At 44.9% G+C, this 72089-nt stretch overlaps 1 long non-coding RNA gene and 1 pseudogene across 4 annotated transcripts; both read right to left on the reverse strand.

Moving 5' to 3' along the window:
• Positions 1 to 1089: 1089 nt before the first annotated feature.
• LOC149119363 (telomerase reverse transcriptase-like) lies at positions 1090 to 6621 on the reverse strand (annotated as a pseudogene).
• A 4968-nt stretch (positions 6622 to 11589) lies between these two features.
• On the reverse strand, positions 11590 to 31152 carry LOC149119364 (uncharacterized). Of its 4 annotated transcripts, none has more exons than XR_016228755.1 (3): positions 30790 to 31152; positions 28571 to 28657; positions 11590 to 11639 (listed from the first exon to the last, which is right to left on the reverse strand). It is a non-coding gene; the product is annotated as an uncharacterized LOC149119364 (long non-coding RNA). The 4 variants fall into 4 exon arrangements; XR_016228756.1 differs by lacking the exon at positions 11590 to 11639 and adding an exon at positions 19172 to 19268; XR_016228757.1 differs by lacking the exon at positions 11590 to 11639 and adding an exon at positions 23461 to 23726.
• Positions 31153 to 72089: the final 40937 nt, after the last annotated feature.

Below are 72089 nucleotides of genomic sequence, written 5' to 3' on the forward strand. Positions count from 1 at the left end.
TAGTCACCAGGACAGTCTGGGGTCCCCTGGGCACATTGGCTTAGTCACCAGGAAGGTCTGGGGTCCCTGTGGGCACATCGGTTTAGTCACCAGGATGGTCTGGGGTCCCCTGGGCTTGTCGGCTTAGTCACCAGGTCACCAGGACATCTTTTGAATGCAGCAGCAAAGGGGCACATCCTGTGCCATAAAACTCAGCACGAGGTGCCAGGAGCCCTGTCCAAGGTCCATGTCCATGACCCCATCTGTGACATCCCATTAGGTTCTGGAATTACTCACAGCAGCTGAAATGTCACACAGGTGCCTGCTCTGCCAGGCTTCAGGCTGCCCAAGCCACCCCTGTGGCTGAGGCCACTCCTTCACCAAATCCCCCCCAGCACTGCCCTTCCTGCTCTCAGTAGGGTCCTCAGGTCACATTAGGCCCCCTGTACGCTGGGGCCTGCCGGGGGAAGGGGGCTCCCTACTCATCCTCATCAGGCACTAGGCAGCGCCATGCTGCCTGACAGATATGTGGCTCTAGCACGTGAACAACACTCCTTCACAGCAGCCACATGTCCTCCTGCCCTGGCATCTGAGGACAGGAGGGGAGTCCACACACACTGCACCAGACACTGGCTCCAGAGGACCACTGCAGGGACAGAGGCAGGGACGGGGCAAGGGGAGGCCTGGGCGGGGCTGCACATTGGACACCTTGGGTCAGGGATGCTCAGCCTGGACTTTGGATGAGGGGGTGGGTAGCTTGCTGCTCCCAGGTACATGTGGGTCAGCGCCCTGGGGCCTCCCCTCACTCAAGCTGGGCAGCTTAACCAAGCACACAGCACAGGGCTTCCCTTGGCAGCCCTGGATCACTCGGGGGTGATGAGCAGGCCCGGGGCAGGGCACATGCTCACAGGCCCACGGCCCATGGCCAGGTCTTCCATGAGCTTCCTCCTGGCTGTTCATGATGGGGTCTTGAGAGGACTCAGTGGTGGGCTCTGCTCCCCTGACAGTAGGGAGGGGACTGACCTGAAGGAAGAAGGCCCCAAGGACAGGCCCTGCCCTGTGTCTCAGATGACCCCTCCCCCAACAGCGATGTGCCCGGCTCCTCTAGCCTCAGTCTAGGATGGTCTTGAAGACTGCGGTCAGGGCCGGGTCAGCTGCAGCCTCCAGGGCCTCCCAGTGGACGTCGCCCAGGCCCAGCACAGAGGCACCCAGCAGGCTGGGCCGCTGCGCCCGCTCGTAATTGAGCATGCTGAACAGAGTCCTGATGTGCGAGGTCCAGGACCGGGCCTGGGGCACACAGGATGCAGCTTCAGGGGGGCTGTAAAGGGTGGGCAGCCACAAGCCCACCCAGCTTCCCAGGGTCCTGGGAGAGCCCAATGCAGAGCCAGCCTTCAGCCCACTGGCCGGGCTCCTCAGGGTTCCTGTCACTGCACCTCAGGAACCCTCACCCAGCAACACATGTGACCCTCAGGGATGCTAGCCATCCATCCAGCTCCAGCTGAGCAGCTGCCTGGGGCTGGGGTCCGCAGCACCCCCCCCCCCACAGAGGCCAGGTCCTTGGAGTGACTGCAGCAACGTTAACTGATGACAAAATCACCCCACCGTGGCAGAGGCACCAGCAGCCATGGGGGCAAAGCCACAAAAAGAGCCACAGGGGGTGGGGGAGCCACGGGACGAGTCCTGCGGTCCTCAGGGGGCAGCGACAGCTGTTCTTCCCTCCCCTCCATGCGGCGCCATGGCAGGATTCTGAGGGCCCTGGCCAGTGCCCCCTGTGGGCTCCCAGACCCAGCTGGGTACCTCCCCCAGCTCCTCATCCACTCACAGCAGGACCCATCTTTGAGCACACAGGCACAAGCCTGTGAGCTTTTGTGTGGGGCAAGATGGAGGCCAGGTCACCTTCTCCCTGCGGAATGTTCTGGCTCCCACCACAGAGTCCGGGTTCACAATGGGCCGCAGCCCACTGGACTTGGGGATGAAGCATAGTCTGGCCATGGGCAGGGCCAACCTGGCCTGCTGCTAGACCTCTGCATCCGACAGCTCCCGCAGCTGTACCTGCTCCAGGTGCTGCCTTCAACACACCTGGGGCTGGGGTCAGGGCCGGGGTCAGAGGGGGTCAGGGCCATGGGCAGGGCCGACCTGGCTGCTGCTGGACCTCTGCATCTGACAGCTCCTGCAGCTGCACCCACTCCAGGTGCTGCCTGCAACATGCCCAGGGCTGGGGTCAGGGCTGGGGTCAGGGACAGGGTCAGGGCTGGCCTGGCCTGCTGCTGGACCTCCGCGTCTGACAGCTCCCACAGCTGCACCCACTCCAGGTGCTGCCTGCAACACGCCCCGGGGCTGGGGTCAGGGAACCTTGGTCCCTGTGGACACAGCACACTCTGTGGGGCGGGGCGAGGGCTACAGATGCCCTCACCCACCACAGACACCTCCCAGGAACCCCCACATGGGGGCCTGAGGCTCCCATCCCACACCTGGCATGACTCGGCGTAATCAGTCCTGATCCCTCAGTCTGACTCAGCAGAACCAGGAGCCAGCATCTCCACCATTCAGGCCCCATCCCCTGATGCCACCCCCACCAAGGTCATCCAGAGGGGATGCCTGTACCCCCAGGTGTCCCTGCAGGAGGGGTCTCTGCGACTCACGACCCAAGTCCCTCAGAAGCGCCCTGAGGGGACTGAGCCCAAGCATGAGCATATAGGGTGTGGGCCAGCACAGGGTCTCTGCAGGCCAGCACAGGGCTACCATGGGCCAGCACAGGGCCTCCCCTCCACGGGCCAGCACAGGGCCTCGCAGCCTGTGGGGAGCCGGGACATGGATGCCACACGCGGTACCTGATGCCTACGCTTTGCAGCCTGCTCCAGACGCTCCTGTGGTAGAAGAGGAACTGGTTCTTCTGGAACGTGGTCTCCATGACGTAGAAGAAGGACCTGAGCAGCCCCACCACATAGATGTCCAGCAGCCAGAACAGGAACCTAGCCAGGATCCCCTCCCTCAGTCTGTGCTCCATGGCCGGGACGTGGCCATGCCCTGGAACGAGGCAGACCCCGAACGTGCACCCTCACGAGGCAGCCACGGTGGGAGTGCAGGGCATGAGGGACCCTGCAGTCCTGAACTGGCTGCCCTGGCTTTGGTGAACATGTCGCTGCACGTGTACTGGCCCCTGGCATCCCATTGCACATGCGGCTCACAGGCAACGCTCGGGTTGGCACGCAGAGCAGACAACATGGAAAGGGCTCCCAGGTGTGACGTCAAACTCACAGCCTCCAGGTGGAAGAACAGGGGCTGGCGGGACACACAGCATGGTTACACGGCTGGACCCCTGTGGACCCTGGCATCAGACCTCGCAAGCAACTCAGGGCCCACCAATAACTGGTTCAAGAGAAACTGGGGAGGGGCTGGGGCAGGGCAGACCCTGACCATAGGGACGGCCGCTAGGCGAGCAGGGACAGTGGCCAGAGTCCAGGTCCCTGCTCAGGACAGCCAACGGCACTGGGCCGGGTTTAATGCCCTCAGCCACCCACAGGTGGCTTACAAGGACCCAAAGGCAGAAGACGGCAAAGCCCGAGGAACGGGGACACCAGGGAGGCAGCGGCGATGGTGCCGGGGACCTGGAGGCTACTCCTGGCTCCTGGCTTTGGGGACTGCTGCAGGCATTTCAGTGGTGAGCCAGAGGATGGGTGCTGTCTCACCATCTCTCTCTGCCTCTCAAAGAAATGATGAGCAGCACACTCTGGCCAGCCTCTCCCTAAATGCCGTCCAGTGGGCTGGAAGTAATGGAAATCTCACCCGTGTGTGTGGCTGAGCTACAGCTAAGCCAAGGAACCCAGCAGAGTAAAAACCCAGGAGCAAATGGCACCGCGGTTTCACACCCAGCCGAGGATGGCGCTGTGGAGCGGTCAGCTGAGCCAGGGGGTGGCAGAGCGCAGGAGATGGCCCCTGGGGCCAAGGCTCGTGTAGCAGCCAAGGGTCCCACCATGTGCCTGCGTGGAGACTGAGAACTCACCACCCCACGTCACCCCTGCAGTCGACCATGCTGAGCGGGTAGAGCTGACCCTCGGGAGCCTGGCACAGGAGCCGTAGGATACCACCCAGGCCTCATGGTTCAACTGTCCCCCTGTGCAGGCTCCGCCACCTCAGAAGTCACCACAGAGGGACCGGTGCTGTGGAGTTGCAGGTTAAGGACCGCATGCAACGCCGGCATTCATGGGAGAGCCGAGCGCCAGTCCTGGCTGCTCCACCTCCCTGCTAATGTTCCTGGAAAAGCAGTGGAAGATGGCCCCAGTGCTTGGGTCCCTGCACTCAGGTGGGAGGCCTGGAGGAAGCTCCTGGCTTCAGCCTGGCCCAGCCCGGGCAGTTGCAGCCATCTGGGGAATGAACCAGCAAATGAAAGCTCTCTCTCTTTTCTTCTCTTTCAAAATAAATCAAATCTTTTAAAAAGTAACTGATATCAAAATAACTGCATATTACTACATAAGGTGCAGCAAAAGCAGTACTTAGAGGCTAATGCATAGCCACACATCCACCATCAGAAATTTATAGAATGACAGGAAAGCCTGAAAAAGGCATTAGGAAGAAGATAAACAGAAATCACTGAAATTCAAAACAAAGGCTTGAGAGAGGACCCCATGGGACAACAGAACTCAGTCACTCTGAAGGTCAAAGGGCAATGGGGGAGGGGTGACAGGAGGCTGAGCCAGACACAGAGCCACACACAAGAACACAGGGTCAGCCCTCAGGGAGGGGAGGACTCAGCAGGCAGCACACAGTGGCCTGGGTGAGGCCATCCGGCCGACGCCGAGGGCACAGCGAGGGAGACAGGGTCCCCGCAGCTGCAGCAAGAGGGACCAGAAACAGCCCAGCACCAGCAGCACCACCTCTCCCGTGCACAGCCCACACTGGGAAAGCTGACTCATCCTGCCCCATGCAGCAGGCGGCCAGCTGGCCTGGCAGGAGGCAGATCCCCAACCCCAGCATCTCTGCTCCCTCCGCGAAGGCAGTAGAGTGGCCACTGCCTGAGCACACAATGTCTGGGTGGGTGCACAGAGCAGTGCTGGGGGTGCCCGGGGCCGATGTCACACCTCCCGCTGTGGGGGCATTTCCACGACACAAGGACAGAGCGGTCACTGCATATCTCCATCACTGGCCAGGTTTCTTGGGGAGCCTGACAGGGCATCCACCCCTACAAGCCCTCCCCGTCGGGCCTTAGGGAGGCAGCCATCTGACTCAAGCCCCACCTATCCAGGAGCAGCCCGGGAGGTGGGGGGCCTGAGCTGGCAGACACTGCCACAGTCCCCTGGAGCTCAAATGGGAAACATCATGGGGGCGCTGGCTCAGCCACACAGGGAGCCAGGGCAGGAGCCCCATTCCCTCCTCCTGGGCAGCACTCACAGGAAGTCTAATCTTGCTCCTCTCCCCTGCCCAGCACATGACCCGACATCCCCCACCCCACCCCATCAGCAGGGGACCGTCCAGTCCAGGGGGCGCGGGGCAGCCTTACCCACCACCCCCTCAGCTCCCGGCTTGGCGCTGGCCGACGCCAGCTCACCTGGGCTCTCGCACAGCCAGGTGCAGTCCTGCACCCTCACCTACCAGATCAGCTCCCGAGATGAACTTCTTTGTATTCCTCGGGAGGGAAGCTTGTGCCTGGAGCCCCAGAGGCGCGCGGGGGGGGGGGGGGAGGGGAGGGGGGACGGGCGGCACTGACAGGCCAGCAGGAACTCATGCACCTGCCACGGGCTGCTGTGCTGCTGCAGGAGCCTCACCAGGCGCCAGGCGCCAGGAGCCCGTATCCTCCTGGGGGTCAGCGGCCGGCCTTGAGGACTGCACCTGCGTGGCCGGCCCCCGCAGCGGGCAGTGGGTCCGGAGGAGCGAGCCATAGGGGCACCGCGTGTGGTTCGCAAGCAGCTTCCGGAACCGGGGCCGCGGCCTGCGGCTACCCCTGGACCTCGGCATCCAGCCCAGGAAGATGGCCTCCAGCAGCCTCCGGGCGCCCGCCAGGCTGGGCCGCAGGGAGCTCAGTGGGAAAGATGCGCGCAGCCGCTCGCCATCGCCCAGTAGTAGAGGAAGCGCTTGGTCTCCGCAAACACTTGAGCCTTCGGACGTGGTGACCACCGGGCAGCGGAGTGACCGGGCTCCCGCTTAGTCCACTCCCGTGGAAGCCCTGGAGCGTGTTGTCTCCGAACACTCCGCAGGCGTCATCCCGCAGGCCCGGGACACGCCCACGCCCCGAACTGCAGGCTGGCGAGCCCAGGGGCGCCCAGGCCTCGCCACCGCTGCTGTTCCGAACTCATTGCGTGGCCACGGGGCCCACCTGGGTCCCACAAGCGCATGGTGCAGGAGGGCCGGGCCTGGGCGACGGGCGCAGAGCTCCTACAGAGGCGGCCCACACACCTGGTAGGCGCAGCTCAGGGACAGCAGCAGGTAGAGCGCGCAGCGCGCCAGCAGGTGCATGAGCATGTTGCCCACGTGGCGCAGCAGCAGCCCCCACGCGCCGCTGTCGCGCAGCGTCTCAGTCACCGTGTTGGGCAGGTTGCTGCTCCTGCAGGTGGTGAAGGCCCAGGGCAGGCCTCCGCGGGCGCCGTCCAGCAGCACGAAGCTGAAGGCTAAGTCTCGGCCTGCAGCGCCAGAATTCCATATAGGCATTAGTTCATGTACCAGCTGCTCCACTTCAGATCCAGCCCCCTGTTAATGGCCTGGGAATACAGTGGAGGATGGCCAAATACTTGGGCCCCTGCACCTGCGTGGGAGGTCTGGAAAAAGTTCCTGACTCCTGGTTTTGGATTGGCCCAGTTCTGGCCATTGTGGCCAACTGGAGAGTGAGCCAGCAAATGGAAGACCTAGTCTCAATAATTCTCAAATAAATAAGTAAATCTTAAAAAAAAATTAAAAACGGAGCAGAGATGGCCACAACAGAATGTTCTAGGCTAGGCCAAAGCCAGGCACTCCATTCAGGTCTCCCACATGTGTGGCATAGGTCCAACACTTTGGCCATTTTCCAAACTAGGACCAGAATTATAGAGGGGACATAAATCAGCACTCCAATATGGGATGTCGGCACTGCAAGTAGTAGCTTAACCACTGTGCCTCAAAGCCAGCCCCAAAACGATTCCATTTGAAGTCAAATGTACATCATCATACAGATCTAGTTGAAATTTAGACAATTCTTGTTCAAAATAACTACCCTGGACTTAACACAAATTTATCAGCCTGGAAGTAATGAGGAACAGTTGCCTCAGATTTTGCCCCCTCACCTTTCTGTGCATTTATCTAGGCCATCCTGTAACAGCCCTCCTCCCAAAGATGTCCTTATCTCCTGAACCTGTGAATGTGTTAGCTTACGTGGCAAAACAGACTGCAAGTGTGATTGTGTCTAAGTTCTCAGGGTAAGAAAATTAACCCAGATAAAGTAGGTGAGACCATTCTCAGTACACGAAGTCTTTACAAGTGAAGAAGCTTTGCTAGCTGTGGTCAGAGGAACAGTGGACTGCAGAAGGACAATGAGATGGTGGAAAAAGCCTCCAGTCAAGGAATGCAGGCATCTTCCAGCAACTCCCAAAAGCAAGCAGATTCTCCCATGGAATCTGTGAAGAACTGTGGCCAGCAAAAGGAAACTCAGGCAGCGAGGACTGCCTTGAGCACTAATAATGAGCATTTGGTGCCAGGAGTGCTCCCCAGACACTACCATAACTGAAAAGGCCCTCCCAGACTTTCAATGTCCCTGAGGTAGTGCAACCCCGTCCTAGCTGAGAATCACTGCATTCATGAAGAGCGACTTGTCAGAAACATTGAGAATGAATAATCAGATTCTAAGACTGAAGTTCAAATATTCTGATTGATGTTAATAATTACTTTTAATGTACTCATAGGCCTTATTTTCTATTATAAATAAAATATTCAAAATTAACACACATCATATTATTTATGTACTTCAATGAAATACATGTGGCAAGCAATTTTATTCCTAACTTTCTGATCAATTTCCTTACCAGGTCAGCCATTCATAACCCATCACTAGAATGGAATCTACACTTATCTTAGCCAAAAGCCTGAGAAGCAATTAGAATGGAATCTAATGGAAGCCAAAGGGAGATATATTTTTTGACTCTAAAAGAATATATGGTGGGAAATGTGGCACCGCAGATAAAGCTACCATTTGGGACACCTGGTCTGTCATATATATTCTTTCTATACCTAATGTGGGGAGGGTTTTTATAATTAAGAGGTTTTAAAATTTTTAAGGTTTATTTTTTATTTATTTGAAAGTCAGAGTTAGAGAGAGAGAGGGAGAGACAGAGAGAGACAGAGGGGGGTCCTCCATCTGCTGGTTCACTCCCCAAATGGCTGCAACACCTGGTGCTAGGCCAGGCTAAAGCCAGGAGCCAGGAGTTTCATCCAGGTCTCCCAGGTCAGTGCAGAGGTCCGAGCAAAACTAGGCCATTTTGGAATGCTGACTCAAAGTTCTAGCTGCTCTGCTTCTGATATAGGTTTGTGCTGATGCACCTTTAGAGGCAGCAGATGTTGCCTCAAATGTCTGTGACCTGACCCTGACACCCACTGCCAAAACCCAGATGGAATTCCAGGCTTCTATCTCTGGCCTGGCCCAGCAGAAGCAGTTACAGTCATTCGTGGACTGAAGAAGAAGTTGGAAAATCTGTCATTCTGCCTTTCAATTATATTAAAATAAACATTTTTTTAAAAGAAACACACTCATTTAAAACCATTTAAAAATAAATTCAGTATGATGAACTTCACTCTCAACAGTATGATTTTGGTATTGTGCTAAATTATAATTTCATATATGAAATACGAACCGGAAGATTTTACTGTAGGGGCTGGCACTGTAGTGTGGTGGGTTAAACTGCCACCTGAGAAACCAGCATCCTATATGGGCACCAGTTCAATTCCAGGCTGCTCTGCTTCTGATCCAGCTTCCTGATAATTCACCTGGGAAGGATGAGGAAGATGAATTTGGTCTGGCCCAACTCCTGCTATTGCGGCCATTTGGGGAGTGAACCAGTTGATGGAAGATCTCTCTCTCTCCTTCTCCTTCTGTAATTCTGCCTTTCAAATAAAATAAATAAATCTTTTAAAAAATAGATTTTGTTGTACTCACCTAAGGAGTTAAGAAGGAATAATACTTTGATATTTCAAAGATGAATATTTTTTTAAATAATAAGTGACATAATATATGTGAGGGCTTCAAAAATTTCTTCAAAAAATGCAAATTGAAAAGGAGGGTAGAGGAGGAAAGTGTCACTATGTCCTTAAATCTGTATATATGAAATATATGAAATTTGTATAACTTAAATAAAATTTTTTAAAAAATGCATATTTTCCACAAATTTATTGATGGAAATTTAACTTCTGTTAATGTATTTGTATCATCCTATTTTTATGGTCTTGCAAATAATGAGACTTTAGGGAACTTTAAAGAGCTTAGAGGGAAAAGGAGAGTTAGTATCAGCACTTCAAAACTCTGCCAAAGAAGGATTCCATGAACAAACAATAATTTGGGGCTTGGTTGTCACTTTTGCTTGGTCATTCTGGTTATCTGAAGGCTTTATTTCATTATTTGCATTTGTGACTCTAATACTATACCAATGAAAGTACAGGAACAAAACTGCATGAGACAGGATCAGGGCATCAGGTTGAGGCAAGAGACAGCTGCAGCTTAATTAGAGAAGCAAAGAAAGAGAAGAAAATTCTGAGAGCTTCAAAAGGTAAAAAACTTGTTTTTCTACTTGCTTCACATAGGATAAGTTACTCAAAGTTACCTACGTAGGGTTAATTTTGGGAAACACCTGTACAGTGACATTTCCCAAGGATCAACAAATGTCACAAAACTGCTAATTAAGTTAAATCCTGAGGAACATCTCTTCAGACAAAAAAAGGTTATACAAAGATCCATATGTAAAAAAAAAAAGAAAGAAAAAAAAAAAAGAAAGAGGCCGGTGCTGTGGCTCAATAGGATAATCCTCTGCCTTGTGGCACCAGCACACTGGGTTCTAGTCCCGGTTGCTCCTCTTCCAGGCCAGCTCTCTGCTGTGGCCCGGGAGTGCAGTGGAGGATGGCCCAAGTGCTTGGGCCCTGCACCCCATGGGAGACCAGGATAAGCACCTGGCTCTTAGCTTCAGATCAGCACGGTGCGCTGGCTGCAACACGCCAGCCGCAGTGGCCATTGGAGGGTGAACCAATGGCAAAGGAAGACCTTTCTCTCTGTCTCTCTCTCTCACTGTCCACTCTGCCTGTCAAAAAAAAAAAAAAAAAAGATCCATATGTATCACAAAGATCAAAACAGAAAAGCCCATCAACTGAAACAAACAAAAATAGATGACTGAGATCCACCTTGGTACTATAAAGAGAAAAAGCTATGGCCACAATCTTCCATGAGAACTTCTAGAAAAGAGAAATCAGCTCCATGACAGCATCAGCCCACCTTCAAGACTCCTTACCTAACAATCAGCCTTTTAGAAACCTCTGCCCCAACACCCTCTAGGATCCTTAAATTCTTTCAAAATAAATCTAAAAAAAAAAAAAAAAAGTTCTCCCTGGCTTACTCTTCTCCCAATCTACATAAATGGCAACATGCCAGTTAAATTTGCAGAAGTGGCTGCTTAAAGGCATGTCTTTAGCCAGTGCTACTTGTCCCTTTACCCTTATTCAAGAACCCACAGTGCTTATTGCCAGGAACATTTTTCTCTTTATTTACCTGTTTATATAAAGGCCTCTCACAGGTTGGAGAGAGAATGTCTCTCTCTGTTTCAGTTGGACAAGCCTCAAAAGATTCTGGCACAAGGAAAACACTAAAAAGATTCATAAAAATCAATAAATTAAAAAATAATTAATAAACTAATATTGTAAGAGGCTCATCCAAAATACGAAAGGTGAGGCCAGCATTGTGGCATAGTGGGTAAAGCTGCCAACTGCAGCACTGGCATCCCATATGGGTGCCAGTTCAAATCCTGGCTGCTCTACATCTGATCAAGCTCCCTGCATAATGCCCCAAATACTTGGGCCCCTGCACCCACATGGGAGATGTGGAAGAAGCTCCTGGCTCCTGGCTTTGGACTGACCCAGCCCAACCACTGTGGCCATTTGGGAAGTGAGCCAGCCAAAGAAATATCTCTGTCTCCCACCCCACCAACTATACCCCATAACTTCACCTTTCAAATAAATAAAATCTTTAAAAGGAAAAAAAAATGGTTTCCTCATAAGGGTTCCTTCCCTTGCCCTGCCAGCAAAAAGAAACCAATTTCTTCAACTTTTGTTATATATCACCAACCACATGCAAATTGTTTTTTGAGAGGACAATTGCTGCTTCTTTCAAAAATATCTCCTAGGACAGATGTGTCCAAGTGTAACAATGCAAAGATACACTATCACTGATCACAAGACCAGATCACCTGAGAATCTTCCAGTGCACAGAAGAAACATACAAGACCATTCCTGAAACCCAAGACTCCTCCTGAATTTCCCCCAGCTGCTGTTTTGTGCCTATGGCAAAGCCCTCCCTGAGCAACAAGGAAATAGGTGGTTTGGAGCAAGAGCCCTTACCTCCTATGTTGGCCACCCAAGTGAACTCCTCTTTGTAAAAACTGGTGTTTTGGCCTTGCCCTCTCATTTCAGTGGTAGAGTCTGAAGAAGACACACAGAAGTAACACCTCACAAAGAGAAGGAAAAGAACAGGTCATTAGCCTGGATACCAGGTTTCTGAGAGAGTATCTTTGGTATCTGTCACTTCTTCACCTCCTTCAATGACACCTTTGTCTATGTCACTGTTTGTCAAGGAAACCATCTGCCCAGTGACAGGTGGGACAAAGGTGAAGGCTGACCTAGACAAATCCTCACCATATACTTCCATGTTGGCTGGCCAGACGTGGCCCAGAGGTGCAACCAGCCAGGCATCACTGCCCTACATATCAAACTCTGGGCCACAGATGAACAGAACTAAGACCCCTGGACCTAGGGCCCAGTCAGCCCACTTGGGTATGATTGAGGACGTCACCCAGATGCTCACACAGCACCCACAGGAAAGGTGACAGTTGTGGTTGCTGACTCACCAGATGGCTTTCTGTTAATAAACTGCCATGATGGAAGCTAAAAACAAATTGGTTTTGGTGTAGCCAACTATGCCTTATAAAGAGCACCAGTGAGAGATGCCCTTCATTCAGTTCAACATGGACTCTGACATTGACAGCTTTAAGACCAGTGACTTTTTTTTTTTTTTTGACAGGCAGAGTGGACAGTGAGAGAGAGAAACAGAGAGAAAGGTCTTCCTTTGCCATTGGTTCACCCTTTAATGGCCACCACGGCCGGCGCGCTGCAGCCGGCGCACTGCGCTGATCCAAAGGCAGGAGCCAGGTGCTTATCCTGGTCTCTCATGGGGTGCAGGGCCCAAGGACTTGGGTCATCCTCCACCGCACTCCCGGGCCACAGCAGAGAGCTGGCCTGGAAGAGGGACAACCGGGACAGAATCTGGCACCCTGACTGGGACTAGAACCCAGTGTGCTGGTGCCACAAGGCGGAGGATTAGCCTATTCAGCCACGGTGCCAGCCAAGACCAGTGACCTTTAAAAATCATTTTCTCCTAAATAATGTAAGTTATGATTCAGTTTAAGAGTTTTAGACTTTTAGACTACCTAGCCAAGGAACATCTTTAGAAGAGTTTTCCTGATGCTAATTTCTAACTTACTGAGATATTATGTGAGGATATTTACAGGTAACCTCTATTGATCTGAATTGCTGATTTTCACTTTTCAGATCCTAGGCCTTCTAAGATTCTTTTTTCTTTTTTTTTTTCTTTTTTTTTATCTTTTATTTAATGAATATAAATTTCCAAACGACTCATGTGTTACAATGGCTTCCCCCCCATACCGTCCCTCCCACCCACAACCCTCCCCTTTCCCACTCCCTCTCCCCTTCCATTCACATCAAGATTCATTTTCGATTATCTTAATATACAGAAGATCAGCTTAGTATACCTTAAGTAAGTATTTCAACAGTTTGCTCCCACACAGAAACATAAAGTGAAAAATAATAGATGATTTTTTTTAAATGATGATGAAATCAGATCTGACCTATTGTCATGTTTAATCCCAGTGAGAGTCAAGTTGGGAATTGATAATTTCTTTCTTTCTTTCTTTTTTTTTTTTTTTTACAGAAGATCAGTTTAGTGTACATTAAGTAAAGATTTCAGTCGTTTGTACCCCCATAGAAACACAAAGTGAAATATATTGTTTGAGTACTCGTTATAGCATTAAATCTCAATGCACAGCACGTTAAGGACAGAGATCCTACATGAGGAGTGAGTGCACAGTGACTCCTGTTGTTGACTTTACCAATTGACACTCCTGTCTATGGCATCAGTAATCTCCCTATGCACCAGTTATGAGTTTCCAAGGCTATGGAAGCCCCTTGAGTTCTCCGACTCTTATCTTGTTTAGACACGGTCATAGTCAAAGTGGAGGTTCTCTCCTCCCTTCAGAGAAAGGCACCTCCCTCTTTGAAGACCTAAGATTCTTTTTTCTCAAAATGCCTAAATCTGATCAACTTAACCAAAAAGTTTTATAAAAGAGAGAACTAATGCTGTAAAAAGATTATACCAAAAATGTTGCTTTTGCATCTGGAAATACGAATAAAATGTAATAAGACAGAATAATGACACTGGAAAAAAATCTGAAATTTATATCTAACTTTACTACCATCAATGTTCAGTAATTATATCAATCACACATTATTAAACATTATTCTTTCTAAATCCTTGAAGTCTTTTTAACTTATCAAGAATTATAAACCACATACAAATATTTATGTAATAAGGACACAAATTTATTATACTATGACTTTGATTTAAAATAGTCCCTTTCCAAATGTTTTATTTTTAATATATAATCCATTTTGGTATACATTTATATGTATATATAAATATATTAAATGAATATATAAAATATATATGTATATATACATATACACACACAAATGCCTGTGAACAGAACTTTTTTTTAAAGATTTATTTTACTTGAAAGTCAGAGTTACACAGAGAGAAGGACAGGCAGAGAGAGAGAGAGAGAGGTCCTCCACCCACTGGTTTACTCCCCAATTGGCCACAACAGCTGGAGCTGAGCCGATCCGAAGCCAGGAGCCAGGAGTTTCCTCTGGGTCTCCCATGTGGGTGCAAGGGCCCAAGAATTTGGGCCACCTTCTACCACTTTCTCAGGCCATAGCTGGATCAGAAGTGGAGTAGCCAGGTCTTGAACCAGTGCCCATATGAGATGCCGGCACCACAGGCGGTGGCCCCACCTGTTAAGCCATAGTGCCTATACTAATGTAGAACAACCATGAGTGACTCATTTCAAGACTTTACTTTTAGGCTGGCACTGTGGTACAGCAGGTTATGTTAGAGTTGAAAAAGCGTCCACCACCCCAAGAACGACTCCAAGAGGCTTTCTCTCATGCAATTAGCAAAGGGTAAGGTTTATTGATGATCCAACATGTTGGGGCCCCTGAGCATAAGAGAACAGGCAGCCCCAAGAAGTAGAGAGTTGGGGTTTTTATACACATTTAAACAAAGAAAATCAATCATTGCATAGATCAAACAGTCGGTGCAGAGTAAACAACTGATACAAGTTAAGTGATTTTACAATCAGTTGATTTATGAATACAGGGAGTACAGGATATCGAGTAAGGGCTTGATTAGACATCAGAGAACCATATGGCCTATACAGGGAGGATCAAAAAGCCTCCTATTACCAAAAGGGAGGGCCACACAACAAGGTTACAAGAACTGCCTCGATGGTACCTAGGAATGCAGCCGAATGGCGATAAGGGACATATGGTGGGGTCAGAGTTCCAGGAGCAAATAGATTTCTTAGTGAAGGTTTGTTAATTTCTAAACAGTGACTCCTTCTATCTTACTTAGGTGAAACTAAGGTTATGTCTACATTGGGGTAATTCACTGACTAACTAACTTTAAAGAGAATGGCTATACAGAGCAAGTCTAACAAGGTCAGGAAGTTCACCAGAGAAGGGCAGGGGGAGCGGGAGTGGCTTTTAACTTTTTAACCCTTCAGTTACATATCTGGCTGCCAGTTTAAGTCCTGATTAGTTTTTTTTTTTAATATTTATTTATTTACTTGAGAGGCGGGGACACAGGTAGAGGCAGAGAGAGAGAGGTCTTCCATCCACTGGTTCACTCCCCAAATGGCCGCAACGGCTGGAGCTGTGCTGATCTGAAGCCGGGAGCAAGGAGTCTCCTCCAGGTCTCCCACACAGGCACAGGGGCCCAAGGACTTGGGCCATCCTCTATTGCCTTCTTAGGCCATAGCAGAAAGCTGGATTGGAAGGAGCAGCTAGGATTTGAACCAGTTCCCATACAGGATGGCGGCACCGCAATCAGCAGCTTCATCCACTATGCCACAGCACTATTCCCTGCTTTGCTTCTGATCCAGCTTTCTGCTCACTCACCTGGGTGAGCATCAGTTGATGCCCCAGGTGTTTGGGACCTGCTACCCACATGGGAGACCCAGATGAACTTCTACTTTGTCCAGTCCTGGGTATTGCGGTCATTTGAGGAGTGAACAAGTGATGAAAGATCATTCTGTTTCTGTCCCTCTGCCTCTCAAATAAAATAAGCAATTCTAAGAAAAATGTCCCTTTTCTGTACTTTAGTTGGAAATGCTACTTTTAAGAGAAATGAGGTGAAGACTGGGATTCATTTGAAAAGAGGTGAATGGAAACCTAAGGAATAGTTTGGGAATACTTTTCTTCACACTGAAAAAAAATCACTATGCTAAAAAGATTTTGAATGATGTAAAACTACAGCGATAATACAGGGGAAATTTTAAATATGATCATTTATATAAGTAGTTATACATTTTTAAATCAATATGTAAGCATCTCTTCAGGAGAATTTCTATCAATCCAAGGACTGATTACACCATGAATTTCTACAGGCATGTTTGACAGGCAAAGGGATGGGGGTGGGAAGAATGAAAGAAAAAGAAAGAGCCTGCATCTCTTGATTCACTTACTAAATGCTGGAACAGTCAGGGCTGTATTTGGCCAGAGCTCTGTGCTGGGAACTCATTCCAGATCTCGCACATGGACAGCAAGGACCTAAATTCTTGAGCTGCCTTTCAAGGCCCATACTGGCTGTAAACTGGAATCAGGAATCAGAGTCTGAATCTGAACTCAGACCCTCCAATGTGGAAAGCAGATATCGTAAATGGCATCTTAACTGCTATTCCAAATGCCGGTCCTCTACATGCATTTTTAGGTTTACCCAGACTTTTATTATCTTTGCTGGATTCTTAATTTCATCATTGCATGTTAGGTTACTTTATTAATTCTTAGCACATGCCAAGTGTTTAACATAGTACCCAATTCTTTATAACATGGTCTTTCAGTTGCATGTAATCCAAAGTTCTTAAAACCATTAACATTTATTAATCTTGATAAACAATCCTTACTAGAAATAAATTATAGTAGGATTATCTTCTAAACATAATCTACCTGGAACATATGTGTAAGAGAATAAAGGGTGGGGCAGACAGGGAATAAAATGCCCAGAAGAATCTCCATCCAAAAGCAGTATCTTTGGGTCTGGTGGTGTGGGGTAGCAGATAGCACTGCTGCCTGCTATGCTGACATCACTTATGGGTGCCATTTCGTGTCCCAGCTGCTCTGCTTCTGATCCAGCTCTCTACTAATGGCCTAGGAAAAGCAGCAGAAGATGCCCAGGTGCTTGAGCCCCTGCCACCCACGTGGAAGACCCAATAGAAGACCCAATAGAATTGCTCCTGACTTCAGCCTGACTCACCACTGGCCATTGCACCCATCTGGGGAGTCAACCAGTGTATAGATCTCTCTGTCTCTCTCTCTCTCTGTAAATGACATTCAAATAAATTTTCTTTTTTTTTTAAATCCAATAGACCTCAATATTTACATCGATCCCTAATTTGTAAATGAGCCTTTCTGACTGCCTGATATCAAGGTCCCCTGCCTTATACACCTCAGGTCTCTTTGTAAAGGAGTAATACATAAGGCGTCCATTGCCTTGTCATTTTTTAATTCAGAGAGGGAAGTATCAAAGAGAATGTCCCACAACAAAGCACTTTAGCAGGATCACTGAGCTGTTGGATAATATGGGCAAGAGCAAACCTGACTAGAAGCTCCCATTGGGAGAAACTGACTTTGACTAAGAGGCCTCCAGAGTTACAGAGGGAGGAGTGATTTGGTTCTCTCTGGTACAGGATTTACAATATGACTCTGACATCTCACTACAGAGATCATCCTTGTTATTTTTGGATTTTACAGTTCCCTGCATCCTGATTCTCTTCACTGTCATAAGAATATAAACCATAAATGATACTTCTGGCCTCCTGAGATTGTGGATCTAGTTTGAGCATTTGATCTAGTGATTGCTCTAGTGATTAAGATATAGGTTTAAGATGCCCTTGTCCCATATTAGCTACCTAGGTTCAAATCCTGGCTTGGCTCCCACCTCCAGCTTCCTGCTACTGTGCATCCCAGGAGACACCAAGTTAGGACTCATTTAATTCTGTCTCTGCCACTTACATGGAAGAGAAGAACTGTGTTTCCTGTCCTTGGCCTGTGCACTGCAGAAATTTATATGTAAGTTGGGCTGGAAGGTGGGAGACTTCTCTGTTTCTGTTTCTCTTATCTCCCTGTCTCAAATTTAAAAAAAGGTGTCAATTGTCTTTCCAGCTAAATTTTTTTTAAGATTTATTTATTTGCAAGTCAGAGTTACACAGAAGAGGCAGAGAGAAAGGCAGAGAGAGAGAGAGAGAGAGAGAGAGAGATCTTCCATCTGATGGTTCATTCCCCCAGTTGGCCACAATGACCAGAGCTGTGCCAATCCCAAGCCAGGAGATAGGAGCTTCTTCCAGGTCTCCTACACAGGTGCAGGGGCCCAAAGACTTGGGCCATCTTCTACTGCTTTCCCAGGCCATAGCAGAGAGCTGGATTGGAGGTGGAACAGCCGGGTCTCAAACCAGCACCCATATGGGATGCTGGCACTTCAGGCCAGGGCATTAACCCACTGTGCCACAGCACAGACCCCTCCAGCTAAAAATTTTAACAAGAGTCAAGAGAAGTTGATGGTTCATTCAGCCTATCATCCTTTGCAGCTGCTGATCTTATATAGATCAATGTGCTTAGTCTTCTAATTTCCAGCTTTTCAACTACATCCACAGCTTTTTAAAATTAACACTTTGGGTACTTTTAAGACTTACCTATGGTCCCCAAACAACTCAAGTTTAAAAATTAAACAGATGGCATTGTGGCATAGCAGGTTAAGCTGCCACCTGCCCCACTTCTGATCCAGCTCCCTGCTAACGTACCTCAGAGTGCAGTAGAGGGCAGCCCAAGCACCCACATGGGAAACTTGTAAGAAGCTCCTGGCTCCATGCTTTGGACTGGCCCAGCTCTAGCCATTGTGACTATGTGGTGAATGAACCAGTGGATATAAGATCTCTGTGTCTCACTCTCTCTGTGTAACTGACTTAAAAATAAATAAATACATATTTTTAGAAAGCTAAACAGACCTTAATTTTTGTATTTTTAAAATTATATTAATCCACTTGAGGGACAGAGAGCTTCAGATAGAGCAAGGGAGGGAATCCCATTGGGTGGTTCACTCTTCAAATGACTATAATGGCCAGGGATGGACCAGGCTGTATCTCAGAGCCATGAACTCAATTCAGGTCTCCAAATGGGGTGGTGAGAAATCAATGACAGCTGTGCATCAGCAGAAAGCTGGAATTTGGAGTGAAGTAAGATGCAAACTTAGACACTCTAGCATGGGATTTAGGTGTCCCAGGTACCATCTTAACCACCAGGCCAAACACCTGCCCCAGATCTTAGTTTAAATCATATTTGGCTGCTTAGTAACAATGATCATTGATAATAATCTATACTCTCTTTATCTAGTTTTCACTATCTGAAATGAGATAATAGAGGTATAATTAAGCTCAAAATATGCACATGGAAGTCCAGTCAATAGGTAGTAGGGATGCAAAATCAAGGTTTTGGCTGAATGAGTTCCAGTTGATTACAGAGTACTTCCCTTTCAGCAGAGCTCACACATGAGTGGATCTAAAGTAGCAGACACTGACATACATACAAGGAGCTCACCACAGGGTGCCTCCACATCTTTGTCATCATGCACTGCTCACAGGCTACATGTAGCTGCCTCACAATCCGAGATGATCACAGTGCTGTCCTGGTCGAGTCTCCAAATCCAGTATATCCTTTCAGTCATTAGGCTTATTCTTGATCAAACAGAAAAGTACAGTAGAATGGGAAAATTAAAAATAATAGAAAATCATGGCTATGACATCAAAACAGCATCCAGTAAAAATGAGTTACATTTATTGACTGAGTCCATAATCAGATCATTTAACTGTAGTAGTCTTGAGTCATGAGAAAAAGAGCTGAAGGAATGTTCTGAATGTGTGTATGTGTACATATAAAACTACACAACTCATTCCCTATAAACACTCATAGAACTTTCTGCAGAATCACTCCATAAATCACCACGAACATTAATAGGGTAAGACAAAACTTTGCAAGCAGTAAAGTCTTGATATTTACCTTCCTTCTAAAGGAAACACAATGAGTGTGTCCATGGCTAAAGTGAAGTGCTAGAGGCTAATTCAAAGCATAGCCATTGAATTCTGCATGATATACTTTGACTTTTGAAACACAGGCCCATAGTAGACCTCCTCCAAGAAGTTAAGCACAAAATCTTTTTTTTGGGGGGGAGGGGACAGGCAGAGTTAGACAGTGAGAGAGAGAGAGAGAGAGAGAGAAAGGTCTTCCTTCCATTGGTTCACCCCCCAAATGCCGCTATGGCTGGCGCACTGCGCTGATCCAAAGCCAGGAACCAGGTGCTTCCTCCTGGTCTCCCATGCAGGCGCAGGGCCCAAGCACTTGGGCCATCCTTCACTGCCTTCCCAGGCCACAGCAGAGAGCTGGACTGGAAGAGGAGCAACTGGGACAAAACTGCACACCAACCAGGACTAGAACCCAGAGTGCCGGCACCTCAGGTGGAGGACTGGCCTAGTGAGCCACAGTGCCGGCCTAGAATTTGAGTCTTATACTATACCTCCCAAGCTAAAGTCTTTGCCATACAGGAGCCCCTGAGAATTCTACATTACAAAGCTGCAGACTATAAGAGCCACATTTTGTGGGTAACATTTCCATATGTTTAGTCCACATATACAAGTATAGCCTGCCTTTGTTTTTATAACATATATTATAAAAAAGAATGTAGCATCTGTGAGCAATATATAAAAGGAATCTCTTACTGCACTAAAGTATGTAATTCTAATGAAATCTGATTGGAAAGGACACAGAACTGACTCACAATCTAATGTGTCAGCAGCTAAAAGCTCAAAATGGATAAAAACCCTCTTTGGTAGTAATGCTTGTCCAGAGCCCCCTTCTTCCTGAAATGTTTGTTAGAATACTACTAGTCTACTATTAGAATAACAGGATAATAATTCTTTTTTTTTTTTAATTTTTATTTAATGGATATACGTTTCCAAAGTACGAATAATGGATTACTATGGCTTCCCCCCCATACCGTCCCTCCCACCCACAACCCTCCCCTTTCCCACTCCCTCTCCCCTTCCATTCACATCAAGATTCATTTTTGATTATCTTAATATACAGAAGATCAGCTTAGTATACATTAAGTAAGGATTTCAACAGTTTGCTCCCACACAGAAACATAAAGTGAAAAATAATAGATGATTTTTTTTTTAATGATGATGAAATCAGATCAGACCTATTGTCATGTTTAATCCCAGTGAGAGTCAAGTTGGGAGTTGATAGTTTCTTTTCTTTTCTTTTCTTTTTTTTTTTTTTTTTTTTTTTTTTTTACAGAGGATCAGTTTAGTATGCATTAAGTAAAGATTTCAACAGTTTGCACCCCCATAGAAACACAAAGTGAAATATATTATTTGAGTACTCGTTATAGCATTAAATCTCAATGCACAGCACGTTAAGGACAGAGATCCTACATGAGGAGTGAGTGCACAGTGACTCCTGTTGTTGACTTTACCAATTGACACTCCTGTCTATGGCATCAGTAATCTCCCTATGCTCCAGTCATGAGTTTCCAAGGCTATGGAAGCCCTCTGAGTTCTCCGACTCTTATCTTGTTTAGACAAGGTCATAGTCAAAGTGGAGGTTCTCTCCTCCCTTCAGAGAAAGGTACCTCCTTCTTTGAAGACCTGTTCTTTCCACTGGGATCTCACTCACAGAGATCTTTTGCCAGAGTGTCTTGGCTTTCCATGCCTGAAATACTCTCATGGGCTTTTCAGCCAGATCGGAATGCCTTTAGGGCTGATTCTGAGGCCAGAGTGCTATTTAGGACATCTGCCATTCTATGAGTCTGCTGAGTATCTCACTTCCCATGTTGGATCACTCTCCCCTTTATTTATTCTATCGGTTAGTGTTAGCAGGTACTAGACTTGCTTATGTGCTCCCTTTGACTCTTAGTCCTTTCATTATGATCAATTGTGAACTGAAATTGATCACTTGGACTAGTGAGATGGCATTGGTACATGCCACCTTGATGGGATTAAATTGGAGTCCCCTGGTATGTTTCTAACTCTACCATTTGGGGCAAGTCAGCTTGAGCATGTCCCAAATTATATATCTCTTCCCTCTCTTATTCCTACTCATGTTTAACAGGGATCACATTTCAGTTAAATTTCAACACTTAAGTAATTCTAATATTTTTATAGATGGAAACTTCTATTAACAAAGCACACTTCACAGTTCCTTGGTGCTTGCAGTTTCCCAGAATAACCAGCACATAATAGCGAAGAGCAGTGAATGTTGGGGCAGTGTATTCTGGTTTTCTACTGTCACTTTAGGGGTGCTGTGTCTCAAGCCCTAGCAACAACAGAAAACCTGAAGAATACATCTCTTGATTCTGAGACCTCAAAAGTATCTGGAGATAAGTGGTAAGAGATAAGTGGCGTCACCTCAAAAAGACCCACATAAGGGCAGGTAAAGCAGGATGGACCACTAAGTATGACTTCAAGTGACTTTAAATTGCTGTTTCCAGTGCTGTTACTTGATGTCTGAGGATGTCTACTCTTTGTCACATTCTAGCAAGAACATGTGCATTCTCACCAATAAGGTGGTAATATGCCTACAGTGAGGACATTCTGGCCAGGGGCATTCCTGTGCTACAGACTGTGCTATAGACAAGGGGACATTTACTCTAACACATCATGCACCATAATGAAGTTGCCATAGGTTTTGAGGACAGATTAAGAAGGAAAAGACATGTAAGGGAAAGAGATGACAAAGTGCATGCCTAGTACAAGGCCAGATGAGAAAGTACTCCTAGGAGTCTATGTCCCAAATGACTTCTCCATTGCACCTGAAAGTATAGGAGAAACTGAGCTAAATTGTTATGTGATACTTGTGTTCTCAGCCTTCTCAACAAACTCATTTCCCTTTCAAAATGAAAGCAAAAGTTCTAGGTTCTGATGGAAATGTAAAAACACAAAATGGTGACAATGGTGTAAGGGCTGGGAACAGGGGATGCAAGCTGGAGGGTTCTATTTAACACATACCAACACTGTCACAGCAGCCTTGGCATGTGGAGGTGAGCTCTATTCATTAAGAAAGGGGCAGGTGCCATTCACATGTCTACACAACTGACTTAGCCTTGCACAATAACCATCTTAATTATCGTCATGGGAAGGACACAAGTGAAAGTCACTTTTCACCAAGAGGGGGGAGAATGAAAGGGGAATGCCAGGAGAAGAGGGGGACCCTGACACAAGGAAGACTGTGACAAAGACTCACCCTGGAAAGGAATGTGTAGATTTTGGAGAGAAGGCTGCTAAACAATAAGATTCTGCCCTCTAGGGGCATGACACTGGTATGCCAATCCCCATATTCAATGCCAGGGAGTGACTGGATAGCATGTATGCTAGAATACCAGGGTCACCAAGGATATCCTAGCTCTGTCCCATGCACTGTATCTGAGCTCTCCAAAGGGCAGTTACCATCCTTGGCCAGCAAGTATATCCGTATGGAACTTCCCCAAACTGCAGGTGTACTTTCAACACCTTTCTCAAACATTCCATCTACCCCTTTCCTATTGTGCTTCCTGCCTCCCCACCCTGCCCCAGACATGTCTCCTTAGGAAGAGACTGCCCCGAAGAAGGAGGGATCCCTCAGAAATTCAGGCCTCAATATCACCCCCACCTCCCTAACCCTTGGGATGAATCCAGCATGAAGAAACCAGTGCAGGGTACCTTACCTAGGAGAATTTCAGACAGGGAGTAACTTTCAGCATATGCAGTGGACAAGAGGCACAGCACCATCCCTGCCTGCTGCTGTGTGTATCAGAGCAAGTCAGGGCCTGGGGCAGGAGCACAGGGCTGTGGCATGAGCACAGGAGATGCAAGATTCTTACTCTAAAACTTTTGAAGAAAGGAAATGGGTTCATTTTGGGTTAAGTGTAAAGAAAGAAGGGTGGAGGACAGAGGGTCAGGGAAGGAAATGCACATTTTTACATTTTACATTAAAAGGAAGGTTTGAAAAATTGGCTCTTCACTTAAAGACATAAACAGACTTTGGAGAGTAGTGTTGGAAAGACAACTCACTATGTGCAATGGAACTGTAATAAGACTGTCAATATATTTTTCAGCAGAAATTTTGCAGTCCAGAGGGAGTGGTATGGTTTATTCAAAGTCCTGAAAGAAGTAAACAAGAAAATGTGAATCAATGTATTATTTTCAGTGATCCTGTATTTCAAAAATGGAATACAAAGAAACTTTATTAAAAAAAAAAAAAAAAAGGTAAAGGTGTTTATCACCATTCACTGGAAAAACTGCTACAGGAAATTCTTCAAGGGGAAGGAAGAGGATACTAACTAGTATAAGGAAATCATGTGAGGGGCCGGCATTGTGGCTCACTTAGTTAATCCTCCGCCTGCAGTGCCGGCATCCCATGTGGGTGCTGGGTTCTAGTCTTGGTTGCTCCTCTTCCAGTCCAGCTCTCTGCTGTGGCCCGGGAAGGCAGTGGAGGATGGCCCAAGTGCTTGGGCCCTGCACCCACATGAGACCAGGAGGAGGCACCTGGCTCTTGGCTTCAGGCCAGTGCAGTGCTGGCCATAGTGGCCATTTGGAGAGTGAACAACAGAAGGAAGACCTTTGTCTCTCTCTCTCACTGTCTATAACTCTACTTGTCAAAATAAAAATAAATTAAAAAAAAGAAATCATGTGAAAATACAAAGCTCATAAGCCAGTGTGCATACAGTATCAGATTCAAACCACTAATATTCTAATTATGGAAGACTGATAAATTTTATCACTAGTAAAAGGTTAAAAGACACTCTATAGGGGCTGATGCTATGGCATACTGGGCTAAGCCTCTACTTGTGGCACTGGCATCCCAGGTCAGCACCAGTTCTTGTCTCAGGATCATGTCTCGGCTAATCTGCTTCTGATTCAGCTCTCTGCTATGGCCTGGGAAGGCAGTAGAAAATGGCTGAAGTGCTTGGGCCCCTGCACCTGCATGAGATATCTGGAAGAAGCTCCTGGCTCCTGGCTCTTGGCTCCTGGCTCCTGGCTCCTGGCTTCAGATCACCCCAGCTCCAGCTGTTGTGGCTATTTGGGGAGAGAAGCAGTGCACAGAAGACCTTTCTTTCTTTCTCTACCTCTCTCCATCTGTATCTCTACTTCTTAAATAAAATAAATAAATAAATGAAAAATAACTATAGCTGTAACATTTCCTAAATGATACAAAGTATAAGGTGAAAATGTGACATTCCAACATAAAATGTAGGAGGAGGGGGAGTAAAAGGATAGTCTGTGAATGATATCAGAATTAAGGCTCTCAACCTAGAGTTTTTTTTTTTTTTAAATAGAAGAATTAGGAAAACCACTAGGCAAACAACTATATCATGAGGGATCTCTTAAAAGTTCAGGAAAATGTGCAATTTCAAAATATTTTTCACCAAAATCAACTTATATTTTAATTCTAATTTCATTAACTTTTTGAAATAGAGATAATAAAAAGATTTTTTAAAAGATTCAAAGTATGTCACTATAGAAAATCATCAAGTCACAAAGGATATTGGTTAGAGATGAAAAAAAGATGAATTTATAAAACAACAGTATTAGTAAAATAGTAATGAATCCTCACCTCTTAATAATTATTTTGAATGTAAATGAATTCTCTAAATAAAAGGCAAACAATGGATGGAGAACAAAAAAAAGATAAAGATATGACTATATAGAGGCTACAAGAGGCTCATTTACTTTAAAGGGCATTTATAGATTGGAAGTGAAGGGATGGAAAGAGATAATCAATATAAATGAAAAGCAACAATAATCAGACGTAACTATAAGTCAGATCAACTAAATCAGACTTTAGACCAAAGTTGTAACAAAGAGACAAAGGTCACTGTATAGTGATAAAAGTATCAGTTCATCAAGTGGATATAAAATTGTACACACACCTAAACTCAGAATATCTCTCTGTCTCTAAAACACAGGAATACATATAAGAAATTTAAAGGAAAACAGACTATTACACAATAAAGGCAGGGATTTCAAATCCCCATTTTCAACAATAGATCATCTAGATTGAAAATCAACAAGAAAGCATTGGGACTGAATTATGCATTAGGAACAAATGGTCCTACCAGACATATACAAAACATTCTGGGGGCTGGTGCTATGGTGTGAGCTGAGACTCTGCCTATGATGCAGGCATCCCATGTGGGTGCCAGTTCTAGTCCTGGCTGCTCCTCTTCTGATCCAACTCTCTGCTATGGCCTGGGAAAGCAGTGGAGGATGGCCCAAGTGCTTGGGCCCCTGAATCCGTGAGGGTGACCTGGTAGAAGCTCCTGGTTCTGGGCTGAAGATTGTCTCAGCTCCGGCCATTGCAGCCACTTGGGGAGTGGACCAGCAGATGGAAGACTTTTCTCTCTGTCTCTCCCTTTCTGTAGCTCTGCCTCCCAAATAAATAAATAAAAAATAATTTTTTGAGATTTAAAAGCAAGATTTATTAGAGTCAAAGACCTCATGATAAAACTGGAAGCTCCCAAGGACAAGTACTTCTGACCTTGCTAAAGGTAACTTTTGGGATAAATAAAATCTAGAAAAAGAACAAACAAAAAAAAACATATTTTGTCTAAGAACAATACAATAAAATCAAAAGTCATCCAAAGTACACATACAATATATGTGGTCATACATTAAGCCACAAAAATAATGTCAACAAATTTAAGATTAAAATCATATCAAGTATAATTTCACACCCTAGTGGTCTGAAAATAGAAATTAATAATAGGTGAATTAGAAAATAGACAAATATGTAGGAACTAAGCCATATACAACCCTAAATAACTACAGGATCAAAGAAAAACTAAAGAGGGAAGCTAAAAATACCTTGAAGAAAATAAGGAAACAGCATACAAAGCTAATAGGATGTAGCAAAATGAAGTACAATATCACCACAACAAAAAAGAAGATATCAAATAAACAATTTATCTAATGTTATAGCTCAACAAATTAGGAAAAACACTAAAGAAAATCAGCAAGAAAAGGAAATGACAGAGATTAAAGAAGTAATTAAAAATACATTGTGGGGGGCCACACTGTGGTATAGGGGGAAAGCTGCTGACTGCAGTGCCAGCATCCCACATGGGCAATAGTTCCAGTCCCAAATGCTCAACTTCCAATCCAGCTCTCTGCTATGGACTGGGAAAGCAGTAGAAGATGGCACAGGACCCTGGGTCCCTGCACCCACTTGAGATACCTGGAAGAAGCTCCTGGCTCCTGGCTTCAGATCAGCCCAGCTCTGGCCACCACAGCCATTTTGGGAGTGAACCAGTGGATGGAAGACTTCTCTCTCTCTGCCTTTGCCTCTCTGTAACTCTGCCTTTCAAATAAATAAATAAATAAATCAAAAAAGTTAAAATAAAGCCCTCATTTAAACATCATAAAAATAAAACTACTTATGATTGAATTAACCAATAAGGAGAACGATCTGTATACTCAAAAGTGTGACATATGAATAAAGGAAATTGAAGACAGCAGAAACAATGGAAAGCTAGTCCATGTTCATAGATCAGAAAAATAATACTGTTAAAATGTCCTTCCTACCCACACAAAACAATGTAGATATTTAATGCAATCCCAATCAAAATTTTAATGTCATTCTTCACAGAAACAGAAAGCAATATTAAAATTTGTATAAACAGGAAAGATTAAGAATCACCAAAACAATCTTTAGCAAAAACACCAAAGCTAGATGTATTACAAAGCTACAGCATGGTACTGGCACAAAAACAGAAACATTGACTGATGGACTAGGACGGAAAGCCCAGACATAAACCTAAAAATTGACAATTAACTGATTTTCAAATAAGGTACACAAATGTAGTAAACATAAAATGTAGTAATAGTAGTCTCTTCAACAAATCCTGCTGAAAATAATGTGCCATCCACATGCAAAATAAATTGGCTACATCTAAATATTTATATGCAATCACTAAAAAATAGATTTCATGCTCAAACATAAAATTTAAAACTAGAAAAGTACTAACAGAACAGGAAAAAGTCCCAAGACATCAGTCCAGAAAATGATTTATTGGATGTAATGCCAAAAGCCAGGCATTAAAAGAAACACAGATTACTGGGATTATAGGAAATTAAAAAATATTTATACTGCAAGATAAATGACAAAGTGAAGAGAAAAGCCACACATTAGAAAGAGGCTAACAACAAATATGTATAAGGGAATCTTTATTAAAATAGGAAAAGGGCCCAAATAGACATTTCTCAATAGAAGATATATAAATGGTCAACATATGAAAACATCTTTGATATTATTAATGATGAGACACAAATAAAACAAAAATAATGTATCACTTTTCACCTGATGGAATAGCTACTATCAAAAAGATGCAAAATAGTTAAGTGTTCATAAGTACAATAGTCTCTGGAAATGTAAATTAAATCAGATAGCTTAGAAAGCAGTATGAAGTTTCCTCTAAAAACATAACATAGAACTTGCATTGGATTTATTAATTCCAAAACTAAGTATATATTTGAACATGAAACCATTATATTTAAGATATAGCTGTACTCCCATGTAGAGTACATAAGAAATAAAATCCATGAATATGTTCACCAACACATGAATGGACTTAAAATGTATTCTACTCAGATTGAAAAAGAAGAAAATTCTGTCACATGACAAGATACATGAATAGAGCACATTATATTATGTGACACAAGTCAGGCACAGAAAGGCAAATATATTATCTTGTTTATATCTGAACTCTGAAAAGCCAAAATGCATATAAGATTCACTAAGTCATAAAACAGACTAAATAAATGTTAAAAGGACTGAACTCACAGAAGGTATTTTCTGATTATGAAGGATCACAAGAGAAAATTAGGGGCACACATTTGCCCTAGTGGTTAAAATGCCCCTTTAAATGTCCATGTCCTGGATTTGAGCCTTTGTTCTGCCCAATATTCCAGCTTCCTGAAAATGTGCACACAAGTGATGGATCACGTACCTGAGTCTCTTCCGTGCATGAGAGAGACAGGAATGGAGTTTCAGGATCTAGGCCTCACCCTGGTCTGGCTCTGGCTGTTGTGGGCATCTAGGGAGTAAACCAGGGAATGGGGGATATTTTAAAAACAATATCTGATATCAGTAAACTACCCTTCTACCTTAAGAAATTAGAAAAATTGGAAAAAGCTAAAGCCAAACCAAAGAGGAAAAAGATATATAGAGAGTAGAGTGGAAAAAGACAAAGAAACGACGGTGCAGCGGTGGCTACTTGCAGGTAGGGAACCAGGGGCTAGGGATGATGGCACATTGTGAGATCTTTCTGCTCAGCAAGATCCTGCTATCTCTGCACCCAGCCATACCGTACAGGATCTCTCCTTGACCCCAATTTGCTCTACTCATTCCTGTCTCACTTTTGCATTCTGCTGATTCCTCTGGGACAGGCCATGCAAGATTCACAACCCACTTGCTTCTGTCCACCCAACGCCTGGCAGGCTTGCTTAGCTTGCAGTGTCAAGAAATGTATAGTGTGTAAGCCAAGTTCACACGTAAGCAGCTTGAGCATGTTTGGATCTCCTGGATACTAACAGTATATCTGCAACCCTGGTAAGAGAAAGAACTACGCTACTCACTGATAAATACAGAATTTCTTCATCAGGAAAATGATCCCCATGTCTCATCTGGAGACCAGGGGATATGCAAGGATCTTGATGAACATGGTATGAGTGGTGGTCAAGAAAGGCAGAGAAATCAGAACCCTAGTCCAGTCACAGGAGCAGCTGCACACATCTCAGAAAGCAAAAGCAAATGAGGTCCTACCCACTGCCATTGGTGGTTACTGAACCAGGTGACCAGGTACTGAAACTGCTCCACCTCAGGAGACAGATAAGATGCACAGTGTGGACAGAATGTGTGCAGCCTCATCCATAATCCATGCTGCACTCACAGTGAGTCCCATCATTCCCAGTCACTCCTTCCTTCTACCCCTTGACCTCATTTTTGAGACATGCAGGCTCAGGAAGAAGGCCCTGAAGTCACTACCTTCCCAAGTAAACCTGGCTTCAGCTCTGTCCAAATATATACCTCCCCAGTTCAACCCACTCCTGATCCCTCTCGGAGCCTGGGTCTCCCAACTGCCTGAAAGATACTCTGGGGAGCAGAGATACTCTGCAAGACGCTTGTCTGATACAAAGCAGTTGCAGGACGGGACCAGTGCTTTGGGATCATATCTTCCCAGCTTGGTGAAAAATTAAAAAATGAGCATCAATATTTGGGGCATCCAGTTTGAATAACTAAAGCTTCCATGTCCAGGTCCTACTTTTGTTTTCTTCTTTTCTGTTTCTTACCCTTGTTTCCTTGCTGTACTCCATCTATAAACCCATGGAGAGAGGTGACTATGTCTCCTACTACGATCTGCCAGCCCCCTTACACTAGTTTTCACTTTATATATGTGAGTTGACAGAAATATACAAAAAAGTATAGCTTTTAAATACACTTAATTAAATTTCTTAAAACAACTGATCTTTCTCAGTCTCTAAAAAAATTATCTTTAAGTCAATTCTGAGGAAAGAATAGCTATCTCGCCTTTGTTTAATTTTTTACAAAACACAAATAAGCATTTATTTCCCTTTAAATCTGTTTATTCTTGTATTGCAGGTCTGCATCTCATGACTGCATTTGGGGGATCCTCAAAGGCCATGACTAGGGCTAATGTGCTTTTCCCAAAGGGCAGCAGTGGAGGTGGGAGGGTGATTTGCAGGACTGTCCTCAGCATGCACAACAAGAAAGGCGTGACTACAGCTAGAGCACCCATCAGCATGTAGCCTGGTCACCTGGGAAGACCTGGGTGAAGTGTCCGTCCTGACTGGGGATCTGCTGAGATCTAAGCTAAAAGCAAATCCAATCAGAAGTCAGAGAGGACCTTGTGGTTGGGAAACAGAATTTCACAGCAACTTTGAATGAAACTGAGGATCAACATGAAGGGGGATAATGACAATAAAACGACTAAAATCCAAGTAAAACTATTATAGCACCAGACACGACTGTCTTTATGTACAAGGGTATCCAACAGGGTCAGAGAAGGAAATAGAGGTCAGACTCGGACCAGGATTCCAGGACTAACGGGAGTAACCCGTTTCAACAAAGTGCAGACAAAAAATAAAACGCTGGCACAGTCAGTGACAACAGAACACAAGGAGGATGGATGCACACAGGAGGGCCTACCATGGAGACTGCAGATGCCTGAACCAACTCTCCTCAAGACCGGGAGCGCAGGAGGAACCGGGAGAAGCGCGCAGCACACCCGCTGACTCCTCCTAGTCCCAGCCTCCGACTTAGAAGGCGCTGACGGACCTGAGAGGCTCAGGCTGAGGGCTTCTTCCACCACCACAGCTTTATTCCTGGCTCCAACTTGGAGACCACCTCACGGCTGCTAACGCAGGAACCTGTTAGGAGGGAAAAGAATCCTTAACGCCAGGCTCCTGCGGCCACTGGACCGCCGCCGCGCGCTTTTCGCCAGTTCTGCTGCGCCTGCGCGGAGAGGCCGGCAAACCCGGCGCGCTTGCGTCACTTCTCTCTTCCAAGTTCCCGGGACGGTGCCGCTCGGCACCTGCGCGGGACAGCCGGCGGCTCAGGTTGCAGGCTCCTAGGCGATACCTGCTGTCAGTCAACGGGTCGTTTCTCCCGCCAACCCTCCTCCTTCCAGTCCCTCAGGGAGGCGCGGTGGAGCCCGCCCCAAGGTCCCCCGGGTGCAGGAGAAGTGGCTATGCGGCCACGGTTCCGGGATTCCCGCCCGAGACCCGGACGGCCGATACAGGTCCGTCCCGTGGACAAGGGCTCCTGCTGCACGACTCGTGTGCTCTCCAGGAGCCCCCCCCCCCACCATCCCCGTCCCAACCCTCAGCCACCCCAGCATCTTTCCAGGGCTTCCCCCGCTGCTGAACCCCTTGCCTTCTGCCCCCTTTCTGTTTCCACTCGCTGCAGATTCTGGGAGCCCGTTCAGTCTCTACCCGGGATGCCCCGCCCCCTACACTTCCCTGCTACCCCTACCTTTAGTCTGGGGCTCAGGCCACTGTTTGAAGGTCACCCTCTGGGTCCCCTAAACTTACCCCGTAATCACTTGCAGACTCTGGTGGTCCCTCACCTCTTTCCAACTTAGCCCTTACGTACTTGTTCCTCCCCATCTTGCTAAGCCCCTTGGGTTTTTGACTTTGCAAATACTTTAACAACTTACTCCTCACCCCTCTTTCTCTTCCTAGCCTACCCCTGAATTGCGTCTCTTCCCTGGTTGGAATTCCAGCTCTCTACTCCACTTCATCCCCCCTAAGGGCTCTTTCAGTCCCACGCTGTATTCCTAGTCTCCTGTTTCATGTGTAGCAGTCTAGAGCCAGGCAGTTCTGGTCTCTTTGAATATTACAATTTCTGCCGCACTGTGGGGAGTGCTGGGAGACAGACAAGTGCACCGAGGGAGGAGGGGAAACATTTATCCTCTTCAGAAACTCAACTGAAAAGAGGGTATTTATATATGTGGGCAAACACAAAAACACTCCCCACCTGCACTCGGTCTGGAGGTTTGGAAAAGCTGAGAGTATTTATATGGTCATTTGGGGGTGGGGGTGCCCTGGAGATCTCACTGATTATAATTAGGAAAGGGTTGAGGAGAAACAACTGCAGCAGGCAGTTCTTCAAACACAATCTAGTCTAGTTGTACTTCATGCTGGCATTGTGGCCCAGCAGGTTAAATCTCTGTGTGCAGCGGGTCCTGGCTGATCCACTTCCAATCCAGCTCTCTGCTAATGCACCTGGGAAAACAGAAGTTGGCTCCAATATTTGGGACCCTGCTACCCATGTCAGGGAGACCCAGATGGAGTCCCAGGTGCCTGGATTCAGTCTGGCCCACACCCAGCTGTTGTGGTCATTTGGAGAGTGAACCAGCAGATGGGAGAGCTCTCTAACTGTTCCTTTCAAAGAAAGCAAGAAAAGGGGGAGGGGTGAGAGAGAGAGGGGAAGAGGGGAAGGAAGGAAGAAGGAATTTGTCATCATTAAGTCAAGTTCTTTGAAAGACAATGGCTTGGGTTCAGGAGTTGTGCAACAGAAGGGCCAGTTTAAATCCTTTGCTGGAGACTGGGGATACTCACATCCTTCATGGACTCAAATCCTATACCTAAACAGAATTACACCTTATAAGGTAGCTACTTGCTTATCAAATGAGATGAAATAGGTAGATTTGGGTGTGACTGGGGAGTGTCACTCACCCCAGCATGGCAGGCTGCTGTAGATCTCCAGCATCACATACAGGGTCCTCTGAGAATTGTCCAGATGCTGTTACTCACATTGGGTGGACATAACAGTCTGGTCTTATGACACCAATATCTTTTACAGAGCATTTGTCTTCAGCATTTCAGCTCTGGGTCACAAAACAGGTAAATAGGGAATCCATTCTCTCAGTGTGTTTTACGTGTCTCTAATGTAAGATGAAGCCTATTTTGTGCTCTGTATGCTGACAGTAAGAAAAACACAATGGAAATATATTCCATCTGTGTTAATGTTGTAATTGCAAATATACTATAAAAGTTTTTCTTATATACCTAGAACTAACCTTTCCCACAAGAAAGGAACAATGGAATTCTGACTGTGTTAAGAGATCACAGTGACAGGCTAGTGGGGCCACCATGCGGCTGGCCAGGGGCACAGTGGGAAGTGGTTGGAAGGCTAGCCTCAGTGCTGTGGGCATCTGTAGGTGCCTGCATGTGACAAAGTTGTGGCCCTTGGCAGTTGGGAGTGAAAGGGTGGGGTAGCCACCCAGTGCCTTCAACTAGGTGCTGCTGTAGTTCATGGTGTGCCTCCTGTCCAAGAAGCTGCTCAATTTGAGGCATCAACAAATGAATTGATTAATGAAGAGTTGGGAATAGCTTATCCCATCATTGATGGGATTCCTAATAGGATACCACAGGCACTAAGGATGATCTATCCAGATAAGAAGAAACAGAGCGGTACTAGATCATGATTTTTAAAAAACACAGCAACTAAATGTTGTTAATACCATATCCATTGCCGGCGCCGTGGCTCACTAGGCTAATCCTCCGCCTTGCGGCGCCGGCACACCGGGTTCTAGTCCTGGTCGGGGTGCCAGATTTTGTCCCGGTTGCCCCTCTTCCAGGCCAGCTCTCTGCTGTGGCCAGGGAGTGCAGTGGAGGATGGCCCAAGTGCTTGGGCCCTGCACTCCATGGGAGACCAGGAGAAGCACCTGGCTCCTGCCTTCAGATCAGCATGGTGTGCTGGCTGCAGTGTGCCAGCCGCGGCGGCCATTGGAGGGTGAACCAATGGCAAAGGAAGACCTTTCTCTCTGTCTCTCTCTCTCACTGTCCACTCTGCCTGCCCCCCCCAAAAAGGCTAAATACCATATCCATTTATAAAACAAATCCTCAATTAGAGAGATATGACACATTATTCTTTTAAAAATGTTTATTTATTTATTTTATTTTCTTCTGAGCCAGAGAGAGAGAGAGAGAGAGAGAGAGAGAGAGAGAATCTTCCAACCACTGGTTCAAATGGCTGCAACAGCCAGACCTGGGCAAGACCAAAGCCCAGAGCACTTATGCCATCATCTGATGTCTCCCAGGATGCATTAGTAGAGATATGGATCAGAAGCACAGAGGCTGGGACTCAGGCCAGGCACTATGATGATAGGTATGTGAATCCCAAGTAGTAGCTCAACCTACTTCTCCACAGTGCCTTCCCCTGGTAAATTCTTTTTAGCTTTATAAGCTATATACATTTCAGCTCAAAGGAAGCATCAGAGTTAACAGGGAAGTACTGGAAGATAAGACTGCTCCATCATCACAATCCTTTAACATTTTATATGAGATATTAGTCAATAAGAGAAAAATAATTGAAAATTATTATGATTTGCATACAATATACACCTGCAAGACCCAGATGATCTCCTGAAAACTACTATCAGGATGATTCAATAAATTAGAATATAAAAGTAATATAAAATCATCATATCAGAGTGGGAAATTAGCAAAGCAACTAGGATGCCCATGTCCTACATTACAGTGCCTAAGTTTGATTCTCACATCTGGTCCCTGACTCTAGCTTCCTTCTAGTGCTGGAAGTGTATGATTCAAGTGACGGTCAGTCACATGGGGACCTGGATCAACTTTGTGACTCCAGGTTTTTACGTGCCTAGCCCCAGCCCTAGTCACTTTAGGCATTTGGGGAGTGAAGCAGTTGATGGGAACTTTCTTTGTCTTCTTATTTCTCTAAGAAAAATCAATAAATACATTTTTAAATATTTATTTATTTATTTGAAAGCCAGAGTTACAGAGAGAGAGGAGAAGCAGAGAGATAGAGAGAGAGAGAGAGGTCTTCAATCCACCGGTTCACTCCCCAATTGGCTGCAATGGCTGGAGCTACACCAATCTGAAGCCAGGAGCCAGGAGCTTCCTCTGGGTCTTCCCACGTGGGTGCAGGAGACCAAGGATTTGTGCCATCTTCTATTGCTTTCCCAGGCCATAGCAGAGAGCTGGATTGGAAGTGGAGCAGCCAGGACTTGAACCAGTGCCCACAAGGGATGCTGGCACTGCAGGCATTGGCTTTACCTGCTATGCCACAGTGCTGGCCCCTCTTTTTCTTTTCAATAAAAATTCTAAAAATTGAATGCTTACAGTGACTATGCTGTTTGTGCTCTATGCCTGCACATTGGGCCAGAGAAACAGATAACTTTCTGCTTAACTCGCAGGTCTATGGATCAAGAAAAGGCACATCTGGACATAACATAATTTCCTGGCATCACTCAGATTCTAAATTTGAGTGCATAGTGATAAATAGATGGCACTTTAGGGCTGTGTTATTGAGTATGAAATGTGGTTAAAATACATGTTAGAGGAGAGAAATACCCATGTGTGGGGACCACTACCCACTCATTTTCAGTGTTGTTTCCTGTGAGAGGATCACATACTCCCACTCTCACTCTGGAAAAAGTCAGAGAAGGGCAGAAAAATGACTCTGGTCAAGCAAATACAGTGAAAGGGACGTGTTTCACTTCTGAGAACAGCACACTTTTGGTTCCTTGCCCTCTTTAGTCACAATGATCAGCAATGTTCTAGGAGAGGCTATTCTATCAGCCTGAACTCAAAATGAGATTTGATATACATCTTGAATGTGGAAGCCCTGAAGAGAGTAAGAGTCACTGCATATCAAACCATAATCTAGTTAACTGCCCTGATATCCTGAGAAATCAGCAAAAGAGCACCAGTTGAAGCAAATTGCCTCCTGGGATATCACTGCAAGTCTATGGATTGGGCCTGTGGACTTTTCAATAAATTTTCATGAATACATACATGGAATAAAGCTAAAGGTGATTCCACAGTTCACAGAAAGTATACAAAAATTTGAGAAATATGTGAACTGCCTGACTTATTAGTATCAAAATTTCTTATAACAAAATTAAAGAAATAGGAAACAAGGTAAAAAAAAAATGACAAGTTACACCACAGATTATTTAGGTTCCTGATAATAAAATCAGACATTGATACGAAAAGGAAGGAAATGGCATCTGAATGGAAAACTGAACAAAGGATTACAGCTTACTTCCTGTTTTGCAAAAACCAATCTTTAAAATATAAATTGCTGTAAGAAAGGAAATACAGGGGCTGGTGCCATGGCTCACTTGGTTAATCCTCTGCCTGCAGTGCTGGCATCCTGTAAGGCACCAGGTTCTAGTCCTGGTTGCTCCTTTTCCAGCCCAGCTCCTCTTCCAGTACAGCTCTCTGCTGTGGCCTGAGAGGGCAGTGAAGGATGGCCCAAGTGCTTGGGTTACTGCACCTGCATGGGAGACCAGGAAGAACCACCTGGCTCCTGGCTTTGGATTGGTGCAACCCCGGCCAAAGCAGCAATTTAGGGGGTGAACCAATGGAAGGAAGACCTTTCTCTCTCTCTCTCTCTCACTGTCTATAACTCTACCTGTCAAATAAAAAAAATAAATAAATAGAAAAGGAAATACAAATTAAAATTATACAGTGTATTGTTTCAACTAATATGTTTCTTAGATTCAAACTTTTGTGTCTTGTTTTATGATTCAATAGTTAACTATGATCATATTTTAGCTCTAATTGCTAAACATACCCCATATTGGACCAATCTGTGTCAGTACTATTGTAATTACTGTTATAAAAACTACCATAAACTGTCACCTTTGTGGCACTAGTGGTTTCTTAAATTGATTCTGTACTTCCAAACTTTCCCTGAAAGAGACCTAAAGAAGAGAAAATCCAACAGATTGGCAACTGTGGGAACTCAACCCAGAGACATTTTTCATGTTATGAGAGTTTCCAGATTCTGAAAAAGTTTAAGGTAGAAATTAATTCAAGGTAAAAAAGGGTGAAAATCAGACTATTTCATTTATTCTCATCTCACTGAGGATACAAAATTATATCAGGGAAAAGGGCAACTTTAATGAGATCTCAGATGAAAACACTGGATATTGTGTGATTGGGGCAGTATCAGACTTCCCTGGAGGTGGGGGTCCGAAAATATGCAAAGTAAAAACAACATTTTCCAAATTTGTGGGTTTGTCCTGTGGGGCCCATGCTGTCAGGATGGTGGGGCGATGGTGTTCCTTGACAAGAAGCACCAGAGACAGTTTTGGTGAACATGTCTGTTTATTAGCAGTTAGGCACAAGCTTTTATATGGCAGGCAAAGGGGAGTATCTAGCTCAGGGTAGCAACACTAATTCTATAGGATAAAGCCGATACTGGTGCCACTATACTACTCCAATCAGCTTGAAGGTTATGTAGCCTATGTAGTCTTCCAGGTGGCCTTATGGGTCTGGGCCACATCTCAGAGCTGATCATTTAGCTGACAATTAGAAGGCCCCCAGCAGGAAGTGGGGGTGGGAGATATGTACCTGGGGCCCCTGCTGCCTGCCAGCAGTCATGCCATATGTGGGTCGCAGTGTGCTAAGCCCTCACCCAGGGTTTTTCCCATGGGGCATGGTGTGCTATGTCCTCTTGGCCTCCTGAATAGGCTAGGCAGGCAGTCTTCCAGCCTGGAACAGGATAAACCACACAAGCCTACTGAAAATCATAAGCTCACTGAAACAGAAAGCTTAAGCTACAGATCACAAGCTATATAAGAAAGGATATGTTTCTCAAAGCAAGGATTGGGGCCGGCACCGCGGCTCAATAGGCTAATCCTCCGCCTTGCGGTGCCGGCACACCAGGTTCTAGTTCCGATTGGGGTGCCAGATTCTGTCCCAGTTGCACCTCTTCCAGGCCAGCTCTCTGCTATGGCCAGGGAGTGCAGTGGAGGATGGCCCAAGTGCTTGGGCCCTGCACCCCATGGGAGACCAGGAGAAGCACCTGGCTCCTGCCATCAGATCAGCATGGTGCAGTGGCCATTGGAGAGTGAACCAACAGCAAAGGAAGACCTTTCTCTCTGTCTCTCTCTCACTGTCCACTCTGCCTGTAAAAAAAAAAAAAAAAGGATTGGCCCTTGGCTCTGCTCCTGGTAGGTTTTCTTCCAACATTTAGAATGTGTCACCTGGAGGATGACTTAATTGACCTTCAGGTTTTTGGCCACATGGACGCTTTGCTTCTACAATGTAATTCTGGTGACAGGTTTTGGGCCATGTGGTATCAGTTCTATCTCTGGATGTGTTGGTGACTAACAAAAGCCATATGGATGTACAAACATCTCTGTTATGAAACCTCAATATGGACTCTGAACATAGGCTCATATAAGATTGGTTGTCAATATCCCATGGGTATTATCACCCACTGTTGTTGGGAGTAGCAGGCAATGACAATAAGGTTCCACAACTGGAAGCTCATCCCTTGGCTCATTGCAGTGGGTCCTTTTTTTGGTAATAAACAGAAATTGTAAGTATGAAGATTTCTGAGCAACCTTGAAAAAGTTACAACAAATGAACTCAAAGGCCACACCAAAATAGGAAGTGAGCTAAATCTGGCACATAGGACTATTTCCCTATTTCTGCTTTGTAAAATCATCCCTATGCAAGAAATATTTCACTTGCACAGTAAAAAATACACCTGAAGCAGTGACTCCTGGGACAGAAAAAATGAAACTATGAATAATGAAGGATATTAAATGTACAGGACATGTTTTTAAATATAAATAACTAGAGTATCATAGTGATAACAACATATTTAGCCAGATTAACCCTTAACAGAAAAAGAAACTGAAATTAGAAGAAATTTGTAGCACAACTACCTGGGGAAGAGAGGAGGAATCAAACTAAAAGGCAGGAACTGGACTGAGGGGACATATAAAGGGGAAACTCACACATTTGGGAGATATTACCAGAAGACACACTCCTGCACATGTACAGATCAAGGAAGTAAAAGTTGCCTTTTCATTGACTCAGGATGTAACAGGGAAAAATCCAGGGCTGAGACGACAATAAAAAATACTGGGAACAGAAATTTAAGTACTGTAGAAGAGAAAGCTCCTAAAATTGCATGCAAAATGGATCAAAATTACTGACACCTATGCTGCAATCATATGGGAAATTTCAGAGGAACCAATAAAAAGCATTGGACTATTGGAAGGTGAAAGAAATAGTTACTGGGGCCGGTGCCGTGGTGCAATAGGTTAATCTTCTGCCTGCATTTCATATGGGCACCAGTTCTAGTACTGGTTGCTCCTCTTCCAGTCCAGCTCTTTGCTGTGGCCTGGGAAATCACTGGATGATAGCCCAAGTCCTTGGGCCCCTGCACCCACATTGGAAACCAGGAAGAGGCGCCTGGCTCCTGGCTTCAGACTGGTGCATGTCCAGTTGTTGTGGCCATTTGGGGAGTGAACCAATGGAATGAAGACCTTTCCCTCTGTCACTCCCTCTCACTGTCTGTAACTACCTCTCAAATAAAGAAATTAAAAAAAAAAGAAATAGTTACTAATCACTGTAAAAATTAAAAGTTTGGTATTTCAATTGAACCAAGTAACTGCCTTATGAGACAGAAATCATTCACCTAAGAATTTAATAGTGTCCACAATTTCTACATTTCATTATAATAGTCAGGATAAAATTCAGAATCAGTACATGTAAGAAAGAAAAATTAATTCATACTCAAGGGAAAAAAATCCCTAGAAAGAAATGTATTGAGATGTTGTAAGTAGCATAAAAGACAGCTAAACTAAATACCTTTTAGTATTTAAATGACAAGATAAATATAAAGAACAATAAATAATGAAAGTTTAAAAAAACCATAAATTTATTTCTATAGCTATAAAATAGAACAACTACAATAGAAATCTACATATGGGCTAAATAACAGATTGGAATAGAAAAAAAGCCCACAATATTGGAAATTGAAAAAATCCACAGAATTTGAAATACAATCTGACCTTATTATGTCCTCCCAAAAGAATTTGTTGGAAACCTAATTCTCAAGGTTTCTGTCCTTAAGAGTAAGTTAACCCAAATTTTAAAAGAATTTCAGGCTATGAGTTCCATCGCTTGCTCTCTCACCATGTAATGACCTCTGCCATGATAGGATGCAGGCATATGGCCTCTTGACATTGGACTTCTCAGCCTCCAGACTGTAATTGAGTGGTATTTTTATGAGACAAAATAAAATGAGAAAAAAATAGATTGATATTCCCTAAACTTAATGAAAGAGAGAAGGAAATTGGTTGGGAAACTATGAAATAATTTAAAGACAAATTTAACAAATGGAGGTGGCACTATTGCATAATAGGTTAAGCTTCTGCCAGCAGCAGGAGCAGCCCATGTGGGCACTGTTTCAAGTCCTGGCTGTTCCACTTCCAAGCCAGCTTTCTGCTAATGGCCTGAGAAAGCAGTGGAAGGTGGCCCAAGTACTTGGGTTCCTGCACCCACATAGCAGACCTAGAAGAAGCTCTTGGCTTCCAACTTTGGATCAGCCTAGCTCTGGCTTGTTGTGGCCATTTGGAGAGTGAAAAGGCAGATGGAAGACATCTCTATCGCTTCCTCTTTATGTCTGTAATTTTGCCTCTTGAATAAATAAATCTTAAAAAAAATTAACAAATGTTGAGCCGGCGCCGTGGCTCAATAGGCTAATCCTCCACCTTGCGGCACCGGCACACCGGGTTCTAGTCCCGGTTGGGGCGCCGGATTCTGTCCCGGTTGCCCCTCTTCCAGGCCAGCTCTCTGCTATGGCCAGGGAGTGCAGTGGAGGATGGCCCAGGTGCTTGAGCCCTGCACCCCATGGGAGACCAGGAGAAGCACCTGGCTCCTGCCATCGGATCAGCGCGGTGTGCCGGCTGCAGTGGCGGCCATTGGAGGGTGAACCAACGGCAAAAGGAAGACCTTTCTCTCTGTCTCTCTCTCAACTGTCCACTCTACCTGTCAAAAAAAAAAAAATTAACAAATGTTACTTTAAAAACTTTTCAGAAAGTGAAATTAAAGATAAGTTCACCTGACTAAAAACATTTTTAAATCCACATGGACCCTGGTCCAGCATTGTGGTAAGTGGGTTAAAGCCCTGGCCTGTGGCATTGAAATCCCATATGGGTACCAGTTCAAGTCCTGGTTGCTCCACTTCTAATCCAGCTCCATGTTAATGTGCCTGGGAGGGCCACAGAGGATAGTCCAAGTTCTTGGGCCCCTGCACCCACATGGAAGACTGGGAAGAAGCTCCTAGCTCCTGCCTTTGGTCTGGCCCAACCCCAGCTGTTGCAGCCATTTGGGGAATGAAAGAGCAGATGGACTATTTCTCTCTCTGTTTCTCCCTCTCTCTCTATAATTCTTCCTTTCCAATAAGTAAAATAAATCTAAAAAATCCATATGTGTGGTGGAATGAGAAGGCCATGCTAAGATGGCCACTGGCAAGTGAGCATCCGTTACTCAGGAATGGCTTTGAAACCCACCTGGCAATGGAGCCTGCCTGGCAACAGGCTGTGATTGGATGGCTTTGGAAACTGCCTGGCAACAGGCTGTGATTGGATGGATTTGAAACTGCCTGGCAACAGGCTGTAATTGGATGGCTTTGGAAACTGCCTGGCAACAGGCTGTGATTGGTTGGGGCATAGACCACCACTTGACCAGAATGGCTGGTCTTGGCTATATAAGATGTTGTACCAACTGAAATAAATGAGTTTGCGGGCTGCTCGCCTCAAGCCTGCTTTCAGCTGACTCCCGGGGTCTGTGTGGTGACTCCACGCCTCTTGCCCCCACCATGCTGCTCCTCTCAGAAATGAATCCACTGCAACATTGTTGAGAAATCAATGGCAACACATATGGACACTTTTTAACTTTTAAAATTGTTTAGTTATTTGACAGGTAGACACTCAGCAAAAGATCTTTCATCTGCTGGTTCACATCTCAAATGTTTGCAAAGGCTGTTACTTTGTCCAGGCTGAACCAGGGAGCCAGGAACATTACCTGGGTCCCTCACATGGGTGGCAAGGCCATCTGCTGTCTTCCAAGGTATACCACCAGAGAACTAGATCAGAAGCAGAGAAGCTGGTACCCAAATGACACTCTGACATGGAATGCCAGTGTCCCTAGCAGTGGCTTTACCTGCTTTGCCACAACATTGTTCTCATCAATGAACTTCTCAAAAACTCCTTGTATGTATGGATTTCAAAAAAAAATTCTTACAGCAAAACAACCTCATTTTTTATTTCAACTTTCCACAATCTTTTTTGAAATATTCTCATACATACCACTGGACTTTGGGAGGAAAATAGAAAGAATAAATCACAAAATGTATTTTTAGACATGGATAAAACTTCCCAAGCTTTGTAAAAGACATCAATTTTTTAAAACATTTTATTTATTTGAGAAGTAGAGTTATAAACAGTGAGAGGGAGAGAAAGAGAGAAAAGTCTTCCATCCACTGGTTCATTCTCCAAATGGCCACAAAGGCTGAAGCTGAGCTGATTTGAAGCCAGGAGCCAGGAGCTTTTTCTGGGTCTCCCATGCCGATTCAGGGGCCCAGCTTGGGCCATCTTCTACTTTCCCAGGCCATAGAAGAGAACTGGATTGGAAGATGAGCAGCCAGGACTAGAACCAGTGCCCATATGGGATGCTGGCACTGCAGGTGGAGAAATAACCTTATATGCTACAGCACCAGCCCCCAAAGACATCAATTTATCTCATCAAAATGTCCAACAACTCCTTATTCAGAAAAGATAGAAAATGATTCTAGGCAAACCACAAACTGAAGAAACCCAAATACAAAGAAAAGGTCTTGAAAGCAGTGAGAGAAATTTTAGCTTGTGACATACTAGGCACAACTAGACTTAAATGATAGCTGAGTTCTCTCCAAAAATGATGAGATGACACCTTCAAAGTATTGAAATAACATCTCCTCCTATCCCTGATTCAGTATTTCTAGATACTGTTTTAAAATGTGAGGTGAACAGGAGTGGATATCATAGTGCAATGCACTAAGCTGTTGCTTGGGATGCCCACATGTTGTATTTGACTGCCTGTGTTCAATCCCTACCTCTGATTTTAATAAAGTTTCTGAGTAGTGTGCACCTAGGGAGGCAGCATGTGATATCCCAAATACTTGAGCCCCTGCCACACTCTTGGGAGACATGGATTGATTTCCAGCCTCCGAGCTTCAGCCTTGCTTTGCCCAGCTGGAATGTAGGCCACTGAGCCAGTGAATAAAAATCTGTCTCTCTGTGTGTGTGACTGTGATTTTTAAATAAACATTGAAATATGAGGTGAATAAGACACTTTCTAATGAAAAAACTCTAAATTGATTATCAGTAGAACTACACTATAGAATGCTAAAGGAAGTTTTCCAGGTTAAAAGAAATGACTGTACAGGAAAGTATCAGGAAAAAAAAAATGTAAACATGTATGTGTTTAAAGATAAGAGACTATATACCTTTTTAAACTCTTAATTTAAAGCATAGATGATTACTTGAAGCAATATGTATCACATTAAGGCACACATACATTGACTTAATATGTAAACATAGGTATGTTCAGACTGAAATTGAAAGGCTGGAAAAAGATATACCATGCCAACAGAAATGAAAAAAGAGCGGGCGTAGCCATCTTAATATCGGACAACATAAACTTTACCACAAAAACTGTTAAGAGAGACAAAGAGGGGCACTATATAATGATTAAGGGATCAATTCAACAGGAAGATATAACAATTATCAATGTATATGCACCTAACTACAGTACACCAGTTTATCTAAAAGATTTATTAATGGACTTAAAGGGAGACTTACACCCCAATACAATAGTACTGGGGGACTTCAATACTCCACTCTCAGAAATAGACAGATCAATAGGATAGAAGATCAACAAGGATACAGTAGATTTAAATGACACTATAGCCCAAATGGATCTAACAGATATATACAGAACTTTCAATCCTACAGCTAAAGATTTTACATTCTTCTCAGCAGTACATGGAACCTTCTTTAGGATTGAACACATACTAGGCCATAAAGCAAGTCTCAGCAAATTCAAAAGAATTAGAATCACACCATGCAGCTTCTCAGACCATAAAGGAATGAAGTTGGAAATTAGCAACTCAGGAATCCCTAAAGCATATGCAAACACATGGAGATTGAACAACATGCTCCTGAATGAACAATGGGTCATAGAAGAAATCAAAAGAGAAATCAAAAACTTTCTGGAAGTAAATGAGGATAACAGCACAACATACCAAAACTTATGGGACGCAGCAAAAGCAGTGTTAAGAGGAAAGTTTATATCAATAGGTGCCTACATCAAGAAATTGGAAAGGCACCAAATAGATGAGCTTTCTATTCACCTCAAGGATCTAGAAAACCTACAGCAAACCAGACCCAAATCTAGTAGGAGAAGAGAAATCATTAAAATCAGAGAAGAAATCAACAGGATTGAATCAAGAAAAACATTACAAAAAATCAGCCAAACGAAGAGCTGGTTTTTTGAAAAAATAAACAAAATTGACACCCCATTGGCCAAACTAACCAAAAAGAGAAGAGAAAAGACCCAAATCAATAAAATCAGAGATGAAAAAGGAAACGTAACAACAGACACCACAGAAATAAAAAGAATCATCAGAAATTACTACAAGGACTTGTATGCCAGCAAACAGGGAAACCTATCAGAAATGGATAGATTCCTGGACACATGCAACCTACCTAAATTGAACCAAGAAGACATCGAAAACCTAAACAGACCCATAACTGAGACAGAAATTGAAACAGTAATAAAGGCCCTCCCAACAAAGAAAAGCCCAGGACCAGATGGATTCACTGCTGAATTCTACCAGACATTTAAAGAAGAACTAACTCCATTTCTTCTCAAACTATTCAGAACAATCGAAGAAGAGGGAATCCTCCCAAATTCTTTCTATGAAGCCAGCATCACCTTAATTCCTAAGCAGGGAAAAGATGCAGCATTGAAAGAGAATTACAGACCAATATCCCTGATGAACATAGATGCAAAAATCCTCAATAAAATTCTTGCCAATAGAATGCAACAACACATCAGAAAGATCATCCACCCAGACCAAGTGGGATTTATCCCTGGTATGCAGGGATGATTTAATGTGCACAAGACAATCAATGTGATACACCACATTAACAGACTGTAGAAGAAAAACCATATGATTATCTCAATAGATGCCGAGAAAGCATTTGATAAAATACAACACCCGTTCATGATGAAAACTCTAAGCAAACTGGGTATGGAAGGAACATTCCTCAATACAATCAAAGCAATCTATGAAAAACCCACAGCCAACATCCTGTTGAATGGGGAAAAGTTGGAAGCATTTCCACTGAGATCTGGTACCAGACAGGGATGCCCACTCTCACCACTGCTATTCAATATAGTTCTGGAGGTTCTAGCCAGAGCTATTAGGCAAGAAAAAGACATTAAAGGGATACAAATTGGGAAGGAAGAACTCAAACTATCCCTCTTTGCAGATGACATGATTCTTTATTTAGGGGACCCAAAGAACTCTACTAAGAGACTATTGGAACTCATAGAAGATTTTGGCAAAGTAGCAGGGTATAAAATCAATGCACAAAAATCAACAGCCTTTGTATACACAGACAATGCCATGGCTGAGGAAGAACTTCTAAGATCAACCCCATTCACAATAGCTACATAAACAATCAAATAACTTGGAATAAACTTAACCAAGGAAGGTAAAGATCTCTACGATGAAAATTACAAAACCTTAAAGAAAGAAATAGAAGAGGATACCAAGAAATTGAAAAATCTTCCATGCTCATTGATTGGAAGAATCAATATCATCAAAATGTCCATTCTCCCAAAAGCAATTTATAGATTCAATGCAATCCCAATCAAGATACCAAAGACCTTCTTCTCAGATCTGGAAAGAATGGTGCTGAAATTCATATGGAGGCACAAGAGACCTCGAATAACTAAAGCAATCTTGTACAACCAAAACAAAGCCAGAGGCATCACAATACCAGATTTCAGGACATACTACAGGGCAGTTGTAATCAAAACAGCATGGTACTGGTACAGAAACAGATGGATAGAACAATGGAACAGAATTGAAGCACCAGAAATCAACCCAAACATCTACAGCCAACTTATATTTGATCAAGGATCTAAAACTAATTCCTGGAGCAGGACAGTCTATTCAATAAATGGTGCTGGGAAAATTGGATTTCCATGTGCAGAATCATGAAGCAAGACCCCTACCTTACACCTTACACAAAAATCCACTCAACATGGATTAAAGACCTAAATCTATGACTTGACACCATCAAGTTACTATAGAACATTGGGGAAACCCTTCAAGATATTGGCACAGGCAAAGAATTTCTGGAAAAGACCCACGAGGCACAGGCAGTCAAAGCCAAAATCAACTATTGGGATTGCTTCAAATTGAGAAGTTTCTGTACTGCAAAAGAAACAGTCAGGAGAGTGAAGAGACAACCGACAGAATGGGAAAAAATATTTGCAAACTATGCAACAGATAAAGGGTTAATAACCAGAATCTACAAAGAGATCAAGAAACTCCACAAAAACAAAACCAACAACCCACTTAAGAGATGGGCCAAGGACTTCAATAGACATTTTTCAAAAGAGGAAATCCAAATGGCCAACAGGCACATGAAAAAATGTTCAAGGTCACTAGCAATTAGGGAAATGCAAATTAAAAGCACAATGAGGTTTCACCTCACCCCGGTTAGAATGGCTCACATACAGAAATCTACCAACAACAGATGCTGGTGAGGATGTGCGGAAAAAGGGACACTAACCCACAATTGGTGGGAATGCAAACTGGTCAAGCCACTATGGAAGTCAGTCTGGAGATTGCTCAGAAACCTGAAGATAACCCTATCATTCGACCCAGCCATCACACTCCTTGGAATTTACCCAAAGGAATTTAAATTGGCAAACAAAAAAGCGGTCTGCACCCTAATGTTTATTGCAGCTCAATTCACAATAGCTAAGACCTGGAACCAACCTAAATGCCCATCAACGGTAAATTGGATAAAGAAATTATGGGATATGTACTCTTTAGAATTCTATACTGCGGTAAGAAACAACGAAATCCAGTCATTTGCAACAAAATGGAGGAATCTGGAACACATCATGCTGAGTGAAATAAGCCAGTCCCAAAGGGACAAATACCATATGTTGTCCCTGATCGATGACAACTGACTGAACACCAAAAAGGAAACCTCCTGAAGTGAAATGGACACTATGGGAAACGGTGACTTGATCAGCATAGCCCTGACTGTTAATGAACAACTTAATACATTATCCCTCTTAGTAGTTTTTTGTCTGTTCTACTTAATATGACTGGTTTAATTCTGTAATTAATACACAGTTATTCTTAAGTGTTGAAATTTAACTGAAATGTGATCCCTGTTAAACATAAGAGTGGGAATAAGAGAGGGAAGAGATGTATAATTGGGGACATGCTCAAGCTGACTTGCCCCAAATGGTAGAGTTAGAAACATACCAGGGGATTGCAATTCAATCCCATCAAGGTGGCATGTACCAATGCCATCTCACTAGTCCAAGTGATCAATTTCAGTTCACAATTGATCATAATGAAAAGACTAAGAGTCAAAGGGAGCACATAAACAAGTCTAGTACCTGCTAATTCTAACTGATAGAATAAAGGGGAGAGTGATCCAACATGGGAAGTGAGATACTCAGCAGACTCATAGAATGGCAGATGTCCTAAATAGCACTCTGGCCTCAGAATCAGCCCTAAAGGCATTTGGATCTGGCTGAAAAGCTCATGAGAGTATTTCAGGCATGAAAAGCCAAGACACTTTGGCAAAAGATCTCTGCGAGTGAGATCGCAGTGGAAAGAACAGGTCATCAAAGAAGGAGGTACCTTTCTCTGAAGGGAGGAGAGAACCTCCACTTTGCCTATGACCTTGTCTAAACAAGATAAGAGTCGGAGAACTCAGAGGGCTTCCATAGCCTTGGAAACTCATGACTGGAGCATAGGGAGATTACTGATGCCATAGACAGGAGTGTCAATTGGTAAAGTCAACAACAGGAGTCACTGTGCACTTACTCCTCATGTAGGATCTCTGTCCTTAATGTGCTGTGCATTGAGATTTAATGCTATAACGAGTACTCAAACAATATATTTCACTTTGTGTTTCTATGGGGGTGCAAACTGTTGAAATCTTTACTTAATGCATACTAAACTGATCTTCTGTGACAAAAAAAAAAAGAAATTATCAATTCCCAACTTGACTCTCACTGGGATTAAACATGACAATAGGTCTGATCTGATTTCATCATCATTTAAAAAAATCATCTATTATTTTTCACTTTATATTTCAGTGTGGGAGCAAACTGTTGAAATCCTTACTTAATGTATACTAAGCTGATCTTCTGTATATTAAGAAAATCGAAAATGAATCTTGATGTGAATGGAAGGGGAGAGGGAGTGGGAAAGGGGAGGGTTGTTGGTGGGAGGGACGTTATGGGGGGGAAGCCATAGTAATCCATAATTCGTACTTTGGAAATTTATATTCATTAAATAAAAGTTAAAAAAAAACATAGGTATGTTTATAATGAAATAGTACAATATGTAGATGTCAAAAGAACTATTCTATTGAATAATTACTATATTGTATGTGAAGTAGCACAGTATAACTCCAAGAATATTATGATAAATTATGCATATTTTAAATCAGTAGAGCAATTATCAACAAATTAATGAATAAAATTATCATGTCATTCAGAGAAAATGCAACAACCAGTGTATTTTTTTTTAAGTTTTATTTTATTTTATTTGCAAGGTAGAGAGAGGGAGAGGCAGAGAGAGTAAGATTTTCTATCTGCTGATTCACTCCTCAAAAAGCTGAAGCCAGGAGCCAGAAACTTCATCCAGGTCTTCCACATGGGTCCAGGGGCTCATGCACTTGAGCCATCTTCTACTGCCCTCCCAGGCACATAAGCAAGGAACTGGATCAGAAATGGAGCAGCTGGGACTAAAAATGGTGCCTATATGGAATGCTGGTAGTGCAGGGACCTGCTATGCCACAATGCCAGGCCCAAAGCAGTGTATTTGCTAGAGCAGCCATAATATGGTTCCATACATAGATTGGGTGCCTTGAGCAACAGAAATTAACTTTCTCAAAGTTTTGGAGAATTAAAATTCAAAATTAAGTGTCAAAGAGAAAGATGCCTGCCGGCTTGGTTTTTATTTAGGCCTTTCTATTTGGTATGAAGATAGCCAAATTCTCACCATGTAATCTCTTGGTCTTTTTTCTGCATCATCTCATTCCTGGTATATCTCTTATGAAGTCACCAGTTGAATTGCATTAGGACTCACACAAAGGTCTACAGTTAGCCTTAATTGCCCATTTGGTGACCCTATCTCCAAATACAGTCATTTGGGGATTAGAGTTTCTACAAATGGATTTTGGGGAGAAAATAATTCAGTCTATAAATAGTCTATATATGTACCACAATAAAATATTTAAGATAGTTTATGGGCACAGCCATTCACCCTAATGGTTAAGGTGATAGTTAAGATGTCTGTGCACCACATTGGAGTACCTGGGTTTGACATCCAGCTTTGCCTTCCAACTCCAGATTCCAGGAGGGGTGAGCCCTGGTAGGCAGTGGTGACAGTAAGTAATTGAGTTCCATATACCCAGGAGAAGGATCTGTATTGAATTCCCAGCACTTTTTTTTAAAGACTTATTTATTTATTTGAAAGGCAGAGTTACAGAGAGGCAGAGGCAGAGACAGAGAGAGAGGTCTTCCATCAACTGGTTCACTCTCCAGTTGGCCATAATGGCTGGAGCTGTGCTGATCCAAAGCCAGGAGCCAGGAGCTTCTGCCGGGTCTCCCACATGGGTGCAGGGGCCCAAGGACTTGGGCCATCTTCTACTGCTTCCCCATGTCATAGCAGAGAGCTGGATGGGAAGTGGAGCAGCCAGGACTGGCACTGGGATGCCAGCACTACTGGCAGCAGCCCTATCCACTATGCCACAAAGCCGGACCCCTCCAGCACTTGGTTTTAATTTGGCCAGCCACTGTAGATATTTGAGGAGTAAACAAGTGGATGGGAACTCTCTGAGTCTCTGTTTCTGAAGTAAACAAAATTTTTGAAACTCAAAATTTGATGAGCCCAACAGAAGGTAATTAAGGGAAAACACAGGAAAATTCTGATGTGAACCACAGAAAATACATAGCCATACTAACATCTGTATGACCAATAAGTTTCTGTTTCAGACTTCATGTTCGACAAGAACCTAGAATATTCTCCTCTAAGCATCATCTTGAAGCATGTAACAATTATTTCTTTTTGATATGGCATCAGAAAGAACAGAGATGGTAACCATTTAGAGATGCACTTGAAATTTAGACAATTTGGGGTTTTTTGCAAAGATTTATTTATTTATTTGAAATTCAGAGTTACACAGAGAGAGGAGAGGCAGAGAGAGAGAGAGAGAGAGAGAGAGAGAGAGGTCTTCCATCCGTTGGTTCACTCCCCAATTGGCCGCAATAGCCGGAGCTGAACGGATCTGAAGCCAGGAGCCAGGAGACACTTCTCGGTCTCCCACATGGGTGCAGGGACCAAAGGATTTGGGCCATCTTCTACTGCTTTCCTAGGCCATAGCAGAGAGCGGGATCAGAAGTGGAACAGCTGGGTCTTGAACTGGCGCCCATATAGGATGCCAGCACTGCAGGCGGCGGTTTTACCCACTACACCACAGTGCCAGCCCCTAGACAATTCTTTTTTTTTTTTTTAAATCTTGGATTGAATACAAATACATTACACTGGAATTAGGTAATGAAGGACAACTGCCTCAGATTTAGCCCTCTTCCCTTTTCTGTCTTTATTTCTAGTCTGTCCTGTACATACATTTCAAGGACAGGTGAGAGGAATCCATGGAACATGACACCAAGTGGACATCAAGGATCACAGGCTGTGACAGTAGCAGAGTGTCATGATGATTCATCATTTAATGTCGCCACTTTAACCTCTTTCAGACACAAAGTATAAAATAGTTGAAGATAGGAGGAAATATTGAGTGTTATAAAAGTCATTTGGAATGCAAATTTAAAACTCAATTTGGTTGCGAGGCCCCATATTCTGCCTTCCCATTGAATTGTTCCTCAGCAGTAAGGCCATTAAAAAAAAGTGAAAGGAGCTGGAGCTGTGCTACAGCAGGTTAAGGCCCCAGCCTGTGGCACTGGCATCCCATATGGGCACTGGTTTGAGTCCCTGCTACTCCACTTTTTTTTAAAGATTTATTTATTGGGGCTGGCCTGGTGGCACAGCAGGTTAAAGGCTGGCCTGAAGTACTGGCATCTCATATGGGCACTGGTTCAAGACCCAGCTACTCCTCTTCACATCCAGCTCTTTGCTATGGCCTGGGAAAGCAGTAGAAGACAGCTCAGGTCCTTGGGTCCCTGAACCCGTGTGGGAGACCTGGAAGAAGCTCCTGGCTCCTGGCTTCAGATCGGCACATTTCTGGCCATTGTGGCCAACTGGGGAGTGAACCAGCAGATGGAAGACCTCTTTCTCTGCCTCTACCTTTCTCTGTAACTCTATCTTTCAAATAAATAAAACGAATCTTTAAAAAAATATTTATTTACTTGAAAGTCAGTGTTACAAAAGAAAGAAAGAGGAGAGAGAGAGAGAGAGAGAGAAAGAGAGAGAGCGAGAGCGAGAGCCAGCGCCATGGCTGAATAGGCTAATCCTCCACCTATGGTGCCAGCACACCGGGTTCTAGTCCCAGTCGGGGCCCTGGATTCTGTCCCAGTTCCCCCTCTTCCAGTCCAGCCCTCTGCTCTGGCCCAGGAATGCAGTGGAGGATGGCCCAAGTGCTTGGGCCCTGCACCTGCATGGGAGACCAGAAGCACCTGGCTCCTGGCTTCAGATAAGCGTGGTGTGCCAGCCTGCAGTGCGCCAGCCGCAGAGGCCATTGGAGGGTGAACCAATGGTAAAGGAAGACCTTTCTCACTGTCTCTCTCTCACTGTCCACTCTGCCTGTCAAAAGAGACAGATAGAGAGAGAGAGAGAGAGAGAGAGAGAGAGAGATCGATCTTCCATCCATTGGTTCACTTCCCAGATGGCCACAATGGCTGGAGCTGTGCTGATCCAAAGCCAGGAGCCAGGAGCTTCTTCCAGGTCTCCCATGCAGGTACAGGGGCCCAAGGGCTTGGGTCATATTCTACTGCTTTCCCAGGCTATAGCAGAGAGCTGGATTGGAGTTGGAACAGCCGGGACTCGAACCAGCACCTATAGGGGATGCTAGCACTTCAGGTGGCCATTTTACCTGCTATGTCACAGCGCCCCCCCCACCCCACCCCAGCTACTCCACTTCTGATCCAGCTCTCTGCTATGGCCTGGGAAGGCAAAAGATAGACCAAGTCATTGGGCCCTTGCACCTGTGTCAGACACTTGGCGGAAGTTCCTGGCTTCAGATAAGCTCAGATCTGGCCCTTGCAGTCATTTGGGGAGTGAGCTAGCAAATGGAAGACCTCCCTCCCTCTCTGGCTGTACCTCTCTGTAACTGTCATTCAAATAATTAAAATAAATCTTTAAAAATGTGAGAGTTCTTCCTGGCATATTAACAGGCAGCCTTTCCCTTGAACATGTCTTAATCCTCTAAACCTGTGAACGTGTTACCCTATATGGCAAAATGGATTGCAAGTGTGATTGTGTCTAATTCCCTGAAAAGGGAAATTAACCTGGAGACTATAGGTGGGGCAATTTAAATTACAGAGGTCTGTAAAAGTAAAAAATCTTTCCCAATTGTGCTCAGAATGTGACCTGACTACAGAAGGAAAATGAGATATATTTTTTTCAGGGCCAGCGCTGTGGTGTAGCACGTGAACGCCCTGGCCTGAAGTGCTGACATCCCATATGGGCACCAATTCAAGACCCGGCTGCTCTACTTCCAATCCTGCTTCCTGCTATGACTTGGGAAAGCAGTAGAAGATGGCCCCTACACCCACGTGTGGGACCCGGAAGAAACTCCTGGCTCCTGGCTTCAGATTGGCACAGCTGTGGCCATTGTGGCAAATTGGGGAGTGAATCAGCAGATGGAAAACCTCTCACTCTCTCTCTCTGCCTCTCCTCTCTCTACGTAACTCTGACTTTCAAATAAATAAATAAATCTTAAGAAAAAAGAGAGAGAGAGAGAATATACCAGAGCCACCACAGAGGAGAGTGTTTAGATTGGGTGAATGTTAAAAGGCAAGGGAAATGTGTGATTAATTATATGTATACCAGTTCTCATTTAAATGTGATTGTAAAATGGTAATTAAACAAGATTTTAAAAGAGATATTTTTTCTGCCTTTAAAATGGTGGGAGAGTCCTCTAGCCAAGGAAGGTGGGCATCTTCCAAAGCAGGATTGGGGAATGGGAAGCCCTCAGACCACATATAGCCCATCTAATCATTTGGTGTGGCCCTGCCAAGGCAACCACAGGAGGGACTTGAAAGTCAATAAATCTACAGCAGATTAATTTTTACATTGCTAATTATTCATGGTTTATGAATTATACATATCCAAATGACCCATGGCAAAAAAAAAAGTTTCCCCACTCCTGTGAGGCTGGTAAAGGGAATAAATTCTGTAAAATCTCTGGGAGGAAATGCAGCCATACCCTTGCCTAGATACTAAACACATGAGGTCTTTATTGGACTCCTACCTAACCACAAGGAAATCAATGTATTTCTTCAAGGCATTCAGTTTGCAGTAACTGGTGACAGCAGCAGTAGAGAACTCATGAAGTGCAGGAGTGTCCTGGGCACTGATAATGACCATCTAGTGCCAGCAGTGCTCCCCAATCACTGGCATAAATGAAAAGGCCCTCCAAGATTTTTCCATATCACTGAGGTAGTGTGACACCAATCCCAGAGGAGGTTCATTGAATTCATGAACAGTGAGTTGTCAGAAAAACTAAGTATAAGGGCCGGCACTGTGGCATAGTGGGTAAAGCTGTCGCCAGTGGTGCCAGCATCCCATATAGGTGCTGGTTCGAGACCCAGATGCTCCTCTTCTGATCCGGCTCTCTGCTATGGCCTGGGAAAAGCAGTAGAAGATGGCCCAGGTCCTTGGGCCCCTGTACCCACATGGGAGATCTGGAAGAAGCTCCTGGCTCCTGGCTTTGGATCAGCACAGCTCTAGCTGTTGTGGCCAACTGGAGAGTGAACCATCAGAAGACCACTCTCTCTCTCTCTGCCTCTCCTCTCTGTGTAACTCTGACTTTAAAATAAACAAATAAATCTTCAAGAAAAGAAAACTAAGTATAGGGGACAATGCTGTGGTGCATAGTTAAAGCCTCAGGCTGCAGTACTGGCATCCCATATGGGCACCGGTTTGAGTCCCAGCTGTTCCATTTCTGATCCAACTCTCTGCTAATATACCTGGGAAAGCAACAGAGGATAACCCAAATTCTTGGGCCCCTGCACCCATGTGGGAGACCTGGAAGAAGCTCCTGGCTCCTGGCTTTGGATTGGATCAGGTCCTGCCATTGCAGCCATTTGGGGAGTGAACCAGCAGATGGAAGACCTCTCTGTGTCTCTACCTCTCTCTGTAATTCTGTCTTTCAAATAAAATAAAATAAATCTTTTTAAAAAAGAAAAATTAAGTATAAAATAATTGTTTCTAAGATATAAATTAAAGATTTGGGGCTGGCACAGTTGTGACATAGTGGGTTAAGCTACCACCTATGATATTCTCATTCCATATGGGCAACAGTTTGTGTTCCAGCTGCTCCACTTCCAACCCAGCTTTCTACTGATATGCTGTGGGAAGCAGAAAAAGATGGCTCACTCCAATGATATGGGAGACCTGGATGAAGTGCCTAGTTCCTGGCTTCATCCTGGCCCAGCCCTGGCCATTGTGGCCTTTTGGGAAGTAAACCAATAGATGGAAGACCTCTCTACCTGGGTCTCCTCTCTTTGAAATTCTTTATTTCCAATAAATAAATAAATAAATAAATAAATCTTTGCAAAAGAAATTAAAGGGTTTTTTTTGATTAACATGAAAATTTATGTCTGATACATATGTAGGTCTTATTTTTTATCATAAATAAACTTGCCAGTAAAAATCATTTCCACTGTTATTTATACTTTTCAGTAAAAACTGTGCATAAAGCAATTTTATCTCCAACTTTCTGATGAATCTTTTCAAATATCTCCCTGTGCAATTCTACTGTAAAATAAGATTCAAAAACCAGAGTTGACTGAAAGGTTGGGGGATTAATAAATCTCCAAGACATTCACAAGAAGCTGTAGTGCTTGTTGCCAGAAACCCATTTCCTCTTTATTTATCTACTTGTATAGAGGTCTCTTGCAGGTTGATGATAAAAGGCTTCTCTCTGATTCACCTCTACATGCCTCAAAAGGTCTGGCACAGGGAAAACACTAAGGAGAGATGTACTCAATGAATTAACAAATAAATAATACTTTTTTAAAATATTTATTTAAAAATTTTTTTTTGACAGGCAGAGTTAGACAGTGAGAGAGAGAGACAGTGAGAAAGGTCTTCCCTCCATTGGTTCACCCCCCAAATGGACGCTACGGCCGGTGTGCTGCGCCAATCCAAAGCCAGGAGCCAGGTACTTCCCACTAGTCTCCCATGCAGATGCAGGGCCCAAGCACCTGGGCCATCCTCCACTGCCCTCCCAGGCCACAGCAGAGAGCTGGACTGGAAGAGAAGCAACTGAGACAGAATCTGGTGCCCCAGCTGGGACTAGAACCCGGAGTGCTGGTGCCACAGGCAGAGGATTAGCCTAGTGAGCTGTGGGGCCGGCCTAAAGATTTATTTATTTAAAAGACAAAGTTACAGAGGGAGGTAGAGACAGAGAGAGAGGTCTTCCATCTGCTGGTTCACTCCCCAGGTGGCCACAATAGCTGGAGCTGCACTGATCCAAAGCTAGGAGCCAGGAGCTTCTTCTGGATCTCCCATGTGGGTGCAGGGGTCCAAGCACTTGGACCATCTTCTACTGCTTTCCCAGGCCATACCAGAGAGCTGGATGGAAAGAGGAGCAGCCAGGACTAAAACTGGCACCCATATGGGATGCCGTCACTGCAGGTGGAGGATTAACCCACTGCGCTATAGTGCTGGCCCAATAATACTTCTTGAAGTAGTATTCTCACAGGGTCCTCCTAAACACAAGAGGTCTAGTTCCTCCATTGAGTCCCCTTCCCTTGTCCTGCCTGCAAAAGGAAACCAGTTTCCTCAACACTGTTACAATCATTAAACACAGGCAAATTTCTTTCTTAGAGGAAAGTTACTGTCTCTTTCAAAAAGTAACTCCTCAGGATAGATGCTCCTAAGTCTCACAGTGGTAAGTTTTGTGATGTTGATGATCACAAGAGCAGACCCAATGGCAATCTGCAAATGCACAATGAGAGAAGCACCAAGACCACTCCCCAAAGCCCAAGTCCTCTCTTGAATGAATGTCCCCCAGCTTTTGTCTCTGTATCTATGGTAAGTCCTTCCCTGAGCTACTGGGAGAGATGTGGTTTGGAGCAGTAACCTTACCTCCTATGCTGGCTACACAAGTAAACTCTTTTTCAGCAAAACTTGGGCCTTGACTGGTGCCATGGCTCACTCGGCTAATCCTCCACCTGTGGCGCCAGCACCCCGGGTTCTAGTCCTGATTGGGGAGCCAGATTCTGTCCCGGTTGCTCCTCTTCCAGTCCAGCTCTCTGCTGTCACCCAGGAGTGCAGTGGAGGATGGCCCAAGTGCTTGGGCCCTGCACCCGCATGGGAGACCAGGAGAAGCACCTGGCTCCTGGCTTCAGATTGGTGCAGCCAGCCATAGCAGCCATTTGGGGAGTGAACAAATGGAAAAGGAAGACCTTTCCCTCTGTCTCTCTCTCTCTCTCTGTCCACTCTGCCTGTGAAAAACAAACAAAAACCAACTTGGGCCTTTATTCAGTCCATATGACTTAGACATTGAATGCTTTATTTGTAAGATAGGCAACTTGAAAAAGCATTTTCTACTAAGTAATGTATTTGTGTTATATTTTATTTTATTTTATTTTATTTTATTTTATTTTATTTTATTTTATTTAAGACTTATTTATTGAGGCTGGTGCTGTGGCATAGTCTTAAAGACATTGCCTGCAGCGCTGGCATCCCATATGGGCAGCAGTTTGAGTCCCAGCTGCTCCACTTACAATCCCTCTCCTTGCTAATCTGCTTTAGAAAGCAGAAGACAGTGCAAGTCCTTGGGCCCCTGCACCCATGTGGGAGATCCAGAAGAAGCTCCTGGCTCCTGGCTTTGGCCTGGCCCAGTGGGCCATTGTGGCCAATTGGAGAGTGAGCCAGTGGATGGAAAATCTCTCCCTCCATCTCTCCCTCTCTCTGTAACTGCCTTTCAAATAAATAAATCTTAAACAAAAGGCATATGCCACAATGCCAGCCTCTGCATTTTTTTTTTTTACAGGCAGAGTGGACAGTGAGAGAAAGACAGAGAGAAAGGTCTTCCTTTGCCGTTGGTTCACCCTCCAATGGCCACCAGATTCTGGTCTAACTACTCCACACAGCCCATTGGCCCAGCACTCACTCTGCCTGCTCCCAGAGTCCAGCCTTGTACTCACAGTCACCATTATGTATACCTGGTGGGCACTAACAGTGGCCTTAACCACATTTGTCACATTTACACAGGCTTCCATTCTGGAAGGGGACTGAATAGTACAGATGTGCTCATCTGGGGAGGATGTGGGACATGGGTTATCATGGTAGAGGTCTTTTGTCTTTTAATTAAAATGGTTTCTAACTAACATGATTAAGGTTGTGGTAGAGGCCTTCCCAAGTTCAGAAGAAGACAAAGGGAGGAACTTGTCCTGGGAATGAAATGTAATTGTTATCTTCTTGTCTGTGGATTTACTATCTGCTTGGCTTCCTGCTTGTTAGCACTAAGGGATGGTGTTAACCCTTGCTAGACAGTGTAACACTCAGTATGTGTGTGGAAAAGAAAACATCATCAGTAACTATGTATGCATGCACAATATTGTATCATCTCCTGCAGCCACCATGAAGCATTGGAATACCCCCCAAAATGCATGCATGTATCCATAGAAGGGAGACAAAGAAGCTAAAACTGTGTATAAGAAAATACCCAGACCAGTGCTGTGGCATTGTGGGTGAAGCCACCTCCTGCAGTGCCAGCATCTCATAAGGGCACCAATTCGAATCCTGGCTGCTCTGCTTCCTTTTTTTTTTTTTTAACCAAAGTTGTTTTATTTGCAATACAATACTTTGCATAACAATTTTTGGTGCAGTTCTTAGAACACATTGGAAATTGGGACCAAAATTTTGACTGGGTAATATTTGGCAGGCCAGGTGGGACCTCACCCCTCCAGAATTCCTGATCTTCAAACTCTCCAGTTTCTCATGAACAGAGCAAAGGACAATGGCAGACAGCCTAGACTATCTCGTTCATGCTACCGAGAGTGGGAGTTCAGGCCTCACTGAGGTAGCTCCTGCCTTGGTGCTGTTGCAACTGGTCCAGCATCCCTGCCCCTCAAAATATCCAGTGGCTACACTGAGAATTTTTGCTTTTAAGAAGTCTCACAAGAGGCAAGTGCACTGACTGCTGTTGTATGGCTATAAATCATTTTTGAGTGTGGTCTAGAAATGTCCATGTAATGCTAGATTCTGGAATCTGAAGACCCTCACCTACAAGATAAAGCAGTGCCCTAGCATGAGGTTTGACTAGCCAATTTTTTAAAAAAGATTTATTTATTTATTTATTTGAAAGTCAAAGTTACACAGAGAGAGAAGGAGAGGCAAAGAGAGAGAGAGAGGTCTTCCATTTGATGGTTCACTCTCTAATTGGCCATAACTGCCAGAGGTGTGCCAATCTGAAGCCAGGACCCAGGAGCCTCCTTGGGGTCTCTCACATGGGTGTGGGGGCCTAAGGACCTGAGCCATCCTCCACTGCTCTCCCAGGCCACAGCAGAGAGCTGGATTAGAAGTGGAGCAGCCTGGTCTCAAACCAGAGCTCAAACGGGATGCCAGCGCCTCAGTCCAGGGCGTTAACCCACTGTGCCACACCGCCAGCCCCTGATTAGCCAATCTGAGGTAGGCTACACAAGCAGGTTAGAATCCTCTTGGCAGATTTTGCCCATGACAATGCAGGGCTTGAATCCTTCCAAAGGCACTAGGATCCTTGTTAGCATCTGTGATTTGAGAAATTGTCAGAAATTGTCGGAAATGCCTGGCTCTTTTTCCTTCTGCTTTTTTGTCTGATCAGGCTGGCCTCAAAGGGAAATTCTTTCCCCATGTTTCTTTCCCAGTACACCCTGGCTCAGAACCTTTGCTATCCATCCTGATAAAAATCCACCTGGGCCTTTTGCTGGAATAAATAATAATACTTCCTGTTAAAGGCTTTGGTGTCTCATCTCTGTACAAAAATCCCACTACAGGATGGCCCCTCACATCTTGTTCAAAGACCTGTATGGGCCCCATTTGCCAGGCCCTCTGGACCCAAGGCTCTGTGTGTGTGGCTCATACTAGAATCCTGCCCCAGGGTGATATGGCATTCTGGGATGGTATTCTGGGGTGGTGGAGGGGACTATAACCTTTCTGAGCCTCTGTTTTCTTACCTGCAAAATAGGAATACACTTCACAGGGTTGTGTTGAGGAATAAAAATGATGTCTGCCAATGCCTTCAGAACCATTTCTGGGATGTCTGAAACACTCACAAGCATTGAAAAAAGAGTGACCTTGAAAGGTCATCAGGATTACTTTCCCATCCCAGTTCTCGGAAAACATCTGACCTATATCACTGAAGCCCTTCAAGTATGTATGCAGAGGTCTTCAAATAGTTCATGGAAAATATGTATGATGAAAAATTTATGCTTGATTTTCAAAACCTTTTGTATGAAAGTAAATTTGTTTTTTAACTCCATTTTCCATGAACTTTTGAAGTACTTCTGATAGTCTCAAACACCCACAGCTGACTGAGCAAACTGCCCTGTCTGCTCCCTTCTCTACATGCAGAAATTCCCCCTGCTACAGAATCTGCCCAACCTGCACCTCAGAGAGTCAGTTACTGAAAGGCTCTTCACAGAGCCTCTTTCAACACAAGCGTCTCCCAGCAGCACTCCCCACCCCAGCCTCCCTTGCCAGGCTAAACCATTCTCTTTCTTTTACCTTCTGCTTTCCTCATGTCTCCCAATCTCCAGCTTATTGTCAAGCTTCAGGTCTCCTGTCAAGCACCTTGAGGAACAACATGTCAAACTCCCTGAATCAGACTTGGAGGGGTAAAGTTGATGAAGCAAGAGGCAGGCAAAGGGCCAGCACTGTGGTGCAGTGGGTGAAGCCGCCGCCTGCAGTGCTGGCACCCCACATGGGTGCCGGTTTGAGTCCTGGCTGCTCCACTTCTGATCCAGGTCTCTGCTACCTCCTGAGAAAGTAGTGGAAGATGCCCCAAGTCCTTGGGCCCCTGCACCCATGTAGGAGACCCAGAAGAAGCTCCTGGATCCTGACTTCAGATCAGCACAACTTGGACTGTTGCAGCCATTCAGAGAGTGAACCAGCAAGTGGAAGACCTTTCTCTTTCTCTCTCTGAAATCTGCTTTTTAAATAAATAAATAAATCTTAAAAAAAAAATAACAAGACAGGCAAAGTGGAATGCTGGGGCTGGGGTGGGGTTTGCCGATTTGTGGCATTGTCCTGTTGCTATTGGTGAAATAGAATGCGAACAGCGAGTCTCATTCCCTAAACATTTGTTCTGGGGCTTGATCTTATGGGTGTGTAGGGCTGAGGAATAGGGAGTCAATGGTTTGGGGGCAGGTACCTTTAAGAAGACATGAAGCGGGCTGCATCGTGGCCCAGGTCACAGTGCAAGCTGCAGTCATCAACTACAACAGATAGATATGGGAGAGGAGAATCTGGGTCATAGTAAGGCTCCCTGAGATGTGGGACTCTGGAGATGATTCCAGGTTCCTGGCAGTGAGTGGATCCGGTTCTGGGGCAGGGCCATAGAGATGCTTTCCACTCCAAAGCACGACCTGGGTCTCTCCAGCTCTGCCCATGACAGTGGCTACAGTGTTGTCTGTGGCCGGCAGACATCAACCTGCAAGCTGTGACCGCTGAAGAGAGCGAGGACAATGCCGACAGGTGCGCTCACAGCCGCCGGCTGCCCTGGTGCGAGGGACAGGTGGACGTCTGTGTCAGACGCTGGTTAGAAGATGGCCAGAGGCGGAGATAGTGGAACAGATACGGGAACCATGTAACTGTACCCAACAAGGGATCGGAGCTCTGGGATGGAAGAAGGGAGCGAGGGCAGTGGGGAGGCGGGGACAGGAGAGAGTTGAGTTTGCATGGGGACCGGAGACAGGAAACTGAAAGGGAGTCTGCAGGAAGGAGACAAAGGATGGGCTGAGCAGAGCATGGCCCAGCGCGAGAATGCCGCGGCTGGGCTCAGGGTCGGGAAGGATGAGGTCCGCGGCGATGAGGATAACGTCGAGAGGCGTCCTCGCACGTGAAAGGGAAGCGGGAAGGAGCTGGAGGAAGGGCAGACTCGGTATCCCAGCGGCGTCGCCTCCAACGGCCCCCTGCCCACTCAGGACTGGCTGCTGTGTCCCACTCATATCTCCGCAGCACCCGGCTTCCTGGGCGGCGCAGGGCCTGGGACACCCTGGCGACCCCGGCGACCCCAGCTCCGCGCGTCCCTGCCTACGCGGTTTTCATTTCCGGCTGGCAGTGGGCGGGCTCGGGCCCCAGAGGGAGGCCAGAACCATTGGGCTCCACTGCGGGTTGTCCCTAGTTGGCTACAGGCCTTGTCACTGGAGGAGACTGAAGCGCCGGCTTGCTAGGGAATCCGGGTCTCTGGGCGACCCCAGGCGGCAGCTCCCGTCCTCAACCTTGAAGTTTGCTACCCGTCCCCAGTCCGGCGCCCAATCCCCCGCGATACAGGACGCTCACTTCATCCTGCCCCTCTGGTCGCATGCCGCGCACCCCAGACCCCTGCCCTCTGCCACCACCGAATCTGGTGTTCTTCAAGGAAAGAAGGAAATCGTGGGCACCGTAATGGGAGCAAAGGGTCAAGCCCGCCAGAGGTGCATGGCCCCGCCATTCTCCATCCCCGCTTTTCTGACCTGGGCCCCGCTGCTGCCCGTCACGCATCTCCTACGTATCCCAGTCACACGAGAGGCACCCTTGCCGCCGGACCGGGACGCTCCATTCACTAGCCCGCTAGGAAAGCCCTCAGCCTGTTCCTTTCTTATGGTGGTCGCTGTTTTGTTTCCTCCTTGCCATATACAGTTTCCTAGCATCCACCTGTGTCTTTCTAAACATCCGACATCTGTTGGTTTCAGTGGTCAGCTCTGGGAAAGCTCCATGGACAAGGAACCCCAGACTCCGTCAATGGGCCCTGAAATTCCCTCTTCGGCACCCTAGCACAGCCATCCTGGGCTTCAGCTGCACCCTCCAGTGCCTCAGCCCAGAGCTCAGAGTGTGAGACTTCCAAAGGGGAGGACACCTCTCTAGGTCTCTCCACAGCCCCCGTTCAGAGTGCAGTCACTTTTGTGCAGGATGGACTGCAGAGATCAGGAATGCTGCAGCCTATCTGGCCCTCCGGATGGCGATTACATCATTTTAGTGGAAAACTCAGAGGTTTCACTTCGTTAAGCCCGTGCAGAACAGCTTCTCCAGAAGTCCTCACGGGGGCAGATTTCTGAAGTCTTCACTGGAGGTGGACCTAACCCCCCCACACCTCCACTCTCCAGCAGGCTTCCCCTCTTCAATAGCTTCTTCCCCAAGAGGTTTTTGAATTTGAGTAAAGATGTGGCTCTGATCTTTATTTTTTCCAGTGAAAGCTGCAAACAAGTTACAATGCTAAACACTGTTGTGCATAAATAGATTATATCGATGAATAGACTTAGTGGGGAAAGGCCAGACACAAAGCAGAACCTATTTGGGTATTGGTAGCAGCATTTCTGGATGCTGGAGGTACTGTTTTTTTTTTTTTTTCTTATTGATCTTTTCAGCATTTCCCTTTTTTCCAAAATGAACCACACTGTATTAGATTAAAGTAAAAAGAAAAAAAAATGCCCGAGATTTTGTGAGCTTGGTAAGGTCACAGTTATTTTTCTTTTTTAAAGATTTATTTATTTATTTGAAACTCAGTTACATGGAGAGAGAAAGAGAGGCAGAAAGAGAGAGAGGTCTTCCTTCCACTGGTTCACTCCCCAGTTGGCCACAAGGGTCGGAGCTGGGCTGAGCTGAAACCAGGAACTTCTTCTGGGTCTTACATGTTGGGTGCAGGGGCCTAAGGACTTGGGTCATCTTCTACTGTTTTTCCAGGCCATAGCAGAGAGCTGGATTGGAAGTGGAGCAGCTGGGACTCGAACTGAAGCCCATATGGGATGCTGGCACTGCAGGTGACAGCTTTACCCACTACACCAGAGTGCCAGCCCCCAAAGCCACAGTTTTTATAGTTTTGACCCCTTTTCTTATCCTGATTTTTCACACAGATATAATGTGTCTACAATGTTTTATCCTGGCTCTTAAAAATGTTTACTATTTATTTGAGAGACATGACAGAAACAGAGCACTCTCATCCACTGGTTCACTTTCCAAATGCCTGCAACAATGCAGGATAAGCTGTGTGAAAGCCAAAAGCCAAGAACTCTTTCCAGATCTCTCATGTATAAGGATCCAATTACTTAATCCATCACCTGTGGCTAAGGAAGCTGGACTCAAGAGCTAGAGTGCAACTTGAACCCAGACACTCTGATATGGGATGCAGGCACCTTAATCACCAGACTAAACACCACTTCATGTCATATATTCATAGTTTTTGGAAGCATACTTTTTATGACTCTGTGATGTTCCATTAAATAGATATGTGATAACTTCTTAAACATAGCTAGGTTAAACTTATTGGCCACTTAGGTTATTTTGACATTTTTGTCATCATAAAGCCATTCAATAAATATTAATTAAGTATCTATGTGATAATACCAGGTGCTGGACATTATCTTAGCACTGCGATATAGCTCTCAGGGAAATAGTAAGGCCACATATTACCATGTTTCTACTTTTTCTATTATTCAAGCTTCTTCTTTAAGAGTCTGAATTGATGAATGAGTTCAAGTTGGGAAAAATGAAAATATTTCATTGATAAACAGTATCAAACTTCATTGATGAGCAATAAAGATATTGGAAGCCATTGAAGGTGATGGCATCATATTCCATCACCAACTACTCCCTCCCTCGTGCTTTGAACATTTTAGTAGCTGACTTGTCATTCTCTTAACAACCACTTCTGAAAAATTCTTGGTTTTCTAAAATGTATGTGAAAGGTTGGAGGCAGGGAGAAACAGGCAAGACTTGTGGCTGCAGAGGCCGACCTAGAGCATGCAAAAGGCCATAGCCCTAGGGAACAGATATGCCTACACAAGAGATTGTTTAGGCTACCTGACCCTCAACCCTGATCCACGTAAAGCAAATAAAAGTATATGAACATTGAAATGCAGGGCTCAGACCTGTGAATCTGCAGTTCCCTGGCCCTCATGTTGTTTCCACCTGAATCTGTCTCTGAGCAGATTTTTATCTCCAAACACACAGGGGTAGCTGGACCAACCTGGCAATAGGCAGAAATAATTCACTCCCTAAATGCCTGCAGCAGCCAAGGTTACTGTAGGCTGAAGCCAATAGCCTAGAACTCTACCCGGGTCTCTTACATTGATGGCAGGAGTCCAAATGCTTGACCCATCTTCTGTTGCCCTTCCCATTCCCAACCCAGGGAAGCATATTTTCAGGAAGCTGGATTGGAAGTGGAGTAGCTGGGAATCAAATCAGTACTCTAATATGGGATGGTAGCATTGCTCACAGCAGCTTAACTTGCTGCACAACAACACTGGCTACATCTGTTACTTTTAGATGAAGGCTATTTTGAACAGCTTACACTAGCAGTTTGGAATGCTGTAATTTCTCCATGACAGCAGAGTTGACATGTAAATTATCTAAACTCTTCTGCATAGAGTTTTTATACTCTGTCATAATTATTTATGCATCCAGTTGTTTCTATAAGTATAGATTTATAGATAGCTATTTTATTTCTTGGGTATATTCCAATGATATTTCATTTACTTTCTTATGGACATATTCCAACTTTGGCTATCAGGAGGTTTTTCAATTGGTTTCTGTATCCTTGGCCATACTCACAACCATTTCTTTTTAGCACTTCTTTATTTCTAGTGCTGCAAGATGTTCCTGGCTTATTTTGTATATTACTTGCCTCATCTTAACTCAGTCATTCATCTGAAGAGTTTGGGTGCCTTTAATTGGAGAATGGCATGAAAATTGAGGATCAGATTATGAGGTATGCATGTTGTTACAGAGAACAAGTTACTTTTAGGCCCACTCAGCTAATAGCAGGAGTAACCATATTAAGTAACCTATGTGGATACATGTTATTGCCATTGTGTAGAAACAAACATGACTCTCAAAATTTGTTTGGATATGGAGAACAATGATTCCATGTGTGCACACACACACATAAAGAGACTATGAGAATTTGTTATGTGTTATTTCACACAAAATGAATTTCTGGAGAGAGAAGAGTGGCTTCCCAGGAGGTTCAAACACATAACTTGAAATAGCAGGGAAAGGAGATTTGTTTCTGGTTTTGTAAGGGTTACAATTTGGGCTGGGATGAAGGACCCTGTGTTTGACTTGAACTCCTACTGGTGTGAAGAAGGAACACTTGGGTTTTCTTAACAGCCTCTCTAGATGTAGAAAAGTAGTAGAAGTCACTTGGGTGAGGATTCAAAGATGCCCCAGTTAAAATTAAAAAAAAAAAAAACACCAGAATCTTACTCTTCATTATAATACACATAGCAGTAAAGATTTTACATGTAGCATTTTAACTGTGATAATAGCCCAAATGACTCCATTTTGCTTTGTAAAAACTGTTGTCTTTGTGACTAAACTTATGCTTAAGAAACAAGTTATGCCTGCTTAAGGATTTTAGAATATGATCTTGAGAAAGTCAGCTGAATTTGCCAAGTAATATAGCCTACCCCAGTCAGCAGGACCAGAGGCTGGGGTTTGTGACTACAGGCTCAAACTTAACCTCTTTGACTCTGACCAGCCCCCTTATTTTCTGCTAGAGCCCAACATGCAGCAGGGCCTATCATTGATGCCCCTTATTCCTGATTCCCCATTCTGGTCTCATCTGAAACAATCCTGCTACCCTGAGATGCTGCAATTGTCTTGGTGAAAATCACATCCTCCTTCTCCCAACATTTCTGGCTTCTTGAATTAACCTGCTTTCATGCATCAGTTCTTGACTCTTAAATATTGGTTTGCAAGCAGAGAGAAACTTTACCTTGCTTTTGGTAACATATCTATATTAAGAAAACATGAATTTATACTATATATTTAGTTCAATATTACATGCTTCATTCTTCCTTACTCATCATCTCTACTCCCTCCTTAACAGTGAGAATCTTAATTCCCTTCACATAATTCTGCTTCAGAATGTATGTATAGTGATTTAGAATTAATAAGTGCAGCCAATAATGTAGCCATATCAACTACCATATAAAATGTAGGCAAACTCCTTTTCTCTTTGAGCTTGAAAATGCCACTCTTTCCCTCCTTAAAATATCTATCTATGTATTTGAAAGGCAAACTTATAGAGCGATAGGGAGAAATAGAGAGATAGAAATCTCCCTCAGCTGGTTCACTCCACAAATGGCCACAATGGCCAGGGCTGGGCCAGACTGCAGCCAGGAGCCAGGAGTTTCATCCAGGCCTCACACATGGGGGCTGGATCAGAAGTGGAGTGGCCACAAAGGAGCTAGCACCCATATGGGTCTCTGGCTTTGCAAGCAATGGCTTAACCTGCTATACCACAATGCTGGCCCAGTGACACTCTTTTCCAAATTGTTAACATTAGAATCTTATGCCTTCAGGCTCTTTAGTGAAGTGCTTCATGCATAGTGCTACTTCTATCCTTTTATTACAATATGCAGATGTTCAGGCTTTGCTCTACCACTGTATGTAAGAGGAAGGTCCTCAAAAGTTTCATGCATATGCAAGTTATTAAAAATTAATATTTCAAACAATTGTAATTTTAAAAAGCTATGACTTTTATTAACTTTTCTTTAATCAGATTGTTAAGTACTAGAGCATGACAATGTGCTTTGACATTTACTTTTTTTTTTAAAGATTTTATTTATTTATTTGAGAGTTAGAGTTACAGACAGTTAGAAGGAGAAACAGAGAGAAAGGTCTTCCATCTGCTGGTTCACTGTCCAAATGGATGCTATGGCCGGAGCTGCTCCGATCTGAAGCCAGGAGCCAGGAGCTTCCACCGGTCTCCCACACAGGTGCAGGGGCCCAAGGACTTGGGCCATGATCTACTGCTTTCCCAGGCCATAGCAGAGAGCTGGATTGGAAGTGGAACAGCCGGGACTAGAACCAGCACCCATATGGAATGCTTGCACATCAGGCCAGGGCATTAACCCACTGCACCACAGTGCTGGCCCCTTTGACATTTACTTTAAGCTAGTTTTCTTTGTTGTCATTTCAATCTTTATGTACAAACACATAAAAAATTCAAAATAGGGATATTCAAGTGGTGTGTAGATTGTTTTTATTGTGAAGTATAGCTGCAACAAAAGGAGATTTTATAATATATTTTGTCTCTATGAACATGAAAGAGTTGAAAATCTGTGTTGGAAAGCACTCTCGACTATACTGTGAAACAAGAAATTTTAACAGCTCGAAGGATCAATTAGAGTGGATTGTGCCAAAAATACATATTCAAAAAATCTCTAAATATGCATGTATATAATTGAAACTATGATTGTTTGTTTTATCAATTACCATTGTACTATGGAAGAAAGGATCAGCAGCTTCAAAAACTCTTATTTGAGAATTGGGAAGTTAAACACAAGCAACACAAACTTCTGACTTAAAGGAGGCTATAACAAACAATTCAGATAGTTTTGTCCTGTTCTCTGTGATGTCTCTAAACACAATTTTCATTTGGGAATGAATAAATACAGTATATACATACATTGAAAATGATCAGAGAAGAATTACAGAAAGTCATGTGCCCCGAGGGCCTGGTTTCCGCCACTCAACCCCAATTGGTATGGCCTGGATACTCACACACCTGGGAGCTTTTAACTTCCATTACAGAACTTCTAAGAAAACAGTCACCACGTGCCAACGTTTCAGTCGCCAACAGACTGCATATACAACAGTGGTCCCATCAGAGGATGGGAATGATACTGTCCACCATCTAGTGACACTGCAGTGCACGCCGTGTCTAGGAGCATGCAGTTCACACAGAACCCTGGCCACCAGGCAGGACATGTCACAGAGGGAACGGAGGGCCTAGGGGAGTGTGCAGCCAACGACCAGGTGTTCCTTTTACAGGGCACGTATTAAGATTTCCAGATGCCTTGGAGACTTGTCTGATCTGTTTCTAGCTTATTCCTACCAGGTGGCTGCTCTAGGAGAGTTCTGACCATCAGTAAAGTTAGATTCAGTGTGAGTCAAGGCAACTGAACCACATCTATGAAGTAGAAGTTTACTACTTAGAGATGTCAGAAGAGGGCCCTATGCCTCTGGGTCAGTGGGAAGGGAAAAGCTCTCAGACAGTCAACTCCATGGCGTCCACGGACAGGTGAAAGTGAAGGTAGGAGGGGGGCGAGTGAGACCAGGAGGAAGGGGCGGGGCCGGGCGTGCGGCGCTTGCGCAGTACGTGCTGCGTCACCAAGCGGCAGAAGTAGCAACTACGAATTCTGGACGTCGGCGAAGGCCGAGTCCATGCAGAGTGGGGCTTCCCTGAAGAGTGGGGCGGCGGCCACGGCCAGGAAGAGTAGGGCGGCCATGAACAGCAGGGAGGCTGTGACGGTGGCAGCCATGAGTCCTGGCAGGCTCCAGCGTTGGAAGCGAGGAAGTGTGGGGAGGAGGCAATGTTGAGCGTGGGAAGATGGCGGCCGCGGTGGTCAAACAACGGGCGCTGAGCGTGGGCCCAGCGGCGGTGGGGGCGAAGTTAGACCTCAGGCGTCTGTGTGGTGAGGAAGCCTGGGGCTGCCGTGGGGGAGCCTGGGACTGCAGCAGAGGTGGTGGCCACGGCGCTGTCCTGTGGAGCTGACTTGTGACTGCGTTTATCTTTGAGGCAGTGACAGATCTAGGGCCTACCTCAGTGGAGTGTAGTCGCAGCGTCTGCTGGCAGCAGGCCTCTTGGAGTCCCAGCGGCAGAGGCTCAGACGTGAGAAGAAGTGGCTGGAGTCGGCCGGGCCCTGGAGGACATGGGGCTGGAGCTGGACCTGGAAATGATACCGAAGTTCAACAACGACGTGCTCGTCTCCAAGTTTCAGATGCTGCTCGGTGTTGGCTTAACCTGGCCAGCTGTGCCTTCCTCCTGGACAGGAGCAGCAGGTGAGTCAGTCCGGTCGGACTGACGCTGTCAGCAGCCTGGGGGCATCAAGGTTAAGGGAAGGGACCCCCAAGCCCTGCAGGCAGTGAGGTGGGCCTCTGTCCCACAGCAGAGAGGGTCCGCATGTATGGGGAGAAATCTGGGGTCTGAGGGCGCCTACAGGAGAATTAGGGGCCACAGAGACAGGAGGGGCAGAAGGGATATTGGGGACTGGGTTTCTCTGGGGTTCTGCAGGAAATCAGGGGCCGATAAGACTTGGTTGTGGCGGCATGGAAGGTAGACCTGGAAGGAAAGCCATGTGCTGTTGGCAAAGAGTAAAACCCCAGCACTTCTGGATTTGAAAGACTGAGAAAAAGGTCGGTGTTTAGAGTGCAGGACCAAGGTCGACAGCACTGGAGGGAAACTCTGGGGGAGCGTTTGGTGCCTTGGAAGAGCTGGGAGACGGGAGAATATGTTTGTGTATGTCTCCATCCGAGGATAGATAGGAAAAGGGAAGAATATTATTGCTGAAAGCAGATGACTTTTGCAAGAGCCATAGCAGGGATGCATGGGATATGTGAGATGGGGCCTGTGGAAAATCCTTGGGAAAAGTGGGGGAAAGGAGAATTTGGGAGGAGGATCTTTCTGAAAGGACTGGAGCATGAGTGCAGTGTTAATTAGGAAACTTCAAGAAAGGTCTCCAGGATATTGGGATTCGAGAGGGAGCTTACCTGAAAGAAAACTGGGTTGATAAGCCATTTGAGAAAATGGAGAATTTGACTTAGGCTGAGAATGAAACCTTTTTTGGCTTGTGGTCACTTTGTAGGACTGAATTGGGGCAGAACACTCTGGCTCATTAAAGGAGTGTTTCTTGGCTTTGGAAGAGTTATCTGTTATTTGATAGCTTTTTTTTTCTAATTACTTTAAATAATGACAGGAGCAACATGATTGTACTTGAAAAAGTATGTGGGAAGAAAAATTGTACATTTGTTTTGGTATAAAAATTTTTTGATAATCCATGCATGGCTTTTTCATGATACATATTTTCCATAAACATTTTACACATGGTAATTTAATGTTATCTAATATTCTGAAGCTTTTTATCATGTTAGAATTTATGCTCACTTGTTGCTAAGATTCATTTGACAGTGCAAAATGCCCAATGGGAAGGCCATGGTACTTCTGTCAGCATTATTCTGGGTACTGAAAACACTGACCAGAGATAACACAATGCAGGTATAAGCCAATCTCATTGAAATCTTCAATTTGTAAGTTTTATGGCTTTTAAACACTACGAGTTTAAGTTGTCACATTGGCTACTGGAAAAATTGCTCTTTACTATTTGATGTGAGGAACACATATGTATGTGTCTATCTATGTATGTGTACATATAGCAAACTGAGGAATATGTACATGCCTGTGTATGTGTATATGTACGTATATGTAGCAGACTGCCTGGGTTTCATTTCTGACTCCATCATGCATCTCCTATGTGACTAAGGGAAAGTTACTCAGGGCATGTCTGTCATGTCTTAACTGAGAAGTAGAGATAACCAAAGTTAAAGCCCCAGAAAGCTGTGATGAGGATCAAAAAGGTTAAGGAGTGTAGATCCCTCAACCAAGCACCTGGCACAAGCCTGCAAGAAGTGCTAGTAAGGACCACCATTTTTACTATAGCTGTGCATTACCAGATTAACCTCTGAAAGAGGTAAATGTTCCTAAATGTAAATTCATGAACTCTTGACATCTTAAATTCTATAAAAGGCACTGGGCCTATAAATAACTGTGCTTTCATCAATTATTTTTTTTTTTTTTGACAGGCAGAGTGGACAGTGAGAGAGAGAGACAGAGAGAAAGGTCTTCCTTTGCCGTTGGTTCACCCTCCAATGGCCGCCGCGGTCGGCGCGCTGCGGCCGGCGCACCGCGCTGATCTGATGGCAGGAGCCAGGAGCCAGGTGCTTTTCCTGGTCTCCCATGGGGTGCAGGGCCCAAGCACCTGGGCCATCCTCCACTGCACTCCCTGGCCACAGCAGAGGGCTGGCCTGAAAGAGGGGCAACCGGGACAGAATCCGGCGCCCTGACCGGGACTAGAACCCGGTGTGGCGGCGCCGCTAGGCGGAGGATTAGCCTAGTGAGCCGCGGCGCCGGCCACTTTCATCAATTATTGAAGTATGTGAGTTCAAAATTGTTTACTAAGCTTTTGCTAGAAATTAAATTACTTAGAATAAGGAATAATTCTAACAAGTATATGGTAACCAAAATTAAGAGCAAAGGTATGGAATATAAGAGATATGTTTTGATAAAGGAAAAAGTAATATTTGTCCTAAAGTATAATGGTGTTTGGCATGGAGAAAAAAAAATAGGACAATCAGCTGAGGAAAATATAAAGTGTTGTAGATTTGTGGTAGATTGGCTGAGGTTATCATGGAATTGGCCACATGAGTTTCTGGAAATTGAGAGCATTAATACAAAAGGCACATTGACATGAAGTTAGAATTTTGTCCTACATGTTAATGATAAAACAACCAGGTTTTCTGTTAGGAAAAAAGTTGACAAGAAGTTTTGATCTTTTACTTTTGAACTCTGCTTTTAGAGTTTTTCAACCTGTCTTTGTAATTTTCCATGTTGCAACTTTTCTTTTTTTTTTTTTTTTTACAGTTTGCATTTAGTTGGAGACTTCCTCAGTTTGTCAGTCAGCTCCTGTAGCTTA

The sequence above is a fragment of the Oryctolagus cuniculus genome, chromosome Y, assembly GCF_051225735.1.
Source record: "Oryctolagus cuniculus isolate XC-2025 breed Fujian yellow rabbit chromosome Y, ASM5122573v1, whole genome shotgun sequence".
Lineage (NCBI taxonomy): Eukaryota > Metazoa > Chordata > Mammalia > Lagomorpha > Leporidae > Oryctolagus > Oryctolagus cuniculus.